This window comes from Trifolium pratense, linkage group LG5, assembly GCF_020283565.1.
Source record: "Trifolium pratense cultivar HEN17-A07 linkage group LG5, ARS_RC_1.1, whole genome shotgun sequence".
Taxonomy (NCBI): domain Eukaryota; kingdom Viridiplantae; phylum Streptophyta; class Magnoliopsida; order Fabales; family Fabaceae; genus Trifolium; species Trifolium pratense.
Window position 1 is genome coordinate 27399524 of NC_060063.1, and position 72089 is coordinate 27471612.

Consider the following 72089-nt stretch of genomic DNA (forward strand, 5'->3'; position numbering starts at 1 on the left):
AGTGAAGTCTGGCTAAGAATTATTTTTAGAAAGAATCAAACTCAGGTTCTCTCGAACAATTCGTTTTAAAGCACCATTATCGGTGCCACATGGACGTGTGTAAACTGCAACCAAACGTATTTTGTCAGACAAGCTCAATATTTCATTGTCTTGCCTCATTCTTAATTTAAAGAACGTGCTTCTGTTCACATACGTTTTTTACCGGCCACATGGACTGCACATTGATAAAAGCTTTGTTTCTAAAAAATGTGGGATCCAATAGAACCCATTTAAGAGTTTTTGGTGGGTTGTATGGATATTTGAGAAATACGGTTGAGTTATTTAAATAATTTGGAAGTGTAAAATAATATAAAGAATGAAACGGGTCCACTTAAAGAACTCATATTGAGTTTTGGGATAATGGTGCTCTTAGGTGGAGATCATTAATCACTTGAGAGTCAAATGTGTTAGTTATAATTTAAAATAATTTATTTATTCAATATTTGAGTTGTTTGGACAACTAAATATTTTCCAACACATAGAATATGTTTGAGATAACTCCAAATACATGGTCTAGTGATAAAAAATAGGCTTTAGATTTGAGAGGTTCAGAGTGATCAGTTCTGTTAGTGTTTTTAAAAAGAGATAAATGAAAATACTTTTTTAATTGCTCTTTAAGTCTTAAAATTTTCTCTAAAAGCAGTTCAAAACCAAAAAAAAATATTCTGACAATTTTTTTTTCCTGAAAAATATCAATATTTTGGAGGATTTAACTTTTAAGTGTTAAGTTTGAGGTTTATTATGAACTTTTGTGATACTTTATATTTAACTTCCCTTGAATTAAATATTCTAAAGCAACAATGTCCTCTTCTTAATAATTATTCAAAAGTAAGAAGATTTATTGATGTTGCTCTAATTATTTCAAATAAAATATAATTTATACTATGAATTAAGAATAAATGAGGGATTTGCTCAATTTCCACCTTCTGAATTCAGAATCGCATTCTCAAGAGATTCATGTCCCTTCCACTCAAACTAAACTAACACATATACTTGTTGTCCTGTTGATATATAAATGCATTGCATATTTCAATTTTCAATGATGTACATCAAAGGAAAACCAATGATGTTTTTCCCAACTTATGGATTAATTTGAATAATTATTTGACTTAAAAATTCCTATAGTTAGTGGTTTGATATTATTTTGGTCTTTCTGACATTAGTGTTTAATCACTGTATCTAAATTCTTTTCTAACTTCCAACCCTCCAAAAAGAACACTTCTTTCTAGCTATTTTTTTTTTTTTTTTTGGTTATTTCTTTCTAGCTATTTATGGAGTAATTGAAAAGAAAAAAAGTTGGAATATATATATATATATATATATATATATATATATATATATATATATATATATATATATATATATATATTTATCACTTTTATCGTGTTAGCTTTTGATAACTGAAAGGATGGACCATTCTAAGTTCAAGATAGAGAGAGATATGTATAATTTGATGCTTTCAACTATCAACTAAATTCTCATTGAAATCAACTATATATTTGCACCAAGGGACTTTTATATAATCCCCCAAATATTTGATGGTTTATGATTTTTGTTTTAAGATGAAGAAACTGATGTTTGTTCAATGTTACAAGGCTCAATAATTTTTATTGGATACATAACAAAACTTCTCGTTGTGTAGAGCTTGAATTAGGTAGATAGTGATCCGGTGTTTGATATGTTGAAAGAGCAGACAACTCTTGGAATGCTTTTCAGGTAAAAGAACACATGAATGAATCAAATTCACATCAAAATGAAAAGGATTATAGCTTTGTTTGGCAAAAATAGTTTATGGCTGATAAGCTAGCTGATAGCTTATAGCTGATAAGTTCTAGCTGATAAGCTGATTGAAGTGTTTGATAAAATTAGCGGTTCACCTGACTGATAAATGTAAAATGACATAAAAAGACATCTTTAATTTAATTTTTTTTTTATCAAATTAATACTATTTAAGATACTTAGAATTTAATATTTTAAGTTTATTTTTTTTACAATATTTGAAGTTTATTAATTCAATAAATATATCTTTCAAATATTATTATTAAACTAATTTTTATATGCTGATTTTTTTTTAAAAAAAAATATTTTCATTTCAGTTGATATACTTTATGAAAAAATAACAACAAAATATATTCACAATTTAGTATAATGGTTAATTATAGTAAGATACGTTATTTCAAAAAAAAATTATAGTAAGGTAACGTTAAAACATATAGAAGAAGCAACGTTAAAACATGTATTTACTTATTTTATTTTAAATTCTAATGATAATAAATTATAAAGGATAAATGTGGATTTTAGTTAAAATCATAAGGGTAAAAGAGGAAGAAAAAATGAAAAGTTAGAAGCTATAAGCTTAGATGCTACTTAAAATATCTTCTAAGAAGGAAGCTATAAGTCAGTAAAATAAGCTATAAGCTCTTTCTAAAAAGGCTGTTACCAAACATGTGTTTTAGCTTATAAACCACAAGACAAATAATCTATGCCATATAAATTCCATAGTTAAGTGTATTTTGTAACACCCCATTTTTCTAAATTATTATTTTGTTTCGGATTTAATTGAATATGATGTGTTATGTGTTATTTAATTTGTTAAATATGATAGAAGCAGTGAATCGGTGCGAAAATTATAATTATAATTAAAATAGAATTTGATTGATTTAATTAAGAAAGAAAAATAAGAGAAAATAGTTTTATTTAGAAAATAGAGTTTTTGATTAAAACTAGACCCTTACCCGTGCGATGCACGGGTGTTTAGAGAATCCGAGATTCAAACTCCAATCATAGCATGGTTGAAGTGTTTTCGCTTAATTAGTCCACAAATAAAAATATCAAATTTATAATTAATTAGAGCATCTAGTTTTATAAATCTATAAATAGGGGATTCGAACAACTTCTCAATAGTCATTCTTTGTGTTTGCATTAAATCATCGGCTAACGGAACAACAATAGGACCAGTAATCTGAATCACACACCTTGAATTATTTGGAAGTTAGTATAGAAGATCAGTTAATTGACAAAAAAATGAAAATGACACATTTAAATGATATAGATAATAGATTTATGTTGGTTTGGAATTACCATAGGAATGCTAATTTGAATTACTCCACACAAAAGACCCGCAAATTCGTAAAAGAGGATGAATCATATGAACAAAGAAATGACACAGATTAATGCGAAGTATTTAGTTTTGAAAAAAAAATTGGATGTAATCATCACAAAAATACCAAAACCACTAAAAGAAAGAGATTAAAACAAAAATTAAGAATAAGAAGAATGATGGTCACCCATTTGCAAAAAGGAAATATTACAAAACAATGGTAACAACTAATCACATAATTTGGAAATGGAGAGAAGCATAAAGTTGCATGAATGAAGGTAATATATATAGGGGGGTAAGGGATATGCACATTTAAGGAAAAAAAACTTGAAAAGAGCATATGAAAAGATAATGCATATAAATGGTGAATATATTATTAGGCATATAATTTCTTCAAAGTAAATGTTGCATATGAAAAGAAAAATGAAACGGATACATATTGATTGGTGGGCATTGGAAGAGGAGCAAGAATTAAATTAACTACTAAATTGAGTTTTAGAGAGAAATAGTAAGTGATGTGGCATGATAGAGTGATTTAATTGGATGTATTGGATGACATGGCTAAATGAAAACATTTGATTGATTTAAGTGAATTAGGGTTTAGATAAACATTAGGATAACTATTTAGGAATTATATATATAGATAAGGAGTTTTTCGTTAAGATAGAGTTTTCAGTAAAATTAAGGAAGTGGAGGATGTAAATAGAAAATCTAATTTATTTTAATTTCATACTCCTTCCGTTTTTTTAATTGTTGCGTTTCGTTTTTTTAATTGTTGCGTTTCTAAATAATTGTCCATTTTAAGGATGTGATTTGTCAATCGTACCCTTTGTCAATTACTCTTATCTTTTTCAATAAAACTAATTAATGCTATGTATTTGGAAAACTAAATATTTTTCTAATTTTTGTTGGTACATATATTAAATTTATTGAAAACAGAAAGTGCGTGCAAAAAAAGTAGAATTTTTTTTGTGGATTAACATTATGGTATAATAGGAAGATAAATGCAAAAATACACTTTCTTAATTTGGTGTTATATTCTAAATGGACACTTATAAAAAAAAACAGAGGGAGTATTAGTTATTAGAAGATTTATTTTAAATTGAGTCTATCTTACACAATTTAAGGGAGCTTTAGTTATTAGAAGATTTATTTTAAATTTAAGTCTATCTTATAGTAATTAACTCACACAATTTAAGGGAGCAATTTTAGTCACTAGACTACTTTATCCAAAAAAAAAATGTTATATTGTTAATGTGTATGTTGTTAAAGAGTGTGTCGTCCCTGTGAACTTAGCTCATGGCGGCACCACTGTTAAACCCTAATTGGGGTTGCAAATTGTGTTTCACAATTTGATTTTAAACCTGTAAGGGTCTGTTTGCCACCGTCATCGCTGTTGCGGTCCTTTTCTTCTCAGATGGTCGTGATAAGGGTCTGTCGTAGCTATTTTTCTTCTCCTATCACCTATGCTGTTTTTCTTCTCCTATCACCTATGTTCTGAGCTTATGGGTAGATTGTTACTACCGGTTTCAATTATGTGTCAATCTGGTGAGTCGCTTAGGCTATTGACTGAAACGCATTCTCACATCAGTTTTCTAAATCAAAAATCGTGGTTCAAATATTTGGGTCTATATGGAGCTTACAGTGGTGCTACTGCTACTATGGACATTGTTTTTTGTCATCGTTGGAAATGGTCTCCAAATCTTTTTTCTACAGATCTGGGTTTGGTGACTTGTGACTTGGATTTGTTTGTTGATATGCTTATTCTTCCAGTTCCCTCGCCTAGTGCGCCACTGAACTCAGATTGCTTGGCAAGAAATCGCCTGTTAGCTTGATGTCTCTTGTCATAGCGAGTTGTTGGTTTTTGAATTCGTCATCGTGTTCGAAGTTAGAGTCATTGTCATGTTTGATTGGCCTTTTCATTCTTAGATTTACCGCTAATTGTCCATATTTGTTGAGATATGTAGGTTTTGAGGTTTTAGGGTTGCATCTAACGCGTCAGTGCCATTAATATTTGTACCATCGTATTTCAGACTGGTTTTACTATCCTCATCGTTCTTTTGTTTGCCATTGGACTGATTGACTTGAAACATTAATTGATTTCTTGTTGTTGTTGTTGTTATTATTATTGTTGCAGGGGTTGTTGGTTCTTGAACTCATTCTGTGTTGACGGTCGGTCCATTCACCATACATTTTATTAGTGTTATGCTGAAATAGAGTTTGAAATTTTTTTATGTCTTAAATATTTCCATTACCCATTAGTGTTAACCTACACATTTTATGGTACCGCCGAGTTAGGTTTTATGTCCTCTAATTTTTATTTTTCTCGTAACTATTTGTTATACTTTTATTCTATTGACTTATAAAAATAATTATTTAAAATTTTGTTGTTGAAGTAATGTTTATTTAGATAAGATTTTATTAATTTTTATTTTAAAAATAGTGAAAATGAAGTAAAGTAATTTTTTTTGTATTTTCAGAGATCTAATTCGATGGATTGCCTTAATGACCACTAAATAAACTATTTTACAAAAAGAATGTGTTCTTTAACATTACTCTCCTATCAATGGCTCTTCCCATTCTTTCTATCCAATCTTAAATTCATTGAGTTCTTACAAGTTTCAACAGGATGCATAGCATTTTATTTATTTATTTATTTATTTATTTATTTTTTGATGATTGCATAGCATTTTAAGAAGCCAGTGGAAAAAATATACAATTTTTGTCAATAACACTAGCAGTCTAGTACCATGTTCCACTTATTTATTTTTTCTGATAGTCCAAAAACAAAATAGGACTAGGCTTTTTTTACACTGTTTCAGATCCACTCGGAGAAAAAAGCAAACTATGCAATGGAATTATTATTTTTGATGAAATGAAATTTTGTGGCAATTTTTTTATTGATACGAAATATTCATCGACTTAATCTATATTTGGATTCACGGTAAATTTAACAGAATTTTGATGTTTCATTGTTATTTTGGTTAAAGTTATTATATCTTATAACTTTAATAAAATTGTAGTGCCATCGTAATTTCATCAAATTTATCGTGATTCAAAAGATATACTTAGTTAATGGATAATCTCTGCTTATGAACTAGACTGCTTTTTATTGTTTCCCCAACCACATATTTTTACATTCACAAAACTCAAATCAAAGATCTTCTTTAAATAATTCTTAGCTTGTTTGGATACATGTTTTGGTTACCATTTGGACATCCCAATACTAATTTTATCATAAATTTAAGAAGCCAAAAAGTATATAATTTGGTAGACGCGTGTTGTTGCCGTGATTTAGTTTGATAGACACGTGTTATCACCGTAATTTTCAATTTTTCCAAATCGATAGTCTATTTCGGCTACAAGTTAAAACAAATGTAATATTGACTATAAAACAAATAATTATAGAAAATCCGACTTCAATTCATACAAAAAAAATAATTATTCTTAGTCAAACTTAACTAAATTTTTTACCGAATTCTAAATTACCATAATCTCTTCTCATAAAATTCAAAATATTAAACAAAAAAAAATATCAATTTCTTTTTTCTTCTTCCTTTTTCTACGATGCTTTCATATTTTCCTTTTCTATCTCACAAGATTCTACTATTATTATCACCTCATCTCATTATTCTCATCTATATCTATCCTAAGTTCTTACCAATAATTTTATTTTAATTGATTATAAAAATTAAAATTATTATTATTATTATTATTATAAGTAATTTCCAAAACAAAACAAAAAAACCCCTTAACAACAACAAACACAACAACACACTCTTCTCTCAAAACGCCGAACCCCAATTTCTTCAATCCCTAATATTTCATTTCACATTTTTCTCTCACACCTTCGTTTTGAAGAACCCTTTTCTCTCAAATTCCAAACCAAGTTCCGTTTTTGATCGCAACCCAACTTTCGTCATCCTTCATATTCAATGCCCATTATCTCTTTTTCCCATTTCTCTATTCCCTCACTTCGTTATTGATTTGCCCCTTTCACTCTCCAACTGTGTTGGGATTCACCTTTTTCGTTAGGGTTTTAATAATCTTAACCCTTTTTCTTCTTTTAGCTAAGCAACTTTCTTTTTATTTTTCTGCCGTGTTTTGATTCATTGGGTATTTTCTTCCAAAATCTAATTTTTATTTTTATTTTCTGGGGATTCTGAAATTGTTGTGTTCTATGTGTTTTTGTTGTGTTTAGATATAATATAACCTAGAATTGGTTAAGTTGATTTTTTTTTTTTTTTTTTTTAAGATTTTGTTATTAAAGTTTTGAACTGCACTAGGAATAAATTTGTATTTGTATCCTGGTTTATTTGTTGTTGTATTCACTGTATCTATTTTCCCCTTCAAGAGTTTGAGGGGAAAATCAATTGCTACAAGCTTTTAGTGTGGTGTTTTAGTTGGTTTAGATTTCAACATTGGTTATTGGGGTTTATTATTATCAAGAAGAGGTTGTAGTGGTGGTGGTGGTGTATTGGGTTGGTAGGTTAACTTGAGAGGGTTTAAAGTTAAAGGTTTTTGCATGGGAGAACATGAAGAGTGGGCACAGCCACAAAGTGGGCTATTGCCAAATGGTTTATTACCAAATGAAGCTGCTTCTGTGATACAGGTGCTTGATTCGGAGCGGTGGGCGAAGGCTGAACAAAGAACTGCAGAGCTTATTGCCTGCATTCAGCCTAATTCACCCTCTGAGCAACGCCGAAATGCAGTTGCAGAATATGTCCAAAAGTTGATCACAAAGTGCTTCCCTTGTCAGGTGGGTTTTATGTGGTGATTGTGAGTTGTTTTTTGCTTGAGAACTTTTGATTAGTTAGTTTAGTCATGCATTATTATTTGGATTGAAGATTGTTAACTTTTTATGACAAATCAAATATCATTGTTGAAGGATGTTTGCACATAATATAACAATATTGTGCTGTCGTAAATCTTGAAATGGATCTTTGCTTAGTCAGAAATCCTAATTTGTTGTTAGAAGTTGGTTTTTTGTTGGTGGATGTTCAATTGTGGTTTTGGTAGTGATTAGTGAAATTATGTTCTTCCAAGTAGTGAATGGTTTTGCATCATGCCATTTTGATTCAATGATTGATGATGTTATTTTTCATTTGTATTCCCACATCATTGTGTTAATGATTGTTTTTCAGTTACAGGTGTTCACCTTTGGGTCGGTTCCTCTAAAAACTTATTTGCCTGATGGAGATATTGACTTAACAGCATTTTGTAAGAATCAAACTTTGAAGGATAATTGGGCACATCAGGTTCGTGACATGCTGGAGAACGAGGAGAAGAATGAGAATGCAGATTTTCATGTCAAGGAGGTTCAGTACATCCAGGCTGAAGTATGTTTTCTAACAAGACACTATCTTTGAATTTGAAATTGTTGATCTCTGTCTCCATTCTTATAGTGTTGACTAATCACTTAATTCATTATCACACCCTTATGATGGTAAATATTTGATAATAAGTAGTGATGTTTTTGGTAAGAACCAATATATTAAACCCATTTTCTCTTCCGTCCTAATCATCCAATGTTGGAGGCGAGCCAAAACTTTGAAACGATGGAATTTGGCCCTCCTCCAATTCTACCCTACCCATTTGCCGCCCCCACACACCTAATATAATGTTTGGGAAGTAGACTTGGTGGGTTATCTTCAATTATTAACTCATGGAGTAACATGATGAATTTATTGTTTTGCTTTCTTTCATTATGTTGGTTTGTGCGGGCACAAACACATGCTTCATTGTACAAGTGATTTACTTAGTCCATAAATTATTGGGGAAACAACTCTAACATCAAACACAAATAAAGGGAATGGTTTTCTAGTTGTCAACATAGAGTGAGAGTTATATATGAGTTTATTGAGCTTCAAATGATATATGAATGATACTGATGGTAATCATTCTTTCTGCTTGCTTTCTCCTCATGTTTTGACTTATTTGATAGGCGGATGTCATTAATGCACATGATAAATGTGTACGTAACCTTGGATGTTATTCAACTTACATCCATATAATAGCAGCACGCTTATCATATGCACTAATGATACCTAACTATCTCATATCACTAAAGAGCTTTATTTGAGGATGCAAAGACTACTTTTAGTTTTAGGTGGTTGTTTGAGATTGTTATTCGTTACAGAAGCTTTTTAAGGTCATGGAACATTCGTACCCCATTTTTTTATATTTAAGTGATCTATTACGTGTATTAAGTGATATTGTGATAACCATAAATGCAAGGTTTGAAGTATGTTGCTAATGAATAATTGTTTTATTATGAGTGTGGTGAGTGCTTGCTAATTATTACCAACTCATATTACTCTTTCAGTGGTTATCAGGTTGTTGTAGAAGCTTTTGAGGTTATAGTATGCCTGATTATGTATATAGATTATAGTGAAGAAATAGCACAATACACCAATAGCTATGAAATACAACTAGTTTCTATCAGTGTGGTTAAAGAACTAATACTAGTTAAACAATTGCCAGCTTGAGAAGCACATTTCTGTTTAATTCATAATTTATTTTTGGAGTTTGTATCACATTTCTAAGTGTTGATGACTTGTTATAATTCTTGCTATTTCACCTGTATTATAATTTATATGGTTTCCATTCATATTTGCAGGTTAAGATTATAAAATGTCTTGTTGAAAATATCGTAGTAGACATTTCATTTAACCAGCTTGGAGGATTGTGCACCCTTTGTTTTCTTGAGGAGGTAATTTGGTGTATCCCTGAAGTGTGACCTTCATACTATTTTTTACTTGGATTTACAAGAATTTTAATTTGCTTTTGCAGGTTGATAGTCTGATTAACCAAAATCATTTATTCAAGCGTAGCATTATACTGATAAAAGCTTGGTGTTACTATGAGAGCCGTATACTTGGTGCCCACCATGGACTTATCTCAACTTATGCATTAGAAACTTTGGTTCTTTACATATTTCATGTTTTCAACAATTCCTTTGCCGGACCACTTGAGGTAGCAGGAGATGACACCACTTCATCTAATTTAATGTTTTTGAATTTTGACTATTGATTCAACATGACACTTTCTTTTCTTATGTAGGTTTTGTATCGATTCTTGGAGTTCTTTAGTAAGTTTGATTGGGATAATTTTTGCGTAAGTTTATGGGGTCCAGTACCAATTAGTTTACTCCCGGATGTGACAGGTAGTTAGTTACATTGTAACTAAATATTCCTATTCTATATGGATTTAAGTCTGTCATGTTGATTTTTTTCTTCGCTAATTTTTGAATTTCTACAGCTGAACCTCCTCGAAAAGATGCAGGAGAGTTACTGCTGAGCAAATCATTTCTTGATGCCTGTAGCTCAGTTTATGCTGTTTACCCTGGTAGTCAAGAAAATCAGGGGCAACCCTTTGTTTCCAAGCATTTCAATGTCATTGATCCTTTGCGTGTCAACAATAACCTTGGCCGCAGTGTCAGCAAAGGTGTGTTGATCTCCAATTAAATTTGTCTTATTTTATGCATATATACCATTATTTGTCCGGTTAATAATTTGAACACAGTTCATTTTATATGGACCTGTCCTTGCTACTATTTTTAATGCGACATTATACCAGTTGTTCAATCTTGAAGAATTGTGATACATGGGCGTGTAGGTTATCATCTTTTTTATACACATGGATATCTTTTTCCGATGTCATGTAGTCTTTTTTCCTTGTTTTTTTCCTGTCACAAGAAATTTATGCTATGAATGTATTATGAATAGTTAATAGATCTCATTAGCAGATTTTTTATGTGTTCCATCATTTTCGCAAAAACCAACTATGCATCGCTACATGACTATGGTAATGTACTTTTAACTAATTGTTTTGGCATCTGTTTGGGATTTGAAGATTGAAAAAAAATGAACCTTCAATGTGTTTATATAATCAAACAAATGGTGAGTATGGATACTTTTATGCACCCTGCTACAGCTGAGCTAAGCTAGTATTATATTAATGGGTTATTAGTTTCCCTCGACTATTCTTCATCGATATATTTTTTGTGATTAGGCTAATTTCGCTTTATGATACTTGCGAACCAGGTAATTTCTTCAGGATACGCAGTGCCTTTGCATTTGGGGCTAAAAAGTTGGCTAGGTTACTTGATTGTCCGAAGGATGAATTGTTTCTTGAAGTCAATCAGTTCTTTTTGAACACTTGGGACCGACATGGAAGTGGGCAACGACCTGATGTTCCAAGCAATGACCTATGGCGTTTGAGGTTATCTAATCATGACCAATCACAGAGTTCTGAGAATCTCCGGAACAATAATCATAAACTTGATAATACCTCCAATCGTGAGTTTCATGCTGAAAGGGAACAATTTTCACATAGTGGTGTATCTCAGCATAGCAATGTTTCTACATATTCCCGTCCTCATAGTCAAAAGAGTCATGTAAACCAAAATAATTCAAGGAATTTGGATCAAGCTCGAAGGGAAACTACTACTACTCAAGTTGATAAAAGTCAGAGAAATGTGAAAACTGATAACCCAGTCAATGATCTTCGTGGCAGGTTAATATTTGCCAGGACACGTTCTAGCCCTGAGCTGACTGATTCGTACGGTGAAGTTTCTTCCCAAGGAAGGCGTACAAGAGCAACTGAAAGCGTTAAAGGCCAGAATGTTTTTGTAAAGTTGGAGAATGGTCGTAGGAAGAATTTTGAGCCAGACGTAGCTGCAAGAGTTGATGATTCATCCGGTAGGCACTCATCTCGTCAAGTTGTTGGCAGTGCCGCGGAATCGATCAGTAATCATGATGAACCAAACTCGGGTGTCATGGGTGAAGAGCATGCAGCTGTTGCCGGAGCAGGTGGAATGCAGATGATGAATCAGGAGGAGCAAGACCTTTTGAATATGATGGCATCTCCCACCGCTCAAGGTTTCAGTGGTCAGGCCCATATGCCAATGAATTTACCTCTAGGTCACCTACCATTCCCATTTCCACCTTCCATTCTTGCATCAATGGGATATGGTCAAAGAAATATGGCTAATATCCCCTTTATTGAGGCACCTTGGGGTACAAATATGCAATTTCCTCAAGGTTTAGTCCCTTCACCATTGCATCCATATTTCCCTGGATTCGGATTGGCCTCAAATCCTCAAGATTTAGTTGAAACTGGCAGCGAGAATTTCAGTTCTGTTGAAATGAATGCAGTGGAAGCTGATAATGATTTCTGGCATGAGCAGGAGAGAAGTTCTGCTAGTGGTGTTGAAGCCGATAATGGAAATTTGGAAATGATTCCAGATGATAAACAACAGTCAACTTCAGGTAGTTATCATTTTGCCCCATCTTCTCGGGCAGGCAATTCTAGTAGTTCTGCCAGAACTCACCAGAAGTTCACTAGAGAAAATCGAGGGTCAATGAGAGAAGAGCATGTTGATAATTTTCATTATCAAGATGGCCGGAGAAATGAGGTTTATTTGGATGATAGAATAGCAAATTCTGAATTACCAAGTGCACCACCTTCAAGCTCATTCAGAAGTAAGAGCCCTTCAGAAAGCTCGTGGGATGGATCGTCAGCCAAATCCTCAAAATCGACAAGGGAAAAAAGGGGCAAGAAAAGTTCTCCCTCAGTGCCTGCAGCTGGTTATGGTAAGGGTAAAAATGTATCAGAAATTTCATCTAATCGAACAGATGACGAAAACAAAGAGTGGACTCCTTTGTTGACTATGTCATCTGATATGTCTGACAGAAGCACTGAGCCTGCAACTGGTAGGCATCAAATATCTGGTTTTGAAGCTGCTCAGACAAGTGGATCAGATTCTCCATTACCCATAGCTCCTGTGATTTTAGGTCCTGGTTCTCGCCAAAGAGCTGTTGATAATTCTGGAGTTCTTCCGTTTGCATTTTATCCTACAGGTCCTCCAGTACCATTTGTTACAATGCTTCCCTATTATAATTTTCCGAGTGAGTCTTCTGAGACATCAACAAGCAACTTCAATGGGGAAGAAGGGGTGGAGAACAGTGATTCTGGTCTAAATTTTGATTCGTCCGAGGGATATGACCACGAGGTGTCAAGCCCTTCAAATTCAATGGCAAGGGTGGGTATTGAGCCATCTTACCACAAGCCTGATATTCTTAATAGTGACTTTGCTAGCCACTGGCAAAATTTGCAATTTGGGCGATTTTGTCAAAGTCCGTGTAGTCCTCCATCAATGATGTACCCTTCGCCTGTTATGGTGCCTCCCGTTTATTTGCAGGGTCGTTATCCTTGGGATGGTCCTGGGAGACCTCCTTCAGCTAACATGAATCTCGCCACTCAGCTCATGAACTACGGGCCACGTCTTGTTCCCGTTCCTCCTCTACAATCGGTTTCAAATAGACCTGCAAATATTTATCAACGTTTTGTAGAAGATATGCCTCGGTATCGAAGTGGTACTGGAACATACCTGCCAAATCCGGTATGATAAATTTATGAAACTTTTGTACTTGTGCGGTTTTCTTTATCCTTCCTATGTCTCGTGTGTATCCAAAGTGTTTCATTTTCTAGATCTATGGTCATTTTTTTTAATGTTTTCAGAAGGTTTCTGTTCGAGACCGCCATTCGACGAATACCAGAAGGGGAAACTACAACTATGATAGAAGTGATCATCATGGTGATAGAGAAGGGAACTGGAATACGAATTCAAAGTTGCGATCATCTGGGCGTGGCCATAATCGCAACCAAGGTGAGAAGCCAAACTCAAAATCGGAGCGGTTGGCAACTAGTGAGAGCCGTGCTGAGAGGCCATGGAGTACACACAGACACGACTCTTTCATTCCTCACCAGAACGGTCCAGTCCGTGGAAATTCCTCGCAGAACAGTCACGGGAATGTAGCATATGGAATGTACTCTATACCTGGCATGAACCCTGGTGGCGTATCATCAAATGGACCAACAATGCCATCTGTTGTTATGTTGTATCCTTATGATCATAATGCTGGCTACAGTTCACCGGCAGAGCAGCTAGAGTTCGGGTCATTGGGACCAATGGGTTTCTCGGGCGCCAATGAACTACCGCAGCCAAATGAGGGAAGTCGATCTGGTAATGGAGCACTTGAAGAGCAAAGGTTTCATGGTGGCCCTGCTCAACGATCTTCACCGGATCAACCCTCCTCACCCCATGTCTCAAGGTAGTTTTTTTCCCCCTCCTTTTAATTACCTTGTTTGTTTTAATTTAAGAGCCCCGTTACCAAGAGTCCTTTAACAAAATAAAAAATTATTTATTGGAAAGCATTACATTCAATATATTGGTAAATGAGAAGATACTATTTTTCAGTGAATGATTATTGTTGAACTTTAATCAATGTCCACTGGTTAGCATTTGCATAAATTTAATGATTACTCCTTCCAGTCCTTTTTTATAAGAAACAATCCACGCTTTAGGTTCATTGAATAATTTATGCATCTGGTTTATAATATAGACCAAATACATCAGTTATTTAATGAATCTAAAAAGTCAGCCGTTCCTTATAAAAAGGACAAGAGGAGTATTATTTATCATTTTTCACTTGGACTGTCTTCTTATGTCTTGATTTTGTGCTTTTGCACAGGGGTCCTGATTCTAATGTGAGATAAGTGGCAAGGAGGATCTTTAATTGAAAGAGATGATGATGATGACATGTACTTTATTTTTTTTGTTATATCAAAGTAGAAACTTACTGGCTTAGGTTCAGAATTTAGAAATTTTACCATGTTACAGATCTGTCAGCTTCAGTTTTACAGTACTAGGGGTGTACTTGTGTTAGAACATGCAGAATATCTTTGATGATGAACGTTTTGACATTGTTATACAGCTTATCAATGAAATTGTCATAAAATAATGTTAGATGTAATTTGTATTTGTCTTGTCATTTCCATGACAACCTTCCCCCAATAGTTTATATAGTCATTGAAGTAACATTGTGGCTCAATCAGAGGTCAAATGCAAATGAGCCTGTTTGGGAATGGAATAATGGCCAATGGGTCAATGTGAAATAATGAGGAGGTGAATAGTAGTGACATTGAGTAGATGCATTCCAAGTTGTGACTTTGGGAAGGGTAAGTGAGGTTACTCTCTCTTTCAACTTATCATTCTCTTTATTCAAACAAATTTAGAATGAACCAAGTCTTTAAGGCTCAGGCCAGCGCAAGCAAGCCTAACATGTTGCTCATTGGGCGAGTGTTTTGCACCGTCAAATGGTGATGTTCTACGGATGCTAGATGCAATTGCTTTGCTCTTTCATCCTCCTCCATGGTTTGCTCAAAACCATTTCTCAATCTCATACAATTTTTTTCTTAAAAGTTCTATCTTAAAAACAGTTGCTTATGCTTAACTTGAATAAACTTATTTAAAAATAAGAGGATAAAATCAAAACAAGTTATCTGTAGTTATCTATTCACAAAAGAAGTAATCACTTTGGTTTCACAAATTTTTCTCATAATTTTTTTTAGCAAACCATCAAATTGGTCACCGTCTATGTAACTTGTTCTCAAATAGGTCCCTCGAGTATTTTATATCATTTTTCTTAAACAAATAATCAATAACATTAGGTTTAAGTGGTTAATGAGCTCCCTCTAAGATCAAACATTCAGGAGAACCCGAGTTCAATTTCTAGTGAGAACAATTTTTTATCAGACTTTACTTACCTTACGGCTAAACTCTAAATTATCGATGTCCTCTTTCCCCGAGAACCAGAGAGTTAATGCACACCAAAAAGGAAAAAAAAAAGCAAAACAAATCAAGTCAATTTTAGTCATGGCTCCTGAGTGCTGATTCATTCAATTAGACTGGTTCGAGTTGGGTGGGGGACGGATGGAGCGGTCTGGGTGTGGCGTTGACAGTTGAGGGCGTGGGAGGAGGAGATGTTAGGGGAGTGTCAGTCTTTACTTTCTAACATTTCTTTACAGGCACAGGCTTCAGATAGGTGGCAGTGGCAGCCAGACCCCGATACAGGTTTCACTGTCCGTGGAGCATATCATCTCTTGACTGTCTCCATTTGGCAGACCCCAGATGAGGCAGAGATCATCTCATTTGGCACCCTCAGGTTCCCTTGAATGTCTCCATTCTTGCGTGGCGTTTATTGCGTGACAGGTTGCCCACTAAGTCAAACCTGGTTACTAGAGGCATTTTATCTTCTGCAGCTCATTGGTGTGTATCTGGTTGTGGTGTGGCAGAGTCGGCTCATCACTTATTCATCTCCTGCAGCACTTTTAGTTCTCTTTGGGATTTAGTTCGGACTTGGATTGACATTTCTTCGGTGGCTTCTACTTCTATCCAGGATTATTTTGTTCAGTTTACTCTATCAGCTGGAGGATCTAGAGCACGTCGGTCTTTTTTACAACTCATTTGGCTTGCTAGCGTATGAGTTGTGTGGACGGAAAGAAATCACAGGTTATTCAGTGGCTCAGTTAGTACTATTTATAAGTTGTTGGACAAGATCAAGCTTTTCTCCTATAGGTGGTTGAAGACGACGAGTGTTACTTTAGTCTCAAACTACCATAGTTGATGGTCTAGTCCTTTATTATGTTTGTGCCTTGTATGATTGTTCATTTCTTTCTGTGACTATTAGTAAACTCTGGTAGTCTATCTTGGCACATCTTGTGCTAAGAAGACTTGTTTGTTAATATATCTCATTTTAACTTGTTAAAAAAAAAAGACGTAGGAGCCAAAGGGTTGCTAATATCAAGTGTTGTTTTTGTGGTGAAAATGTTGTTTGAGCATCTAAGACAAGTGTCAACCTAGGAAAGAAGTTCTACACATGCCATATGAGAATCGACCTTCAATGTGACTTCTTTATTTTTTTTAGGTTGGACGAATATGAAAGCTAATGATAAATATGAGATTGTGGATGAATAACCTTTATGAATGTTGAATTACTAACTTGTTTATTATGCTAGTTTAAACTTTAGAGACTATAACTAGATAACTTGTATATTTTAATATTTCACAAATTACTTTTGAGAGAATACTCGTTTGAGGACCAAATTGCTTGTTAATTTCAATAATTTTATTTTAGCCTTAACCTTATTATACTTGTGATTTATTTGAAATATAATTTCCCTATTTGCCTACTTGAAATAGAATTTCAATTCCCTATTTTAAAATCCGGGATTTTAGTCCCCAACTTTACACCTTATTACAATTTTGTTCTCAATCCATATTTTTTACAGATTTTGCCCCGATATCAAATTAACAATGACTAACGTGCAGGGCCGACCTTGAGGGAGTGCCTAAAAAAATAATATTTGTTGGTTACACTAAAAAAAATAATTTACATGGTAGTAGGTTCAAGTTAAAAAAAAAAAAAGTAAAATGAATAAAAAAAAAGTTGGTCTTGTCTCAAACACAAACAGAAACACGTACAACCTCTCTTCCACTGCTAGATAGAAGACTTTTTTTTTAAGCAGTTAGAATATATTTTTGTTGGTATTAATTATAATATGACTATTTTTTAGGTTATTGATATTATTTACAATTTTAAAAAATTGAATTTTATTTTATTTTTATTAAGGGGTCCACTTTTAATATTTAGTGTCGGATCTCTAAATTATCAGGACCAGCCATGCTAACGCGGGACTTGTGAGATATATAAGGTGAGATCGTTTCTTTCAACTGATTTTCTCGGTACTTGTGACTACATGCTTAAAAGATTCAAATCTCTTACAAGTTACCACTTGAATCAATTCATTTTTTGTTTTTAAACCTTAATTATAAGCAAATTTTCACATTTCAGATTTATTGAATAATAACTAATGCATATGACCTTAATTATGGACCAAATACATTAGTTATCAAATGAAATAAAAAATAGAAATTTATTAACCTCTTTCGCTTCCAATCACTTAAAATCGTACAAATACAATGCCAAAATTACATAATCTAAATCTGTAGTATGATGAAGAGAAGACTCTCAGTTTTATCCCTTAATTCATGGATTTGAACTTTTCGCACCCCCTGAATATACTCGGTCACCCCTTGAAATTACGAACCTAACCCTTCTGCTTTCTAGGATGCGAGCACTTTTCCGCACTCTAAGTAACGAGTGTCAATTTTTTAGCTCAAATCCACTCCCTAGAATGAAAAAAATCATGAAAAAAGGAGTTCGCCTTCTAGAAAGCGAACTCAGCTGCAATTCGCCTTCTAGAAAGCGAACTGACTACAGTTTGCTATTAGAAAGCGAACTCAGCTGTAGTTTGTTTTCTAGAAAGTGAACTCTTTCCCCCCCATTTTTGCCATTTACACACTCGCCAGAAGCAACTTTCTAATTCATGCTGTATACCTTTTCCCATACTTTGTTCCATAAATAAATTAGCCTTACGTTTTATAAGTAGTCTTTGTTCCACAAAAGAGAGGTGTATGTTTAAAGACAAAATTTGAGGTTTATGTAATAATATCAAGCTATAATTTCTTACCAATATCAAGTAAATTTGGATTCACATACCTTAAACAAAGTGCAAATAATGGGAAAATCATTTATTAATGGAGCCCTCTATATCTTTATGTTTAGGCCTTTATACCCAACTATAATACAAAGTACGTTTAATTTATAAGCCATAAGATTAAATATAACAAAGATGGGACAGTTACATAGTAATTCATATTACAAATTCATCTGGTACTGATGTTTCCTCGGTATAATTCATCTAGAACTACAAAAAATACACATAAATTGGCAGAATAATAATTTTAATTTGGAAGTTTCAAGTCTTAAAATCAAATTATAAGGAATCATTTCAATTCAAGAATATTTCTCTCTTTAAGAAGACTGAGTTATCAAAATTTGAATGGAATGAATAAATAACCTATTTGGAACGTAAACCAGGGACATTTCTAAGACCCATCTTGCCAAGGACAAGACTGGCAACAGCTGGTGGGGTATCAAGCCCCATGCTTCGACTGAACTCGTTAGCAAGCTCCACTAACTTACGCTTATCTCTCCCCACTTTCTTGTTAGAATTGTAGTAACCAAGCCATGCTTGATATGCTCTTTCTTTATTATCCATCTCAACAGTGGATATAGCCCTATCCACCTGTTAACAATTCAAAATGTTAGTGCATGATCGAAATCATCGAGTTTGATGAAATCATAGTGACACCGTAATTTTGTTAAAGCTATAAAGTATAGCTTTTACCAAAATCATGGTGGCATACAATGATTTTGCCAAACTCACCGCTAAAAACTTGCCAACTCATTAGAAGAAAATCAAGAACTGTCTTCCTTGTATATCCCAAGCAAATACCTTTTTCTTAGTCTCAGGATCAACAGAAGGTACTGGAGCTTTCTCAATAGGCAAATCTTTTGCGGAATCTAAAAAGAACTCTTCCCAAGGAGCTAGTAGCAGTATGCCCTGGCCTTCTTTTCCTTTTCGCCCTGTTCTACCTAGTCGATGTATGTACTGTTGCTTATCAGCTGGTAGACCAACCTGTTCATTTGACAAATGGATGAAAAATTGAAAGCATTAAATAATTAATATTTGATCAAATCATAGCCAAAAGGCTTGCACTTTTAGTAAATGGATGTCTCGGGTTCTTCCGAACATGCAATGAACAGGACATAAATCCATGTGATCCATTATGCGATGGGTGCAAGCATGCTGATGATATAATAGAAGTGAAACAAGGAGTTCCACATATATTACCTGTATAACAAGAGAAACATCTGGATAATCAACTCCACGTGCAGATACATCCGAAGTAACTAGGATGAGACGCTTTGACTTCCGGAATTCATCAGAAACTCTGGTTCTATAACTCTGAGGCTTTCTTGAATGGATTTCTCGCACATTCAAGTTCAACCTCCCAAGGAGATCAGCAACAAGTCTTGTGACCATAGCAGTTGTACAGAAAACAAGAACCTGATAAACCAATAGTTACATTAGGTATCCTCCAAAAATATGTGAAACATGATGCTAAAAGTAAAACTGTCTTGTCAAATCACAGTTTATAATTTAAGCAAGTAAAATACTGATCCAAAATATTTATGTTTTTAGTTAATTACCATGATATGTGTCATAGTGAAAGGAGAAAGAACAACCTAAATACAGTTGTTTGCAGATTAGAAAGCAAACCTTATAGTCAACATCATCGGTAATGTGCTCCTTCAGAATAACATAGAGTAAAGAGAAATGCTTGTCTAGCGGGGCAATTAAATGCATCTGGCGGACCTGAAATAACCCAAAGCCTCATAAATAAAGATCATAAAAAGACTTTATATGCTGGCTAGTGCATATATGCATGTATTACCTCGCACATGCATATACACATGTTAATTAAGATATGTATATGATTTGAATTATATTATGGTATTTTAAATTTTAAATATCTCTTATTGATTGGATTTAATGGTTCTTATCCCTATAATCAAAAGATTTAATTGTAATTACTTGGTTATAAATAACAAGGCTGAAAGTAATTTCTCCTAAGCAATTCAATCAAGTTGGTGTCAGAGCTCTATAGTTTATTTTTATCAGTCTTGTTAGGGTTTTCAACAGCAGTAAGTGCTGACCCTCTGTTCTTGAAGAACCAAGTCAGCTTCTCACTGGACCACTGCCACCAGCATTGGACCGCCGCATAAGGAGACCGCACCTCATCACAGGTCTTGCTTGACGCTATCAGAACCCATTCAGAATAAGCCAGACAGCCACCTAATCTCCAGCAATTGCCACCCAGAGCAGACCGCAACCTTTCCGATTGCAACGCCACTTCCACCGTTCTGACTTTTTTTAACTTCGTCCTTGTCTTGCTCCAATGGAGGAAGTTGTCATTGAAGAGACCGGTGATTCATCTCCTATTCCAATATCTCAACCTACTTCAGCCCAACCTGTGGGCATGCCAACAGGTCTTAAAAAGGTATTTGTTATACAAGAAACCCTAACCCCATTTATAATATTTTGAGCTATTATTGCCTTTCCTCATTCCGTTGTGCATTTGCATATGCTCTTTCCTGTGTTCGTCCTAAAATTTACAGGAAGCACTTTCTCATCCAGGATGGAGACAGACTGGATTCTTGTGCCCTCCCCTCAGGAGAAATCTATTGTTGACTGCTGAAGAGTATTCACAATCAAGGTAGGCCAGATGATCAGATTGATCCTTTGAAAGCTAGTCTTGTAGCTAAAAGTTTTACTCTTATTTTTGGCTTGGATTATGGTGACACTTTTTCTCCGTTTACAAAGATGGCATCAATTTGTCTATTTTTATCTATGGCCGCTATGCATAGTTTGGCCTTTTCATAGTTAGAGATAAAAAAATGCACTCTTGCCCGGTGACTTAGCTGGGGAAGTCTATATGGAGCAACTGGAAATGATCCGTTTGCTGATATCTGTACCAAGTCTCTTAGATGTCCAAGGATGTCTTGTAATATGTAAGAAGCTTGACACATATGATCTATATGTACCAGCTTGGGGAGGAGTGTTAAGAACTTAAGACGTGTATATGATTTGTTGGTTCTTATCCCTATAATTACTGGATTTGACTGTAATTACTTGGTTATTAATAACATTGCTGAGAGTAATTTCTCTCTAAGTCAAATCAATTCATTCAAGTACATGTAAGTATCTAGTTAGTCACTAGTCATCAGCATGAAATTAATAACAATTACCTTTGCATGTGTCTCTTCAGTACCCTCCTCAACTGTATTAATAAATTCAAAATCCTTTTTCAACGCAATTTTACAAACTTGATGAACCTACACAAAAATAATCATACGAGAATAAGACCAATATGCATATTTTAATAAAGCATGAAGCACCACAACTGAAAGGAAAAGCACAAAAGGAAAGGAAGACAAACCGCGTCCGGAATGGTTGCAGAAAACATAAGTGTTTGTCGTTGTTTAGGAACTGCAGCAATTATTTTATCAATATCTTTACGAAATCCCATGTCTAGTAAATGATCAGCTTCATCAAGCACCAAGGTCTTAACCCCCATAAGCCTAGAAGGAAAACCAGCAGTACTATCAATGTGATCTCTAAGCCTTCCAGGTGTAGCAACAAGGATCTGTACAAAAAACAAAACAAATAAAGTTCCTTCTGGAAAACTAGTTTGGTCTAAGATGATGATTTGCCAAAGGTGCATGAAACCAGATTAATATAGCATGATTCTTGTTTAAGCCATGAAAATCAAAGGTGATCTATAGAGTCATTTTTTAAAACAGTATTAAACCCTTGAATATATAATTGTGCTTCTCTTCTTTCTAGATGTATTCAAAATCATCAGTTATAAAAACACGAGTTCTGAATGTTTATGAAATAAGCTGTAGAAATGTTATTGCAAAATATCAGCACCGACAACAACAATCATATGGCAATGCACAAAGCTTAGTAGGCCTACATAAAATCAAATTTATGTGGCAAAGAAAAAAAATTCACCTGGCAAGGATTTTTTTGAATTCGTTTCTGTTCTACACTAAGATTTGTTCCTCCAATCACAACTTGAGCACCAATGGTAGGATGATATTTGAGCAGTTTACTGGCTTCTGCAGCAGCTTGACATGCAAGCTCTCGTGTTGGGCATATGATAAGAACAAGAATTGGTTTACGCATTTGATTACGATCACTTGGTGGAGACTTCACAACAGCTTCAATTGATGGAAGCTGAATAATAAAAATACATTAAAAATAATTACAAACTACTAATCATCACTTACTACATGAGCAATAGAACAATCAATTAGTTTCTACATCAAAAATTTGTGCTGTTACATCAAAAATTAGCTTACTAAGTCATGCTCGATTATTATTCTAAACTGTTTTAAGATAATTTTTTATCAACATGGAAGTATGGAACTTCCTTTAATACTTCCACTGCAAAGAAGAAAAACAAAAAGGGGTCCTGACGGCTTATAGCAGTACCCATGCCAGTAAAAAAATATAAAATAGAGAAATAGAAATTCCGTGTATCATAATAAAATATATCAAGCAACAAAAACCAATGAATTAAAGAGATATAATTAAGTAGATTGCTTATTCCAAAGGTAGCTTAGGTGTTTTCTCGATTACTGTACCTTACTTTAATCGGGGCTCACAAAAGAAAAAATATGAATAAAATTGCTAATAATGATTGAAAGAGAGGACAATAACTACTAATGCGCTCGAACAAACACAAAAAAAAAGAGACATACCAAAAAGGCTACTGTTTTTCCCGTTCCTGTTTTAGCCTTGGCCAGGACATCCTTACCTAGAAATGTTAATTGGAGTAAGTGCACCGTAATAAATAAACTCAAGATATATGATAGTAATGTCAACCAAATCAGGAAGATGATATGATACTCCCTCCGGTTTTGAATATAAGCAAAAACCAACTTTCTAGGTTCATTGAATAAAACATGTATCTGGACCATAACATGATCCAAATACATACTTTATTTAATGAACCTAAAGTTTTTTTTGGCTTATATTCAAAACCGGAGGGAGTACTTGCTTAGTATTATAGATTGGCCTGTTGTGAAAACGGATTAACTACATAATTATATTATATATGATAGCAACAAAAACTACAATCCTAGAAAGAAAAAAAAAAATCCTAAAAGCAAAATTGGAAAAAGATGACATGGACACATGGTACATTAGTATCCAATGACATCTCTTGATCTCTTACATAAGACCACAACCACAAAACATGACACTAGCTAGTAGCTATTATTACTGTAAGATTGTTCAACATCCTCCATGGAAAAGAAAAAGAACAAACCTTTAAGAATTACTGGAAGTGTTGCCTCCTGGACGATGGTCATTTTCTCATATCCAGCATCCTTGATTCCTTTTAATGACAGTGGAGAGACTGAACACTGGTCAAATCTGTGGCATCATATCGCAGAAATCAGAGATACAGAATACAAGAACAATTATATAGTGCAGCAAACTATCATAAGATGGATCAACTAAAGGTTGGATTTATGAAAGTTGAACTGAATAACATGTTACATGTATGTATAAGCATAAGGCTCACCTTTCTGTCTATATTAATTATATGTCTATCCTCCCTCCTTTACAAGTACATGACATCCCGAAGGTCGCACAAAACCCCACACCAATTTCGATATTCAAAGCAGTAAGAAAGCATGCATTATCCTAACCATCCACACCCTAATCAATTATATATGCAAACAATATAGTACATTTTGTAACTTATAAATTGTTACTTTCTAAAGGAAATCTGAAGATCGAATTTCTGTCCTACTTATACTGTGGTAAACCTATCGTATTCTAACTAATTATAATAGGTATAACTAGTCGGTAATTTTATAACTTTGCGGTCTTATTTTCTTCTGTGTACTACTTTTGAAAAGATTGTTGTGTTTCATTATTGGAACTAAAACTGGTTTAGATACCATTTTATTCTAAAAATTTCAAAAAGGACACTTTCAAATGGTTGAATTGCTTATGTATAGTTCTTTACAATTTGAACTTATAACTTTGGCTATTGTTCTCAATGCTCTGAATATGTAAAATTTTACTTCTTTTGATTAGGTAGCAATGTCGCATTGTCACAAGATTTTGTTGTATTGTGTTGTTTTATGTTCATTGAAACTCTATTAGACTCTCCTTTAAAACTGTAGAGGAAAAACAAGTGTTCAACAAACTCATATTCTCAATATTGATCATATCAATGACACAGTTCCAAAATCATTGTTTGAGTCCTCAACAAAGGGCACCCTCACATTCCTTTGTATTTTTTTGCTATATTCTATGAAGTACTGCACAGACACTGGATGCAAACACCATACTAACACATCAACACTGATAATAATTTAACAAAATGAATTAATCGAAGTAAAAACATGTGTAACACACCCGACACACACCTTCAATTAGAGGCATCACTGCTATATAGTCTATTTGGATCGACTTATTTGAGTTTATATACTACCATAAGTTTCATTAAACTGTTTGGAAGAACTTATAAAAACAGCTTATGACATCTTGTCATAAGTTGTCTTCAGCTTATTTTCACAATTTCTCTAAATTTGCTCATGAAAACAGCTTATATCATATACAAAAACAATTTAGGGCCTGTTTGGATTGACTTATTTTTGAGCTTATGCAAAACAACTTATACAAATAAATAAGCATTTATGTATTATTTATAAGTTTGTTAAGGTAGTTTATGAAATAATAGCTTATGAAGAAACAATTTTTGCTAGTGAGAACTTATGAATTAACATAAAAGCTTATTTATTTGCATAATCTATTTTTCATAAGCTCAAAAATAAGCTAATCCAAACAAACCCTTAATTTCATTTCATTTTTTGCCATAGAAATAACTTAAGTAAGCTTATACTTAGAGCTCGTTTGGCCCAGCTTTTTTTAGAGCTTATGCAAACAGCTTATGCAATTTTTATAAATTATTATAAGTTTGTTAAGGTAGTTTATGATAAAATAGGTTATAAAATTACAATTTTCACTAGTGTGAACTTATAAAATAGCATAAAACCTACTTTATATTGAATAAGCTGTTTGGATAAGCTCTAAAAAAAGCTGGGCCAAACGAGCCCTTAAGCACTTATCATAAGCTGCAAATAAGTTATTTATCCAAACAGAGCAAATACAATCACAAGTAAAGCAACAATTATTAAGACAAAGAAACTATATCCATAATCCATAAATCAATATAAATGTCAATGAAACATTAATTTATAAACACACACACACACACACACCTGGAATCACTTAAATAAGAATCTCCACCAATAATTCCAGAACCACCACTAACAGCACCACCACCATTTTCTACTGCTACAACTTTATTATCATCATCATCATCATTATCACTACTCAACTTAGACCTTTTTTTGGACTTCTTCTTATTAGGTTTTTCCTTTCTGAAATCATCATCACCTTTTCTTTTCCCTAATGAAGAAGGAACATCAACATTCTTCTTCTTGTTCTTATTCTTCTTGTGTGACTGGAACCCACCGTTGTTATCAGCCGCCACAGTCTGCGCAGCAGGGCTCATGGTTTCGGCTGCTGCAAACCGCACTTGTAGAAAGTGGCGGTGTAGTAAACAGAAGAGACTCGATTTTGTGTCTTAACTCACTATTTATACCTAACTTTTTTTTTTAAGGGTTGCATTTTTTTTAGTTACTCACCATTTTGAGGGTTGCGTTTTTTTAACCGACCCACCAAATTAGTAAGCAATATTTATTTTTTGACTAAGTAAGTAGTACATAAATAAAATACAAAATAGCAATAGTTAGTTGGTTCAATGATAATTAACGCTGAACTTGATAGAGAATATCGCGGTTCGATCCCTCGTAACTGCGATTGAGAAGGACTGGAACCGCTTGATGTCAGACATGACCCCGAACCAGTGAAAATCCAAAAAAAAAAAAAAAATGAAAATATCTCATAAATAATGTTTTTTTTTTTTACGTTAAAATATTATATATCATCATGTTATATGAAATGAAACAAGTGATTTTCCAACTCTTAAAACCCTACCCACAAAAACCTCTCTATCTTGAAGTGAAGAAGAAGAAGAAGAAGAAGAAACTTTCTCATTTCTCTCACAATCATTGCCATGCCCACAAAAATCTTCTTATCACAACTTCGTCTTCTTCACTTCCAACCAATGAAACTTCACTCTCCTCAATTTCTATCTCAAACTCTCTTCAAATTCTCTCATCTTCCACTCCAAAACGCTGCGTTTCGTCCTTTCTCTGTTAAACCAGATAGAATTAGGGTTTCCAAAAGTCTCGTCGACGACGAGGCTGAGCTTAGTAATTGGGTTGATGATTTGCGAACCGGTCGAGCTGAGACCATGAAACCTGCTCAGAGAGTGAGTTCTGGTCGTGAAACGGGTGATAGAGAGGGTGGGTTTCGGCCACGAAAGAGTAGTGTTAGTAGAGGTTCAGGTTCTAATTTTGTGAAGAGAAAACCTAATTTGAATTCGAATTCCAATAGAAGATTTGGATTGAGTAGTGATGATGATGGAGGTGATAATGAGGTGGTTGAAAGAGTGGGTTCTGGTCGTGAACCTGTTGATAGAGACGGTGGGTTTCGGCCACAGAAGAGTAGTGTTAGTAGAGGTCCAGGTTCTAATTTTGGGAAGAAAAAACCTTATTTGAATTCGAATTCGAGGAGAAGATTTGGATTGAGTAGTGATAATGATGATGATGAGGAGGAGGTGGTTGAAAGAGGGAAGTTTAAGGGTGGTGGTGGTTCTGGAAGTATTAGTGAATTTCTTAGTGAAGATGATGTTGAAGGAGAAACAGAGAGTGATGATGATGATGAGGAGGAGGAGGAGATAGTAAAGAAAAGTAGAAGTGTTTTGTTTGGTAAACAAAATGGGGTTTCAACAACTCCTAGGCCTGTTTCATCTGGTGGAAGTGATTCTTATTTAAGTGATTCTAGGTGTGTGTTTTCATAATTTAAGGTTTTTCTTTATATGGTCTAGTTTTTTTGCTTTAAAGCTTGATGATTTGTTTGTGATTGTATTTGGGACTGTTTGGATAAACAATTTATTTGCAACTTATAGCACAAGCATTTATCATGATAAGCGCCTATTTTATAGCATCAGATAAAATTAACTTAAACTGTTTTTGTACATGCTATAAATTGATTTGAAAAGCTATCTTGGAGAATTTATAAAAATAAGCTGAAAAAATCTCATAAAAATGTCATGAGCTGTTTTTGTAAGTTCTGCAAAACAGTCTCACAAAACTTATGTTAGTGGAAAAACTCAAATAAGCTCATCTAAACAAGCCCTTAGTTTATTTGCTATTGTAAATTCCAGGTTAATTGGAGGTATTGATTAATGGTATTGGGTAGAACCGTAGAAGTAGAACAAACAGAAACAAAGGAACGAAAGGGTGCCTTTTGTTTTGGACTCAACAATGATTCTGGAACCGTGGTTTTTGATATGAACAATACTGAGATTTTGAGCTTGGAACACTTGTTTTTGTTACACACTCATGATACAAGTAGTTTATTATTGGGTAATTAGACTTGTAAGCATTTTAAAGGAGTATTATATTCTTTTCATTGCGTATATAATTGATTTAAGATGTTGGATGGATAGGATAATACTTGCTTTGTTACTGCCTTGAGTTTCGAAATGGGTTTGGGGTTTTGTGCGACTTTTGGGGTGTCATGTAATTGCAGGGGAGGGAGGATATGCATATAACTAATATGGAGAGAAAGGTGAGCCTTGTGGTTATAAATATATGTTGTTCAGTTCACCTTTCATAAATACGACCTTTAGTTGACCTTTCTTATCCTAGTTTGCTGTGTTATATATATTGCTCTTGTATTCTGTATGTCTGATTATTGAGATATAATGTTACAGATTCGATCAATGTTCAGTTTCACCGTTGTCATTAAAAGGAATCAAGGATGCTGGATATGAGAAAATGACTGTTGTGCAGGAGGCAACACTTCCAGTAATTCTAAAAGGTTTGTTTTTTTCTCTTGGTCATGGAGCTCGTGGAACAATCTTAAGAAATCAATCATAGTGCATATAGTGTCATTCTTTTTTGTGGTTGTGTACTTTGCAAGAGACTAAGAGATGTCATTTGATACTAATTGTTCCCTGGCAGTTTTTTCCCAATCTTGCTTTTAGGATCTTTTTCCTCTGTGATTACAGTTTTTCTTGCTATCATATATAATTACGTAATTGATCTGATTTCAAAACAACAGCCTACTCTAATTGATAATATTAAACAAGAAAGTATCATCTTTCTGATTTGACGACATTATTATCATATATCTTGAGTTTATTTATGATTGTGCACTTACTCCAATTTACATTTCTAGGTAAGGATGTCCTGGCCAAGGCTAAAACAGGCACGGGAAAAACAGTAGCCTTTTTGGTAATTCTCTTACATTTGTGTTTGTTTGAGTGTGTTAGTAGTTAACGGCCTCTCTGTCAATCATCATTAGCACTTTTCTTAGTATTTTTTCTTTTGCGAGAGACAATTAAAGTAAGGTTTAGTAAACGAGTAAATGCCTAAGCTACCTTTGAAATAAGCAATCTGCTGATTAGGATCACTTTACTTAATTCATTAATCTTCATTGTTTAATATTATCTTATGATATGCTGAATTTCTGTTTGTCTAGTTTGTTTTTTTCTTATTGTTTTTTGTTTTTCAGGCATGGGGGCTACTATAATCCATTTGTACCTCTTTTTCTGTTTTACTTGTTTGCAGTGGAAGTATTAAAGAAAGTTCCATGTTGATCACAAAATATCTTAAAACAATTTAGAGTATTATTAGGGATTGCTTTACAAAAGAACAAAAAGGAAATCTATTACAGTTTCGATGTTACAACACAAATCTCTGATGTGTAAACTAATTTATTTGTTCTATTGCTTATGTAGTAATCGATGATTAGTAGTTTGAACTTACTTTTGAAGTATTTTTATTATTCAGCTTCCAGCCATTGAAGTTGTTGTGAAGTCTCCACCAACTGATCGTGATCAAAGGCGGCCACCAATTTTTGTTCTTGTCATATGTCCTACTCGAGAGCTTGCATGTCAAGCTGCTGCTGAAGCCACTAAACTGCTTAAGTATCATCCTACCTTAGGTGTTCAAGTTGTGATCGGAGGAACAAGACTTGCTTTAGAACAGAAACGCATGCAAGCAAATCCTTGCCAGGTGAGTTCTTTTTCTTTCCAATCAAAATTATTTTATGTAGGCTTGAGCCTTGTGCACTTCCATATGTACCCCAAAAAACTCCTTGCCCATTTAGATAAGGCAAATAATCAAACTTCCTGACATAATGATGCAGAATGTTGTGTTTTTATTGGTGCTTATATGTTGCACTTCCTGATATAACTTATTTTCACAATCAGTCAGAACTCTTTTTTTTTTGTAACTCATTTTACATACATACATGAACTCATGAAGAAAGAAGAGAAGCAAATATCTATATTCAAGGGTTTAATACTGTTTTAAAAATGAATGAAGAGAAGATCACCGTTCATTTTCTTGGCTTAAACCGTAATAATGCTATGATAATCTGGTTTCCTGCCCTACCTTTGGAAATCACCATCTTATAGCAAACTAGTTTTCCAGACTGAACATTATTTGTTTGCCTTTTGTACAGATCCTTGTTGCTACCCCTGGAAGGCTTAGAGATCATATTGAAAATACTGCTGGTTTTGCATCTAGGCTTATGGGGGTGAAAGCCTTGGTGCTTGATGAAGCTGATCATTTACTGGACATGGGATTTCGCAAAGATATTGAGAAAATAATTGCTGCAATCCCTAAACAACGACAAACACTTATGTTTTCTGCAACCATTCCAGACGAGGTTTGTCTTTCTTTCTTTTTATCATTTTTCTTTTTAGATGCGGTGCTTCATGCTTTATAAAAGATATGCACAATGGGCTTATTCTTGTACGATTATTGTTGTGAAGGTGCGTCAAGTCTGTCATGTTGCTTTGAAAAGGGATTTCGAATATATTAATACAGTTCAAGAGGGTTCTGAGGATACACATGCACAGGTAATTGTTTATAAGTTCATGCTAATAACTCATTAAATTCTTACATGTGTATATGCTTATGCGATGTAATGTATGCATAAATGTACTAGCAAGCATATAACATCTTTTCTGGACATTTATTTATGGTACTTTGGATCATTTCAGGTCCGCCAAATGCATTTAGTTGCACCATTAGACAAGCATTTCCATTTACTCTATGCTATTCTGAAGGAGCACATTGCAGATGATGTTGACTATAAGGTTTGCTTTCTAATCTGCAACCAACTGTACTTTAGGTTTTTTTTGTCCTTTCACTATGACACACATAACATGGTAACTAACTAAAAATATCATATTTTGGATTAGTATTTTGCTTCTTTAGAATATAAACTGCGATTTGAGTATTTGACGACACAATTTTACTTTTACCATCATGTTTACATGGTTTTGGAGGGTTTGTAATGTAGTTATTGGTTTACCAGGTTCTTGTTTTCTGCACAACTGCTATGGTCACAAGACTTGTTGCTGATCTCCTTGGGGAGTTGAACTTGAATGTGAGAGAAATCCATTCAAGAAAGCCTCAGAGTTATAGAACTAGAGTTTCTGACGAATTCCGGAAGTCAAAGGGTCTCATCCTGGTTACTTCAGATGTATCTGCACGTGGAGTTGATTATCCAGATGTTACTCTTGTTGTACAGGTAATATATGTGGAACTTCTTGTTTCATTCTACTACTGTATTATCATTTACCAGCATGCTCGCACCCATCCCATAATGTATTTCGTGGATTATGTCCTGTTCTATGCATGTTTGATAGGAAACTCAATACATACAATTGCTAAAAGTGCAAGCTTTTTGGTTATGATATGATCAAGTGTGAGCTTTTTAATGCTTTCATTAGTTTTAATTGTCACGTTTCTGCCATTTTTTCAATGAATAGGTTGGCGTGCCGGCTGATAGAGAACAGTATATACATCGACTAGGTAGAACAGGGAGAAGAGGAAAAGAAGGGCAGGGCATACTGCTATTAGCTCCTTGGGAAGAGTTCTTCTTATCTACGGCAAAAGATTTGCCTATTGGGAAAGCTCCAGTACCTTTAGTTGATCCTGACACCAAGAAAAAGGTATTTACTCGGATATATAAGGGATACAATTCTTTGATATAATGAAAAATATCGGTGTCCCACCGTAAAATAAAAATAGCAGTGAGTTTGGTGGCATGCAACTGTAATTTTGGCAAAAACTACAGTTTAGAGCTTCTACAAAATCACGGTGTCATCGTGATTTCGTCAAACTCATTGTAATTTCAAACATGTACTAACGTTTTGAATTGTTAACAGGTGGAAAGGGCTCTATCCAATGTGGAGATGAAGAATAAAGAAGCAGCATATCAGGCATGGCTTGGTTACTACAACTCTAACAAGAAAGTGGGGAAAGATAAGTACAGGTTAGTCGAGCTTGCAAACGAGTTCAGTCGATGCATGGGTCTCGATACCCCTCCAGCCATATCTAAGCTTGTCCTCGGCAAGATGGGTCTTAAAAATGTCCCTGGTTTACGTTCCAAATAGGTTATTTATTCATTCAATTCAAATTCTTACAAGTCAGTTTATGTGAGAGAGAAATATTCTTTACATACAAATTTGATTTTAAGGACTTGATACTTCTAAATTTCAAATATGTTGCCATTTTTGTGTGTATCTATTGTAGTTCTAGATGAACAATCATTTAACAACATAATGCAACTAGGAAATGTCAGTTCCAGATGAATTTGTGATGTGATTTACTATGTTGCAATTGTTCCAGCTTTGGAAAAATATGTATTCAATCATATAATTTATGAATTAAACACACCTTGTATGTCAGTTGGGCATAAACTATGGCGTTTGTGGACACCTTATTTTTTGTTTTTAAAGATTAACTGTTGTTAATTACTTATTTAACCATAAGAAAATACAAAATGAACTTGGGTTCTTCCAAACGATTCATTTTAGGAAGAATTCATTAACCATTTAAGCCCAATATCTTCGTTAATCATGCTTTCACGTCGATTGCATATTCCTTCGGTGATATTGTAGCAACTCATCACATACGTGGGATTTGGACCATTGCTTTTATAAAAAAATCAAATTGCACCACCTACAGTATATAAATGCGACGCGGTTGTTATGCTTTGTTTTATATATTCTCTTGAGACGTAATATAGGCGTTAATAAAATTTGTATTAGAATTTCATTGGTTTACATAATAGACAAATTTCCAACCTTACCTTACCTCTCCCAGTAGTGTTATAATCCACAGTGAAAATATTGGTTAAGAGGCCAATAGTTTGCACTTAGTGATCAATTTTCAGCATCTTCCATGAAAAACAAAATGTTAGGGTTGTGGGAAAAATCAGCATATTCACAAGCCATATTCGCCATTGCGTCAGCCAACCATTAGCCTCGTGATAAACATGACTAACCGAAACCTCCCAATCCAAGAACAACTCGGGGACCCAATACATTGTTTAAAATTTAATGTAAGGTTTAGGAATATGTAGTATACTATAAAATAACTTATGTGGGATGAGAGCGTTGTAAAAATGATTTGGTGACCAAAATTGATGAATTATGTAGTTAAATAATAGAGTTTAAAGAATATGCACATGAGTGTAAAGTGGGATTACACATACGTCCAATAACATTCCATCATTCTCATGTCATTATTTTAAATTAAAGTTTAAAAAATTATTCAGCCCACTACTTCTTGTTGAGATTTATCAATGTCCAATGTGCCGATCCAATCCCATGAGGCTCCCCCTCATGGCCCAACAATTCTAACAATTGAATATATTTGGTGTGAACTTTTCAATGATATAATTTTTAACTTTTCTTTCTAACAGAAGCGCGCTCTCTCTCAGCCGGCCCTAATTTTCTTTTCTTCAAGTCTCTTCTTCTTCTTCTTCTTCTTCTTCTTCTTCTTCTTCTTCTTCTTCTTCTTCTTCTTCTTCTTCTTCTTCTTCTTCTTCTTCTTCTTCTTCTTCTTCTTCTTCTTCTTCTTCTTCTTCTTCTTCTTCTTCTTCTTCTTCTTCTTCTTCTTCTTCTTCTTCTTCTTCCTCCTCCTCCTCCTCCTCCTCCTCCTCCTTGAGTGATGAGGGGTGGTTTTAGGTTTTTTTTTACCTAAAATCACCCCTAAAATCACCCCTCCGTATTTTATTTTCTTCCCTTTTAATTTAAATAAGTGATTTTCACATAACCAAGTTTTTTAGTTTTTTCTTTTGTTGTGATTTTAGTCGTTTAAGTTCGGTAGTGTGTTGGTCGTCGTCCGATTGGTGCGGCGTTTTGGATTATCCGTCGTGTTACAGTGTTTGTTTAGTTCATATTGAAAGATCAACTTTAATCAATTGCAGATTCAATCAATGATTTGGATCTCAACGTTGTATATCCGAAAGCATGGACATCCCGGTGACTTTAATTTTATTATATTACTTGTAGGCATTTTGCCGTTGTATGCTATTAACTCGGATGTTGTGAGTTTGTTGAATTTGTTCGCAGATCAACTTTATTATATTACTTGTATTCTATCAATTATTGGAACGAGTGAACATCTTATTTTTAGTCAAAATAAAAATAAAAATGAAACACCAAAATTATAACTTACGTTAGACACCAAAAATAAAGTGCAATATGTAAAAATTCATTAAACATACCACATATCCACATTGGGGAAGGACCGAAGGAGGCAGTGGAGCCGTTTTTTTTTTTTTTGATAAGCAAATATTGAATTATAAGGAGTACAAGGGGTACCCAACCCTTACAATTCTAAAAACAACCATTACATGCTAATAATGCAATTTAAAGGATCCTTACACCAATCTGAAAAAACACAAGAAGACTTACTAGCTATTTTACCTATAAACCAAAACCATGAAATATAAATAATCTTGTCTTCTAAGGCTTTCCAATTAATAGCTTCTCCTCTAAAAACCACATTGTTACGCGCACGCCATATACACCAAGTGGTGGCCAACCAAATAACGTGACGAGCTTTTTCATATTTCTTATTTTTCAATAAAGCTCCAAAAGAGGAAAAATGTTTCCACCCGTCATCAAAAGAGATGAAATCCACATTCATCCATTTAAAAATCCGCTTCCACAACTTTTGAGAAAAAGAGCAATTAAAGAGCACATGAGATAATTCCTCTTGTTCTTCAAAACAAAAAATGCAACATAGCTCATGCGGATTAACAAGGATAGATTTTCTTGCCAAGGCCATTCGAGTTGGAAGTCTTGATAATAATAACCTCCATCCAAAAATGCTTACTTTGGATGGAACATCATTTAACCATAATTGTTGTAAAGCTTTCACTACATTTTCATCAATAGCCACAACAACTTCGCGAGAGTGAAGGAACTCGTAAGTCGAATTCACCGAAAAAATACCTGATTGAGTAAGCTCCCATCGTCTGTTATCTGCGTCATTGCTCACATTAGTCCTGAACCACGCATCATTCTCAATACCCCCAATCTTCATAATATCACGCCACCACAAAGATTGACCTTTGACATTGCTAAGATTAGAGTGCAAAAAATTATCAGCCAAGTTCCCATATCTATGCTCTAATAGTTTGGTCCATAAGGTATTATGATCACACAAACCTCTCCACTTCCATTTACAAAGTAAAGCTTGGTTGAAATAATTTAGATTCTTTATACCCAAACCACCTTTATCTTTTGGAAGGCAAATTGTGTCCCAACTAACCCAACAAATCTTCTTAATATCAGAACATCCTCCCCAAAGAAATCTCCTTTGGATAGTAATCAATTCTTGTAACACACACACCGGCACCTTGAAAAAAGAGAAAAAATATAAAGGGAGACTAGAGAGAACCGAATTAATGAGTGTAACTCTTCCGCCAAATGATAAATTTCGACCACTCCAAGTATTAAGTCTTTTCTTCATAGCTTCCACTATAGGATTCCAAGTGACCTTTCTCCTTGGGTTAGCTCCAACTGGAATTCCTAGAAAACGAAAAGGGATCGATTCTACTTCACAGTGTAAAAAGGAGGACGCTGCGGACAAAAAATTATCATCAAGATTAATGCCATAGAGTTTACTTTTGTAAAAATTAACCTTCAGTCCCGATACTAATTCGAAACTTCTCAACACAGTTTTAAGCGACCACAAATTCTCCCACTTCCCTTCACCTACTAGAACAGTGTCATCTGCAAATTGAAGAGTGTGAAACTGTAAGACATCATGAACTTTAAAACCATGATAATTGCCATTGTCAACAGCCTTCTGCATTAAGCGAGTGAGACCTTCTGCAACTATCAAGAAAAGAAAGGGAGATAACGGATCCCCTTGTCTCAGCCCTTTACCAACAACAAAATCCACCGTAGGACTACCATTTACAAGCACAGACATTGAACTAGTAAAAATAAAGGCTCTCATCCACTTCAGCCACCTCTGCGCAAATCCCATTCTCCGCATCATATACTCCAAAAAATTCCAATTAACCGTATCGTACGCCCTCTCAAAATCTACCTTCAATAATAAACAGTTATCTTTTCTTCTCTTGGCAAAATCAATCAGTTCATTCACTACCAAAACTCCATCCAGAATTTGACGATTAGGAACAAAGGCCGTTTAACAATCTGAGATCAATTTACCGATAACTTTTTTTAGACGAGCCGCCAACACCTTTGAAAGGATTTTATACAAACAACCGACAAGGCAAATGGGTCTATAATCTGATAAAACCTGAGGATTGTCCTTTTTTGGTACTAGTGTCAAGAAAGATGCAGTGATCGCCTTTGGAAGGGAAGCACTACTGTGAAATTCGTTCAGAAACTCCATAACATCTGTTTTTAAGATGTCCCAGCAAGTTTTCAAAAAGTTAAAGTTAAACCTATCAGGACCCGGACACTTATTGCCATCACTATTCCACACAACCTCTCTAACTTCCTCAACCGAAAAGGGAGATAATAAAGAAGAATTATCTTCTTCCGACAAGGAGTTAAACGAAAGCCCATCTAGAGTAGGACGGTTACGCCATTCTTCAGTGAAGTTATTAGCAAAATAATTTTTAACAAAATACTTGATCTCATCGACCCCTTGAACCCATTTGTCACCATCTCTCAACGCCACAAGTTGGTTATTCCTCCTTCTACCCTTTAAAGTCTGATGAAAAAATTTGGTATTAGAATCCCCTTCTTTAACCCACTTTGATCTAGATTTCTGTTTGAGTAAGCTATCCTTAAAATGAAGTTGCATCCAAAACTCCTTATTTAGACTCTCTAACATAAGGTAATCAACATCCCCATTAGTACTTGAAAGAAGGCCTTCAAACTCATTAATATCGGAGACTGTCTTCTCTATGTTTAGATCCAAATAACCAAACACCTCCTTGTTCCACTTCTTTAGACTCTCTCTAAGAAGTTTTAGTTTTTCCTTCAAGACAAAAGCTTTTTTACCCCTAATATCGTAACTTTTCCAAGCTGATTCCACAAAACCCTTAAACTCTGGATGTTCTAACCAACCGTTTATCACCCTAAAAGGTTTAGGGCCCCAATTACACGACGAGCTGAGGAGCCAAACCGGACAATGATCAGATATATCACGGTCTCCGATCCATTGCCCCTTAACATCATTCTTCTTCAAGAAGCCCTCTGATAACAAGAACCTGTCTAAGAGGCAGTGGAGCCGTGATTTAGAGATGGTTGCTAAAAAAGAGACATTTTTATTGAAATATTTTACATAAAAAAACAAATAGAAACTCAATGAGCACGGTTTTACCGTATTGTTTCATTATTATTTTTTTTTGAAAAAGCAAATTTATTAGAGTGAATTATGCATAAGATGTGCTAAACTCACTACTCCAAAACAAAGACAAATGCTATTAGAGTGAATTATGCATAAGAGTGAATTATGCATAAGATGTCACCATTACAAATGCTTTAGGCCTCCAATACATCCATGATCTATCGCAACATGCTAAAAGGAAATGTTCTCGTTGTTTTTGACGAGAAGAGTTGTTACCTGTTGCTGAATCTATATATATAATTTCTAGATAGTTATCCTAATGCTTATCTAAACCCTAATCCACTTAAACCAATCAAATTTTTTCATTTAGCCATGTCATCCAATATATCCAATTAAATCACTCTATCATGCCACATCACTTCCTATTTCTCTCTAAAACTAAATTTAGTAGTTAATTTAATTCTTGCTCCTCTTTCAATGCCTACCAATCAACATTTATGTATCAATTTCATTTTCCTTTTCATATTGCACCATTTATATGCATTATCTTTTCATATGCTCTTATCAAGTTTTTTTTTCTCCTTTGTCTATCCCCTTACCACCGATTTAGTCTGGTTCGGGGTCAGTTCTCGCATCAAGTGGTTTCATCTCCCTCCCTATCGCAGTTCCAAAATAAATTTATATTTGATTATAGGCTAATTTTTATAATTTATTTTATAGGAAAAATTAGTAACTTATTTCTTATACTATCTTGACCAAGTTCACATTCATTTAGAGTGTGTTTGGATGAGGGATTCTAGAAATTAAAGGGATTTTAAATACTAGGCAATTCAATTGATTCAATTGAATTTCCTTGATTTTCAAATTCCAGTGTTTGGATAAAGTGTTGAAATTTTATCAATTGTAAAATTCTTTGTTTGGGTAATGTAATTGAATTTTATTCATTTAATTTTATTTATTTTAATAAAATCGACCCTAAACCCAAAAATTGGCCGAAAAACCGAAAAAATCGGCGGAAAAACCTAAAATCGACTATAAACCATAAAATCGGCCGAAAGATAATAATAATAATAATAATAATAATAATAAGAATAATAATAATTAATATATATATATATATATATATATATATATATATATATATATATATATATATATATATATATATATATATATATATATATATATATATATATATGCTAGATAGTTATCCTATTAGTTCTCTAAACCTTAATCCACTTAACCAATGAAATTTCTTCATTTAGCTATCCACTTACAATGTCACATCATTTCTCCTTACATTATTGTCATATTGATCAACTTTGCATATACCTACATTTATATGTGTAATGATGTATGGACTAATGGAAGCAAATAGTCACTATAAAAAAAACTGCCTGATTATATATTTATATAAGAAAAAAAACGTATTGACTAATGGCCGAAAACCCTAAAATCAACCGAAAACCCAAAAAATCGGCCGAAAAACCAAAAATCAACTGAAAACCCAAAATCGGCCAACATCCAAAAAATCGGCCGAAGAATCTAAACTCGTCCCTAAACCCAAAAAACTCGGCCAAAAACCTAAAATCGACCCAAAATTCTAAAATCGGCCGAAAAACCTAAAATCGACTATAAACAGGGGTGGACTTACACTTGACTCAGGGTGTGCAATTGCACCCATTGAGTTTTGTAAATTATGCCTATAGTTCTATTGGAAATTGCATCTTGCACCCCCTGAATATTTAGTGTTGCACCGGCCTAATTGTTTCTGCACCTATACAGCTAAAGGATACAACATGTTTCCTTCCATCTGCTTTAAAGTCAGTACACTTTCTATACTTGAGTTTGCTTATTGACATTTTCTTTAATTTAAATTCTTTCATGTATATACATTGTGTAATTCTTTTATTATTTAATTGAATGTTTTGTGCTTATATTTTATTTATTTCTATTCAAATTAATCGATATTGGTTCTTTTACTCATTAGTTTTTTGAATAAAAATTCAAAAGCATTCACATAATTACAAAAATATTACAATGATAGAACCAATCGATCTACAAATTCTCAAGATTCCATAAAATCTTAATTAAAAGTTTATCCTTTTTGAAATTCCTGGCACACAGTGGACAGGTGTTGCTCAAGGTGTAGCAACACTTGTCTGTTGTAGACAGATGTTGTTACTGGTGCGCCAACACTTGTCTATAAACAGAGCAAATAACATAAAACAATACAAACAGTAAAGTAAATAACACACAAGAGTTGTTAACCCAGTTCAGCCTAAAGCCTACTCTGGGGGATACCAATCCAGGAATGAAGTCCACTATCAGCAGTATTACTTCGAAGCTAAACTCACCCGTTTACAACTTCTCACTTAATCACTACCCAATGACACTTCTACCTAGGAACTCCTAGATATGAGACCCCGTCCCAATTCCTACCTTAGCAACACAGACAGCGCTGCTATTCAATTCCACAATCACAACAGGTGGAGACACACTCCTAAGAAACTAGGATTCACTCTTGCTTAAAAGCTTGCGAGTAAACCACACAACACAACAGAACAATCTCCGTACTTCAAAGCTTAGGAGAAGTTCACACTTACAACTCAATAACACTCAGGTCCTAAGCTTGCATCAATGAGACACAAGAAAGACTCACAATTAACACTCTAAAATCCTAAAAACACACGCTTTGTAAAACACGATTTTAGATGCTTGAAACCATATGCTTGCCTTCGTATTTATAGTAGTAGAATGACTTGGGCTTCAAGACAAAATTAGGGCTTCTAGAATTGCGGCAGCAGTGATATATTTCTGAAAATAATAGTTATATTTTTGAAACCGCAAAAATATATTTTCCAAAAATATAATTCCTTTGGAAAATAAAACTAGGGTTTGGCTGCCTCATGAAACACATTAAACACGTGCGCCTTCCTCTGTAAGAAACCTTGAAACAATTCTTCAAACAGATCTTCAAAAGATTGAGTAGAAATTTAAACCCGCTAGCTGGCGCGCACGATACAGAGTCAGGTGTTGTTCCAAAGTGTAACAACATTTGTCACAACACTTGGGGTCAGCACACTTGTCTCAACACTTGGCTAAAATATGTTTTTGCAAAAATGTAGCCAATTCATACAAAAACCCAACAATCTCCCCCTTTGGCAAATTTTGGCTAAAACAATATTAGACCAGTATATAGAGAGATACAGTATTACCTTTCCTTCGAGTCAACATGATCACACAACTAGGAAAGAAAGTAACACACAATAAAAACTACTTCCAAGATAGTCAAGTAGCATCAGAGGCAATGCAACAGCGGAATAAAACACAACTAGCCTCATGGAACAACACAAGGGAGAAATAAACTCCCATAGTAGATGCTAAGAAGTAGGAGAAATAAACTCCTAATGCGCATCCATACATTGTAAGAACAACAGGGAAAAATAAATTCCCATAAAACATCTGAGAAAAATAAATTCTCAGTCATAAGAGATAGTGGACTCAATAGTCAGGTGCCATAACACTTGGCACAACATTCGTCATCAAATACATTCAGGCGATCAAGAGATAATATCACTCACACTCCCCCTGAATTCATGCATACAAACATCAGATGGAGAAAGAATATTCACTACTCCCAATCAGTACATGCATATCACTCACACTCCCCCTCAATGCGAGCATACTAACAATTCATGCAAACACAGGTCTCAGGTCACCAGATGTGAGAACATCTGACCACACACTTGTCACACACACACACTACTCCCCCTTTTTAGCCACAATTTAGACAAACATCATGAATAGGGAATCATAGTGTACCAGAGCATAGAGAAAGAATATTCACACACCATAGAGCACACACAGGTGCTGGAAATCCAGGACCTAGCCCACAAAAGATGTGGAGAACAAAAGTAGTGAAAAGAGAACATGCAAGCTGTTATCCACAATACCAGAACCAAACTCCAGCACTATAGCATGAAGATTATAAGTCATAAGGCATAAACCTATATTATCTTCAGCACATCAACTACTTTGTGCACAGAACTACTACAACCGAAGATAACACAATGGAATACATACCTCATCATATATAAATCAGTAGTGGAGGAACCATATCATATCCACCACATCAAACATTTCCCCCTTGTTTGCACATCATGAAAGAGACATCATCTAAGAAGGAACACTTACATGTCATATTTCTTCCTGTCAGGTGACATAATTTCCAGGACATCTAGCTCAGAGTTACACACACACAGATGAAGATTAACCAGTTTCAACTTAAAGAGGCATATACCAAATCCATCTTTAACAATCATATAAGAACTTCAAACCAGAAGTTTCAGAAACAGGTCTGAAATAGTCACATATACTGGTAGTAATCACCTCTGAATATCACATATATGAGCACACAATATCAGAAACACATTCAGAACATAAGAATTTTCATCTGCTTCCTAGTGAGAGTACCAACCATTGGCTGAGCAGATGTACCTACACATGGTACAACATTTGTCTCCAGTGTCATAGATGCATCAACATCTGACACAACATCCGTCTTAGGGATGAGTTCCACGAGTGAATCAGCAGTAACTCACTTGTGGTTTTAGTAACTCATAATTAACAATAGCAGGGGGACACAAGAGAATCAACCATCAGTAGTTGATCAGCTTTTAATAACAAAGAACAATAATCATTTGCTCCCAACTAAAATGCTCATCCTAGGTGATTTGGATGACGCTCCAAAGTACAGATAACAATTAACCATTGAACATAAGTTGAAACAGCTCCAATGTTCATAATCCCTTGAAGTGCTTTTTACTACAGCAGAACAAGAGTTCCATGCTCTCATAGACTTGATGATATCAAGTTAGAGTAAACAACCTTCATCCCGTTTCAGAGAAATACCACCATTCATATTGAGAAAAATAAATTCTCAATATAAAGATGTCAAGACATTAAGTCTGACATGTCTTCAAGGTCTTCCAGCTTCAGATTAAGGACTCCCCCTTAATAACTGCATAATCTGCTGGTCAGATGTTCCAACATTTGGGAGGACATCAGTCTCCTTCTCAAGGAATACACAAAGAGATCCTTTATCAAAGCCACTGGAGGTTGACTTTTAGGATTAGAAGCAAAAATAAATTGCTCATAAGTTCATTCAGATCTCTCTTCAACAAACTTCATATATGAGTGCCTTTATGAGTGGACTTGAGATCACCCTCAAGTATCTTTGGCATCTCTAACAAGTTAGTTGGATCTCTCATCGAGTATCACCTCACCAAGGGATACAGCTTCAAAGAACAACATAGTTTTGCATACTCAGCACCCAAAACCACCATGAGTTTTCCATCAGATATATATGCAGCGGAATTCGAACTAGAAAACTCATCACCAAACTTCAGGCTCAACATATTGACCTTTGCACACACTCCACATTCTAGGTCCAACAGGTTAATATAGGTTTGAAAATAAATCAAACCATACAACAAATCATCACCAAAGCTACACGCCTGAATAATAATTGACAGGTCTATTACACGCCCTGCCATGAATAGTCCATCCTCCACTTCTAGGGACCATTCAACCAATATGAACTTCTTCGAGTTCAAACAACTTTTCTCATTAGATGGGGAATTAACATCAGTGTGTTCGTCAGACACTTCTTCTTTATTATCAGTCATCACCTGACCATTTTCATTTCCAGGAACAATCACATGTTCGGGGATTTCAGGAACAGTTTCACCTTGTTTATTCTCTCGGGCCAAAGATGTGTCAACATCTTGCACAACATTAGTCTCAAGAACGATTTTCTTGAACCAATCAATCACATAGTCAATCATGACTTTACCAGAAGTACCAATATTAACATTAACTTTAGAGGAAGAATTCATATCACATTTCCCTTGATTAGCGTGCACCATACAATGGAGAGAGGGAAAAGAGGCGGTTGCACGCGTTACATGCAGTAACTGCTACAATTCTTTAAATAGGCAAATACTTAGCTTGCCCCTTAACTTTCCAGATTGAGCTTCTTCTTTCAAATTCTTGAGAATTACATATGTAGATATTCTTATGGTAACTCCTTGGTCAGGATTTCTAATAGAGATTTCCTTTGAGTGGTTCTTCTGAACTCTGATTGATGGACCTTTGTTTGGTCTCAAATTCTCTGTATTAGGCTCAAAGTCTTGAATAGAATCATATTCAGCTTGATCATCATCTGGTGTTGGGACAGGTGTGACTACATCTGTCTCTTCAGCTGAATCTATACTTGTCAAATCAGTATCATCAATTACGACATTGATTGATTCCATCATGGTTTTCGTTCTAGAATTGAAAACTCTATAGGCTCTGTTGTTGGTTGAATAACCTAGAAATATTCCCTCATCACTTTTGGGATCCAATTTCCTCCTAGGTTCTCTATCGGCCAAGATGTAACATTTTGATCTGAACACATGGAAATATTTTACAGTAGGCTTTCTGTTCTTCCATAGTTCACACAGTGTTGTTGCAGTACCTGTTCTTAATGTTACTCTATTATGGATGTAACATGACGTATTCATAGCTTCAGTCCAAAATTTATAAGGAAGGTTTTTGGCATGTAACATAACCCTAACAGATTCTTGTAAAGTTCTGTTCTTTCTTTCAACCACACCATTTTGTTGAGGTGTAATAGGTGAAGAGAATTCATGAGCTATTCCTTCAGCAGCACAAAACTCAGCAAATTTAGAGTTTTCAAACTCCTTTCCATGGTCACTTCTAATTCTTAAAATACCACAGTCGTTTTCTTTTTGAAGTTGTAAGCAAAGATCTTTGAATTCATCAAAGGTTTCAGATTTTTGCCTAATGAAGTTAACCCAAGTGTATCTAGAGAAATCATCAACAACAACAAAAGCATATTTCTTACCTCCAAGGCTTTCAACTTGCATAGGACCCATCAAGTCCATGTGTAGTAGCTCAAGAACTCTAGAAGTGGACAAGTGTTGCAACTTTTGGTGCGACACTTTGGTTTGCTTGCCAATCTGACATTCGCCACAGATGTTGTCTTCCTGTATTTGTAAGTTTGGTAAGCCTCTGATAGCTTCCTCAGATATAGCTCTTTTCATACTCTTCAGGTTAAGATGTCCTAGTTTTTGGTGCCACAACTTAACCTCATCTTCTTTTGTTAAGAGACATGTAGATACATTAGCTTCTTCTAGAGGAACCCACAAGTAACAATTATCCTTCGATCTAACACCCTTCATCAGGATGTCACCTTCATCATTGGTAACAAGACATTCATTTTTTGTAAAGTTGACTTGCATGCCTTGATCACATAGTTGGCGTATACTAATTAGATTAGCAGTTAGCCCTTTTACAATAAGAACATTTTCAAGTTTAGGTAGACCATTGTCAATCAGCCTTCCTATACCTTTAATTTCTCCTTTAGCTCCATCTCCGAATGTTACAAAACTTGTTGCATAGGATTTTATATCCATCAAATATTTTTCAACACCGGTCATATGTTTAGAACAACCACTATCAAAGTACCAATCTTCTTTTGATGAGGCTCTAAGAGAAGTGTGAGCAATCAAGCTTTTCTCACAACTTTCAGCTGCACAACCCTTGGTGTTGGTTACATCAACCTTTTGTTTCCACTCCTTCTTTGCATTAGTTATGGATGGATCAAGTTTCTCTTGAATAGTTTCATTTGGATACCGATATAACTTATAGCAGTAAGGTCTTATGTGCCCCTTTCTTCCACAGTGATGACATCTCCATGAACGATATTTGCTTTTATGCCTTGGTATAAATCTAGGATTCTGCCTTCTTTGACGATGTGGAGCCATATGTGGTAACACTTGTCTGTGTGTAGTATGATGTCCGGTGGACAAGTGTGGTGACATTTTTCCATACATTGTTGGAGAGGGTTGGTTACTTATCTCAGGCATATATTTTCCATCTTTGTTGTAATCTTTAATTCTATTAACGCTTTTATACTCATACCCAATGCCTGTTTTGGCTCTACTAGGGGTAGGTAGTTTTTCTAGGATTTCATCTAGGTCAGTTCCTTTAAATAACATAACAACATGCTTCTTTAGATTCTCAAGATGAGAGTTCAATTCAGTTACCTCTTCATTCAGCTTAGATATTTCTGCTAGTTGCTCAAGCTTATCTGTTTCCAGATTGGCGATGATTGCCTTCTGCTCCTCAATTGTTTTCAACCCTTCTTCATACTTAACACCAATCTCAGAGATTTTTGTTAGATTGACAATTCTTTCAGTTTGCAACTTTGAGATTGTCTCCTTTTGTTTTTCTGAGATTCTGCAGACTTCTTCACTCCTTAGACACAGCTCCTTGTATGATTCAGCAAGTTCATCAAAGGTCAGCTCTTCATCACATGATTCAGTGTCAGATGTGCATACACCTGTCAGTGCATGAATAGACTTTGCAGTATCAGTTTCTCCTTCAGAATCCTCATCTGACCATGAAACAGTTAACCCCTTTTTCTGTTTCTTCAAGAAGGTTGCACATTCAGTTCTAATGTGTCCATACCCTTCACATTCATGGCATTGAACACCTTTATTTGGAGCTGATTTCTCATCTGTTACAGGTTTTCTGAAATTCCTGTAAGTGTTGCGACCAATGTCAGCTGCACTTGTCTTTGGACGTTTGTCCATTATTTTTAGCACCTTATTAAATTGTTTTCTTAGAAGAACCATTGCATCAGAGATGCTATTCTCAGACTCCGTGTCACTCTGTTGATCTTCTTCCTCAGCATTCGAGACAAAGGCAATGCTCTTGTTTTTCTTATCCATCTTTTCATTTGTAGCTACCTCATAGGTTTGTAGTAAACCAACTAGTTCATCTAGCTTCATATCTGTGATATCCTTTGCTTCTTCTATAGCTGTGACTTTCATGTCAAACTTCTTAGGTAAAGACCTAAGCATTTTTCTTACCAGCTTTTCTTCAGGTATCTTTTCACCCAAGGCATCAAATTGATTGTCAAAATCAAGTATGGTCATGTGAAAATCCTGAATGGTTTCATCATCATTCATTCTTAGATTCTCAAACTTAGTTGTTAGGAGTTGTAGCTTTGACAACTTCACTTTAGAGGTACCTTCATGAACAGTCTCAAGAATTGTCCAAGCTTCCTTAGCAGAGACACACTTTTTGATGAGTCTGAATATGTGTTTGTCAACACCATTATATAGTGCATATAATGCTTTTGAGTTTGCAAGAGCAAGCTCATCCTCTTCTTTGGACCATTCTTCAGCAGATTTCAACTCAAAAGTTGGTTTACCATCTTTGTCCATCTTCACAGGTGGAGTCCACCCTCTCAGCACTGCCTTCCATGTCTTGCTATCAATTTGTTTTAGAAAGGCCATCATGCGGGACTTCCAATAGTCATAGTTTGAAGCACCAACCAGAAGAGGTGGTCTGGTAACAAAACCTCCTTCTTTGTCCATCCTTGCCAGAAACGATTTCCCTGGAGCTCACCCTAAAATTCAGAACAGGGTGCCTGCTCTGATACCAATTGAAATTCCTGGCACACAGTGGACAGGTGTTGCTCAAGGTGTAGCAACACTTGTCTGTTGTAGACAGATGTTGTTACTGGTGCGCCAACACTTGTCTATAAACAGAGCAAATAACATAAAACAATACAAACAGTAAAGTAAATAACACACAAGAGTTGTTAACCCAGTTCAGCCTAAAGCCTACTCTGGGGGGTACCAATCCAGGAATGAAGTCCACTATCAGCAGTATTACTTCGAAGCTAAACTCACCCGTTTACAACTTCTCACTTAATCACTACCCAATGACACTTCTACCTAGGAACTCCTAGATATGAGACCCCGTCCCAATTCCTACCTTAGCAACACAGACAGCGCTGCTATTCAATTCCACAATCACAACAGGTGGAGACACACTCCTAAGAAACTAGGATTCACTCTTGCTTAAAAGCTTGCGAGTAAACCACACAACACAACAGAACAATCTCCGTACTTCAAAGCTTAGGAGAAGTTCACACTTACAACTCAATAACACTCAGGTCCTAAGCTTGCATCAATGAGACACAAGAAATGCTCACAATTAACACTCTAAAATCCTAAAAACACACGCTTTGTAAAACACGATTTTAGATGCTTGAAACCATATGCTTGCCTTCGTATTTATAGTAGTAGAATGACTTGGGCTTCAAGACAAAATTAGGGCTTCTAGAATTGCGGCAGCAGTGATATATTTCTGAAAATAATAGTTATATTTTTGAAACCGCAAAAATATATTTTCCAAAAATATAATTCCTTTGGAAAATAAAACTAGGGTTTGGCTGCCTCATGAAACACATTAAACACGTGCGCCTTCCTCTGTAAGAAACCTTGAAACAATTCTTCAAACAGATCTTCAAAAGATTGAGTAGAAATTTAAACCCGCTAGCTGGCGCGCACGATACAGAGTCAGGTGTTGTTCCAAAGTGTAACAACATTTGTCACAACACTTGGGGTCAGCACACTTGTCTCAACACTTGGCTAAAATATGTTTTTGCAAAAATGTAGCCAATTCATACAAAAACCCAACACTTTTAAAAAATAGATTACACAAATTATCAGCGACACTAGTTAGCATTTTCCTTAAGCAATAAATACTTCTAAAACAATTTAACTTTTTCTTTATATAAAGAAGAATCAAAATATTCACAAAAAATATGTTATAATTAGGATCGAAGGGGTACACGACCATGAGAAAGTCGTATATATATATATATATATATATATATATATATATATATATATATATATATATATATATATATATATATATATATATATATATATATATATATATATATATATATGTATGTATACAAAGATTTGGTCACACAATTTAATCACACATACATATTGATAAAGGACAAGAAGAAAAAAATAAATTAAATGATATATATTTTTATGTGCGTGTGATTAAATGGTGTGTAACCATTTAAATATTCTTTCAAGAATAATCATATGGCACCATGTCTTTGACTTCCTATCATAAACTCATATTTAACATATAAAAGAAAATATTTTGTAAAAAAAACTATGAACTAATTGCACTTAAAAATCTAAATAGTTGAAGGAGCATAATCCAAATAATAAAAACTAACTAGAGATATGGCCGTCCTTACAGACACATCAACAATCATATTAACTTGTCGATCAACCGATAAACTTGACCTTAAAACTTAGTTTAGATTAAAAAATAACTTAGCATCTACCAATGATATGTCCTAAGTTGAAGTACAACTTTGTATTTACAAAATCATTTTCTATTTCATTTCTATATTGTCAAGGCTAATTTGACAACTTTAAAAGGGACATAAATTAGCCTTAAATTAGATCATTGATTCACCTTTCACTTTCTCTCTTTAGTTTTCTTCATCAAATTCTTCTTCCATTTTGCTAAATGAATCAAGAAAGTCATAACATCAGCAGGGTCACGCAGAGAATATGAAGCATTTGTTTCCCTAGCAATTGAAGAAACAATAATCGGAAAACCTCCTCCAATTTTTCTTATAACCTGCATGCATTGCATTGCATTGCATCCTCATCAAGAAATGGAATATTAAGAAAAAACTATAGTAAGTAATCTTCGGTTCTCAAATAAATAAGTCATTTATTACTAAAAAATTGTCGTCGCTTTAGCTTTTAAAAAATGTTCTAAAATAATTGTCTTTTTGTTTCTTAATGTGACATTTTTTTTCTTCCAATTCTTCCTTAAAATTCATATATTATCTACACAACACTCAAGTTATTATATATTTCAAGATAGATTTATTTATATAATAACAATGATTTTGTAAAATTGTATGGTATTAATTGATTCTGTAATTTATGTATAGATATTTTTAATGGGTGAAAAATAACCCCAATAATTTTAAAATAAATGGAATAATTACTAAATAAATGTTATCCCACACATACAAACTCACACGCTAGCTCGCGCGCGCACACATATTTGCGTGTGTGTTTTTTCAAATAAAGAAAATATTTATTTTGCAAAATTAACTTTTCTTTGAAATGATGTTTTCTATTTTAACTAGCCATTACCTTAAAAGCATCTTCATCAGTCCTATCATCCCCAATGTACATTGGTAAAACATCATCATAGTTGTCAAATCCAAGAGTGTCAAGCAAATACATTAGAGCATGACCTTTATTCCATTTTACATTTGGGCGTATCTCCAAAACCTAATAAAAAATATTGAACTTTATGTTAAGCTTTAAGAAGCTAATAATTATCTTTCATAAAAATCAAAGTTAAATCAGTGAAAAAATTTAGAGTGAGAAAACAATGAAATACTTATCTAAACCCGTTAATAAATTTACTGACATGTAATTTAGAAAGATTTCATTTTTTCCGTTACTAATTATCGTTGCTAATTGTTATCCTAATAGTTTTTTGAAAAAGAATCTAACAACTATTATACTCTCTTGAAACAATAAAATTAGAATAAGCATATATAAAACCTTTTATATATATAAAAAATAGAGCATATATGTCAAATAACCGATTATCCCAAAAACTTAAGCTATTAGGATAGAGTCATATCAATAGTTTTATATTATTTCTAACACGTCCCCTCATGCAAGAGCCCACTTGGCCTTGAAGCGTGGATAATGCATAAGCCCACCTACCATATGCTTGAATTCCACTTTTTAATTAGAAAGTGAGGGGAGCGGTGATCGAACTCTAGACCACTTAGTCCTAGAAGCTCTGATACCGTGTCAAATAACCGATTATCCCAAAAGCTTAAACTGTTAGGATGAAGTCATATCAATGGTTTTATATTACTTCTAACAAAATATATATATAGCTACAACTAGAAGACTAGAGAAACGATTGTAGGTACCTTTTTTCCTCCAGATATGTGAAAATTGGGGTAATCTTTCATAATTGATTCAACAATTTCTTTGAGAACTTCAACATCCTATATAATTTTGAGAAGAACTTATATATATTAACATATTGAGTTTCTCATTCATTAGATTTGTCAATATATAAGAATGAATCTTCATACCTTTTCATTTTTCAGACGGCGATAATGTACCGTGACACAAAACATGTTGTCTTCAATAGTAGAGCCCTTTATTATTGTTATATTTTCTTTCAAAATCTTAACAATCTGCAAACATTAAATTAATGAAACGTTGATGAGTAGAAGAAAATTACACATGAACAACCAATTATATATCTTGGCATTTTTTAGAGAAAAGATTAAAAGAAATTCAAACCAAGGTACACAAATTAGTAGTAGTTTGTTCATTTAAGTAAAAAAATAAAATTAAATGAATAAATTACCTCTTGGATTGTTGGCAAAAATTCTTTTGCCGGATGAAAAAGAACAGCTTCGTTACCCTACAAAGACAATACATTATGAGATGTCAATTACAAAGTCAAGCTATTACATACTCATTCGGTCCTAAACATAAGAGAAATTTTGGCTTAATAAAAGTTGACATATCTCATTTTAAACCAAAGGGAATATCATTTTTACTTAACGGATCTAACTTCCATGTGAGTTTTGATTGAACACTATATACAGCTAAGTAAAACCAATAGGGTTTTCCCTAATATTTCTTTATCTTTATACACACAAAAGAAACTAAAAAAGAAGAAGAAGAAATTGCATATATATAAACCTTTTCATCAACAGCTTTTTGTTGATGCTTCTTATCTTTATACTTATTGGATGACCCTTGTGGAGTTGATATATCCATTCCATGACTTCCAGCATAATGGACATTTTTCAGTTTCACAAAATCATAAACCTAAAATTCAAATGGAAAAATGAGGTCATATAAATTGAAAACTTATAACTAGAAAGAAACATTGCAAGCAAAATAAAAAGGAAAATTCTACATAATGCACTATTTATTGAGTGAATATTTTACCTTATTCCTACACCTTCCACTAACAATGGCAGTAGGAAAATAATTAGCAACTTCACGGACGGCCGCACGCATCTGCAATTTGAAATTAACGTGTTAAGTTTTAGACGAAATTAATGCAATAGAACTACTATTTTACTAATTAACATTTATTTTTAACAAAGTAATTTAGGTATTAAAGTACTTACGGCATCGGTCATGTAAGCTTTATCCGGATCATCTACGATTTGAGAGAGTGTTCCATCATAATCTAAGAACACAACAATTTTTTTCTCTTTTCCAATATTCATCACTTTCTCAAAATTTTCCAATGCTGAAGGATACTTTTCCTTTAAGCCAAAAAAATTAATACATCAAAGGTATATATCTAAGTAAAATAAACATACAAAAAAGAAGCCAATAATGTAAAAACAATACAATTATTAAACTTACTAGCCAAGAATCATATGAAGACCAAATTGATTCTTCATTCTCATCATCAGTCTGATTTGCAGGTAAAATAGATTTCATGTTGAGTTGATGGTTGATTGTTGAAGTTGTGCCACTGCATTGCATTCAAGTGTTTGTGAGAAAATTAATGATGGAAAAAAAAAACATACAATAGTCATATTAATTTATTAATATCCATGCAATAGATTTAATATTAAATTTAATTGCATAAAAAATTCTATATATGGAAAAACTGAATAAGCACAAAATGTTTTTTTTCTTTGTTTTTACAAGAGTGAGAATAAAAATAATATTTATAATAATATTCCTAATAGCTATCGACGGAATTATCTTTATGAGACTAACTTCTTGACTTTATTATTAATTAATATGAAACTTGACAGCATCTTATTGTTCACAAAATGAAAGAAGTGAAATTAACATCTTATCTATTGATAAGAACAAGTTCCTTATTTGGACTTCAAAATGAAAGTATATAACATATTTTGAACTAATTTTTCCCATGAATATAATTGCAATAATATTCAATGTATTTGCAAGTTGAGGTTTTTGGATAAAAAGTACTAATAACATTCAATGAATAGAAGAGAGTATTTCCACTATATATAAGGACAGGGAGTACATTATTAATAAAAAAATAAAAACTAAGAAAAAAAATACTTCTATTAAAATATTTCATTAAATATATGTAACAACTACAATTTTAAATTAATACAACAAATAATATTGAAAAATTTATAATTAACACTTATGCAATGCATGTGACTCATTCTGGATGGGTTGTTCTATTTTAAACTATTTCTTCCATATTTCTTTGGTGTTGAGTTCAATATTTTTTTAATTTACAATAATAAAATTAATATTATATATATATATATATATATATATATATATATATAGGAATTTGTTAATGCACACCCACTGTTTTTTATGAAGGTGTGCATTAACAACATACACCTCAAGGTGTATTTAACTATTTTTTAGTTATCATTTGCTAACACACACCTTCTAAAAATTGAGTAGGTGTATTTTAGCAAATGCCTATAGGAGATGCTAACGTACACCCACTTATTTTTTAGGTGTGCATTAGCAACATGCACCTTAGGGTGTATTTAACTACTCTTTTTAGTTATATATATATATATATATATATATATATATATATATATATATATATATATATATATTGGTCAAATATTAATTATATATTTTGAAAAATATATAATGAAATGTTTTTTTTAATATAATTAAATATATATTATATATAAGATAATTACACATGAAAAAAGATAAACTAACAATAAATTATACCACTAAATTTGATGCAATTGATTATATTATCATATACAATGGACTGAGGCCTTTGTTTTTAACAATATATTAATGAAGTCGAGCCCCTTATTTTTTTAGCCAACTTTAGTCAGCCTTTGTTTCATTGAAAAATAAAAACTTATCAATATGTTTGTAATTTGTAATTGTCAATCAACTTTAAGTACATATAAAAAAATACCAACTTTAAGTTAGCATATATAATCACTCCCCCAATCCTAAAATTATACACAAAAGTTAAAGTATAAACAGAAAAATATCAATTCACTTTTTAAATTTATTGAATAATTGATATATCTGATCTATAATATAAACCAAATACAACAATTAGTCAATAAACCTAAAAATTAACTGTTATTTTATAAAAGGACCGTATGTAGTATTTGGTACAAATTTGAACTTTTGTTTATTATTATTATTTTTTTTGGTACAAATTTCGACTTTTGCTTGTAGTATACTTAATATTAGAGATAATATTTTAATATTATATTTGGTCTTTTTTATAAGAGACATATCAATTAGTAAAAATTGATATATTTAATTATAATATAGTCCAAATACATTTACTTATGTTGACTTTTTTTTAATCAATTTACTTTGACTTTTTAAAATAATTTACATATGTTGACTTTTTTGGACAAACTTATGTTGACTTTATACTCTTATAAAAAGTACTTCATCATAATTTTGAAATAGATCATCCTATAGAATTCCATATTTTTTTATCATGACATTGGTACGAAGTTTCCACCGCTGTTAGTGGTTGTTAGCGATGACTAATCTCCGATGGAGAATCTGTGGGGCACACGAAATGAGTTCTCCCCCCAACTAAATTTTCTGTATACGCATGAGTCAGGAATCAAACCCTTGATCTCATGCTTAAGGGAATCAAAACTCTTACCACTTTGACTAATTCATTGTTGGTTAAGACTCTTCCCTTTATCATAAAGACAAGCGGTAAAAATATTAACTCCCCTTTATCTCACAATTTTGACTTGTGTGTGTTATTTTTTTCTTATTTTCTTTTTTGTCAAAAGAATATTGATTGTTTGTCAAAAAAAATAAAGGTATGAGTGAGTTTCTTTCAACACGATGCAAGATATTTTCTCTAACTTTGATGCATAGATAGTAGGTAGATACTTGTTAGATAATTCTACTATTATTGGTTATGCATCGGTTACTAGTGGTGATTCTCATGTTTTGGTTAAGTTGTGGATCTTCGGGTGGGTACTTGTTAGTGACATGAGTTTAGTTGGACTAGTGAAACAAGGTTTACTAGGTGATGTAACTAAAATGAAATTGTTGGAGCCTAATATTGGCCTGAAGGTGGCTTCAAGGCAATTTGAAATTGTTCATGTGGCACATGAGCATCAATTGACATCGATGCAAGGTTTGTGATGATAGCGTGCGGCCTTTGGTTGGAATTGATGCAAGGTACGCGGTTATCTCGATGGCTGATGAACTTCCGGAGAAAGCCAACATGGAAGTTGCACCATAAATTTTCAGCAAGGTTTCGAGATGAAATTCTTGGGATGATTTGGTTTCAAGTGAAGGAAATTCTTGGATGGTTTAGTTCCAAGTGTAATGTACTTTTATGGTGGAATATGATAATTTAATTTGTCGGTATAGACAATGAGAATTATGATTGTCGGTGAAAACAATGATTGTCGGTATAGACAAAGGAAGCGGAAGATAATGATTGTCGGTGTAGACAATGAAGATTGTAGACCATTACAATCAAGGTGGAGATTGTTAGGGTTGATTGTTAAGTGTCACATCATACGGTTTTTAAAATAAAGAAGGAGGTTAAAAATTAGCTATTGGAGAAGTCCCAAATCGCTTAATTTGGTGAAGCAAGAGGGAAACCAAGGCTATATATTGGACCTAAGTTCTTTGTTTATAATTGCACCATTCAGTAGCACTTTAAGCTTATATTTGACTTTTTTGTTTTTTTCTTGTCCTCTTTTATTAGAGTGTTGTGAGATTTAGTTAGGTATTTGCTTTGGAGAGTGTGAGTGTACTAGGGGCCGTGGGATGGTTGAGGGTAGTCTACGTGTTGTAACAATTTTCACATAGTGATATTCTCTGGTTGTCGGTTTAGACAACGGCCGTGGTTTTTTCTCCGGTTTTGAAGTTTCCACGTTATATTCTTGTGTTGTTGTTTGCGCTCTTATTTTCTCTATGCCTGTTTTTCCCAACAATTTCATGGTGCTTTTATATGATTGATTTCCTAATTGGCAATAAAAGTTCAAACACATAAAGCTAATGATATATATAATATAATATTTCTCCGGTGTTTAATGTAAAAAAAATGTTAATGTATCGGGTTCAAATTTTAAAGCAGATACATTAATTTTAATCGACTCGATATGTTTTTATGTTTAAGACTAGAGGTAGTATATCTCTTGTTGTAATGAAATTATTTTCTGATTAAAAGTAAAAACTTAAGAGAGATTAATACAAAATGATTTTTCTTTTACAAATATATCATGAGCAAGTTATAAAATCAAAGCAAGTAGAAAATGAGACTTAACCAAATGGGGGATGAAAATAGTCCATGTGATTTAACAAAGGGCATAATAGATCATATATTGTGTAACATTATTTCACACTGATCTTAACACACACAAAAAAGATAGAGAGACAAGTAATAACTTAAAGGAAACAAAGAGAGAAATTAACTTACAAGGATAAAAATCTGGCTGTGAATGATTTTGTGGTTGAACCTTGGAATGTGGCAGAGAGTGGTGCTAGAGAGAGATATCTTGATAGTAAACTTTGTAACAAAAATACTAAGAGAGAGAGAGAGTGAGAGAGAGTGAGAGGTTATTTATGTATTTATAGGCTACATAGGTATATCTTATCAAAAAAAAAAAAAAAAAAAGGCTACATAGGTATAACGGAGGAACCTCTTGTGTTTGTGTGTTTGAATTGTGGGGGGGCCGTTTCCGTTTTTTTCAACCAAAAATAAAATTTGGTCTTTTATTGTAAAAAAAAAATAATAATAAAATTTGGTCTTTTTTAAATATGATAATAATATATGTAATAATGTAAACCAAAAATAAAATAATATAAGTAATATTAAATAAATAAATAAATCAAATTAATGGTCCTCCCAACATTCCAACAAAAATATTTTTTAGATCCGTAGACAATATAACAAATATTACTTGAAATTTTACACACCAGAATTCTGTTTTAATTTGGATAAATATATTAGGTTTAGTAATATTTATATTGTCAATTGACTCAAACTTACATATTTTAAATATAAAAAAAATGTAAAATCTAGAGTAAAACTTACATTTATATATCAGCGTCCTTGCCGCTATTAATTAGTTAAGATGTATTTTCGATATCAATCATTTTTAATTTTTTTTACACACAATACCGGTTTTTAAACACTTTAATAAATCAATTAAATTGTGTCAAAAAAAATTAATTAAATTCAATATTGAAGAGTGTCTTGATTCTTGAATGAAGTATAGCACGCCTAAGGAATTAAAGAACCCATGCACAAATCTTAATGAAATACCAACATGACTAACTTTTTTGGTAAAGAAAAAAAAACCTAAAATTTGTTAATTTGTCTAAAAAAAACTAATAATATGCCTAAAAAAGCACAACTATATATATGATCAAAAATTTGTTGATTTATTCGGACTCAGATTATGCTGCAGATATTTACGTGAAAGATTGTCTTGAAATTTATATAATAAATAACAAGGTTAAATTAAGTTTTTCATCCTTATATATAAATATTTTAAATTTCATTTTTAGTTCTATAAAAAATTTAAACAAATTTGTGTCCTCTAAATCTTTTTGGTCACAACTTTAAACCCCTACTTTTAAATCAACTAATGTGTACTCTTCACATTTTTGAATGAATTTTTGTTTTCATATTTAAAATATTATAAGAATATCTCACACAAAAATGTAGAATATTTAAATAAAATATGAATTCTCAAGCGTCGAAAACATAAAAATCCATATTTAATAGATTCATTTTTTGTTAAAAAAATTAAACTTTTGCAAAAGAAGATTTCTATAATGTAATAAATATGATTTAAAAAAAAAATTCAAATTTTCAAATGATACACATGAGTTGACTCAAAAGCAGGACCAAAAATCTTAATGAAAGATATATGAAGGAAAACTTGATGAAATTTTTCGGAGACTAAAAGTAAAACTTAAAATATTTTAAAAAATTAAAAACTTTTTTTTTGTTAAGAAATCAAAAACTTATTTAACCCTAAATAAAATAACTTTTATTATAAACAAAATATGTTTTGAAAATGAATTTACAAAGGAAAAATTACAATTGTAGCCTCCAAACTTTCACAAACTTGTAATTTTGGCGCATAATTTTCATAATAGTATTTTTTGCCTCCTAACTTTAACCCTTTTGTAAAAGACTAATTTTGATCAAATCAACGCAGACGTAGACAATGACTCACATCTACGTCAGCATATGTTGCTACATATGCTAACATGACTTGTGAATCACTGTCCACGTGACAAAACATATTGATATGACATGTGAGTCACTATCTACGTATGTTTGACTTTATCAAATCAATGATCGATGTGCAGTCAAAATCATGTGAGTTAGCCTTTTGTAAAAGACATGAACGTTAGAAGGTCAAAAATGATATTATAAAAATTAGAGTAAAAAATTATAAATTTAAAAAACTTAAAGGATGAAAGTACAATTTAGCCTAGTATAAATAGTATCTTTTTACAAGCGAATTTTGTATGCCGCCGCCAACCCATATTTTAAGAGCTTCTTTCAGGTTTAATGCTTGTCAACCACGATCATAGTGTATTTCTTTTTTGGTAAAGACAATCATATGTTCTTTTATACATCAATCATTTGTTCTTTATTGGTTCATTTTAATACAAAGTTTTTGTCTTTAAATTATTATTGGTGCGATTTTCTGAAAATGGTGTGTTTATGTAAAATAAAAAGTATACAAGAGTGAGACATTTTTTTATAGAAAAGAGAGAGACATGGTGTGTTTGGTATACACAAATATAAAAGATAAGATATGACAATTATAGTTATATAGTATTTAATTTTAAAATTATTTTTGATATTGATGAATATACTAGAGGATGGATTGGACCCATAATAAATGTTTGTCCCTCAGTAAATCATATAGTAATCTTTTGTGTTAAATATAAATTGTTTAAAATATTAAAATCATTTTTTTCTTGTTTAAAATACTAAACTAAGTTGATTACACTTTTTCTTTTCAATTAGGCTTCTATTTTTGTTCCATTTTCTTGTTTTTTTTTTTGTGTGTTTTGTTGTAATAAATTTGAGTACCTCTTACGCTCAATTTTTTTGTCTTATATATTTGCAGGGCCGGTTTTTATGCATGTGTTATATGAGCTATGGTATATGATCTCATAAAAATGGGGTTTGAATAAAAAAATATAGGATAGTAGTATTAGTAAATGAAGGTTATAAAATGAGATATTGTGGGCCTCAAAATAAAGGATTATGAAATCTAAGTATTTGAGATTCTCTTTAATCTAAAATGAATAATTTATTTGGCAACCTCCCCCTCTCAATTGGATAAAACGTAACTCGGATGGTGCTTCAAAAGGTAACCATGGTCGTCTTCTACTTGTGGAGGCATCTTTAGAGATAATCAAGCTAACAACCTAGGTTTTTTTTTTCCTTTAAAATCTCGGGGTTAATAGTGATGTTTTCTATGTTGAACTTATTGGTGCAGTTATTGCTATCGATATTGCTCATAGGAGAGGTTGGAGTCATCTTTGACTTGAGTGTGATTCCAAACTTGTGACTCTAGCTTTCAAGTCTCAGCTAGCCATTCCTTGGAAGTTAAGAAACTATTGGAACAAGTGCTAGCATTTGGTGAGAAATATGTATTTTGTAATCTCTCATATCTAGGGAAGGAAATCAGGTTCCAGATAAGCTAGTTAGTTTAGGCCTTGACATAAGTGGTAGCTTATGATTTGATAGTGTTGCCCTATTATTTTTAGGAGTAACCTTGTTAGTAATAGGCTTGGTCTGCCTAATTTTTTATTTTCTTAAATCTTAACTTCGGGGAAGATTTGTCGTTTCCCTCCTATGTATCTCTTTCTCTCTTTTTATATCCTAGAAAAATGAAGGATTTATTAGTTAAGAAATTAAAGATTATTAAATAAATTGTTTTGTTGTGAAGGATCCTAAAAAGATAAAAAAAATTAGACGTTTTATAGCTAATTGATATATATTATAATTTTTTCAAATGGAAAGACGTGCATTAAAGATCGACTTGTTTATCAAATTTTTCTTATGTTAGTGATAAGAATGATTATTTCTTAATGTTATTGATATTATTTAGAATTTAAATCGAAGATTCTTTTTACTTTTTTGCATTTTTTTATTAGGACTCATTTTTAATATTGTTACAAAGCCCCTAAATTGTCTGGAACGGTCATATATATTTGCCACTCAATAAAAAACTCTAGAATACTAGCTTATTTACTCTAATTATAAACATATTTTCAGCCATATGTCAATGTGATATTCGATCATGCATATAATCCAATCAAAGTCCATTATAGTAGTGGCCATGCATGAGTGGACATACTCAATGTGTTTTAAATTTTTAATTCCGAAAGTTCATCTTTTGTTGTTCAACCTTCGTGGTGTCCATTGTATATAGCATGGATTCATATCAACGCTATATTTGGTGTAACTGCATGTATGCTCATAGTTTTTTTTAGCTTTTTATATTTTTCCAATAGTGTTTTTTCTTTTATAGCATGTTTTTTGTGCATGAATGGATAGGAGGCAAACATGTTTTTTCTTTTCTAGCATGTTAATTGTTATGTTAGTTTTTATTACACTTTGTTAGAACTTAAACTTTGGACCTCCTACTACTTTAACCTAGTTCAACTAGTTCAATCCGTTGAGCTACTCATCCCACCCAGAGGCAAACATGCTTATGTGAATTTGATTATAGTTTCTCCACGTAGGACTACGGACCGGACATTTTACTGTTGGAGATGCATCCTCGAAAGCCACTTCAAGCAAAGTGCCAAAATATGAGAAAGCGTGCTCTAGCAGAGATTGTGAATCTCCTAAAAAGAGTTCAAAGGGTTATGCATAGTATTGTGTCTCTAGGTCTCTGAATGTATTTTTCGGAGGATTGATTTTGTTATCAAAAAAATTTATGTGTGTGTGTATTGTTGGGTTTTTGTATGATTGGCTACATTTTGCAAAAACATATTTTAGCCAAGTGTTGAGACAAGTGTGCTGACCCCAAGTGTTGTGACAAATGTTGTGACACTTTGGAACAACACCTGACCCTGTTCTGCGCGCGCCAGCTGGATGTTATTATTTTCTACTCAATCTTTTGAAGATCTGTTTGAAGAATTATGTCAAGGTTTCTTACAGAGGAAGGCGCACGTGTTTAATGTGTTTCATGAGGCAGCTAAACCCTAGTTTTATTTTCCAAAGGAATTATATTTTTGGAAAATATATTTTTGCGGTTTCAAAAATATAACTATTATTTTCAAAAATATACCACTGCTGCCGCAATTCTAGAAGCCCTAATTTTGTCTTGAAGCCCAAGTCGTTCTGCTACTATAAATACGAAGGCAAGCATATGGTTTCAAGCATCTAAAATCGTGTTCTTACAAAGCGTGTGTTTTTAGGATTTTAGAGTGTTAATTGTGAGCCTATCTTGTGTCTCATTGATGCAAGCTTAGGACCTGAGTGTTATTGAGTTGTAAGTGTGAACTTCTCCTAAGCTTTGAAGTACGGAGATTGTTCTATTGTGTTGTGTGGTTTACTCGCAAGCTTTTAAGCAAGAGTGAATCCTAGTTTTTAGGAGTGTGTCTCCAATCGTTGTAATCGTCTGAGTTGAATAGCAGCGCTGTCTGTGTTGCTAAGGTGGGAATTGGGACGGGGTCTCATATCTAGGAGTTCCTAGGTAGAAGTGTCATTGGGTAGTGATTAGGTGAGAAGTTGTAAACGGGTGAGTTTAGCTTCGAAGTAATACTGCTGATAGTGGACTTCATTCCTGGATTGGTATCCCCCAGAGTAGGCTTTAGGCTGAACTGGGTTAACAACTCTCGTGTGTTATTTACTTTACTGTTTGTATCGTTTTATGTTATTTACTCTGTTTATAGACAAGTGTTGGCGCACCTGTGACAACATCTGTCTACAACAGACAAGTGTTGCTACATCTTGAGCAACACCTGTCCACTGTGTGCCAGGAATTTCAATTGGTATCAGAGCAGGCACCCTGTTCTGAATTTTAGGGTGAGCTCCAGGGAAACTTTTTCTGGCAAGGATGGACAAAGAAGGAGGTTTTGTTACCAGACCACCTCTTCTGGTTGGTGCTTCAAACTATGACTATTGGAAGTCCCGCATGATGGCCTTTCTAAAACAAATTGATAGCAAGACTTGGAAGGCAGTTCTGAGAGGGTGGACTCCACCTGTGAAGATGGACAAAGATGGCAAACCAACTCTTGAGTTGAAATCTGCTGAAGAATGGTCCAAAGAAGAGGATGAGCTTGCTCTTGCAAACTCAAAAGCATTATATGCACTATATAATGGTGTTGACAAACACATATTCAGACTCATCAAAAAGTGTGTTTGTGCTAAGGAAGCTTGGACAATTCTTGAGACTGTTCATGAAGGTACCTCTAAAGTGAAGTTGTCTAAGCTACAACTCCTAACAACTAAGTTTGAGAATCTTAGAATGAATGATGATGAAACCATTCAGGATTTTCACATGACCATACTTGACTTTGACAATCAATTTGATGCCTTGGGTGAAAAGATACCTGAAGAAAAGCTGGTAAGAAAAATGCTCAGGTCCCTACCTAAGAAGTTTGACATGAAAGTCACAGCTATAGAAGAAGCAAAGGATATCACAGATATGAAGCTAGATGAACTGGTTGGTTCACTACAAACCTATGAGGTAGCTGCAAATGAAAAGATGGATAAGAAAAACAAAAGTATTGCCTTTGTTTCAAATGCTGAGGAAGAAGATCAACTGAGTGACACAGAGTCTGAACAAAGCATCTCTGATGCAATGGTTCTTCTGGGAAAACAATTTAATAAAGTACTGAAGAGAATGGACAAACGCCCTAAGACAGGTGCAGCTGACATTGGGCGCAACACTTACAGGAACTTCAGAAAACCTGTAACAGATGAAAAATCAGCTCCAAATAAAGGTGTTCAATGCCATGAATGTGAGGGGTTTGGTCACATTAGAAGTGAATGTGGTACCTTTCTGAAGAAACAAAAGAAGGGGTTAACTGTAACTTGGTCAGATGAAGATTCTGAAGGAGAAACTGATACTGCAAAGGCTATACATGCATTGACAAGTGTTTGCACATCTGACACTGAATCATGTGAAGAAGAACTGACCTTTGATGAACTGGCTGAATCATATAAAAAGCTGTGTCTGAAGAGTGCAGAAGTCTGCAGAGTCTCTGAAGAACAAGAAGAAACAATCACTAAGTTGCAAACTGAGAGAGCTGCTAATATGTCAAGAATCTCTGAATTTAGTACTAAATGGGAAGATAGTTTAAAGATCATTGAGGAACAGAAGGCAACTATCATCAACTTAGAAGCTGACAAGATCAAACAACTGACTGAAATAGCCCATCTAAATGAAGAGGTAACTGAATTAAACTCTCATCTTGAGAATTTAAAGAAGCATGTTCTTAGGCTATTCAAAGGAAGTGATCTAGATGAAATCCTGGAAACTCTGCCTGTTCCTAGCAAATCCAAAACTGGTATTGGGTATGAATACAAAAATGTTAATAGGATTATGGATTACAACAAAGAGGGGAAATATATGCCTGAGATAAGTAAACAACCACCTCCAAAAATGCATGACAGGATGTCGCCACACCTGTCTCCCAGACAGCAGAGACAAGTGTTGCAACATGTGGCACCACATCAGCAAAGATGGCAGAGACCTAGGTTTATACCTAGACCAAGAAGCAGGTACCATTCATGGAGATGTCATCACTGTGGAAGAAAGGGGCACATAAGGCCTTACTGCTACAAACTATATGGTTATCCAAGTGAAATTCCACAAGAATCTGATCAATCCATCACTAAAACAAAGATGGAATGGAAGCAAAAAGATGATACAACAAATACCAAGGAGTATACAGCTGAAAGCAGTGGGAAAAGTTTGATTGCTCATACATCTCTCAGAGCATCATCAAAAGAAGATTGGTACTTTGATAGTGGTTGTTCCAGACACATGACTGGTGTTGAAAAGTATTTGAAAGAGGTAAAATCCTATGCCACAAGCTTTGTGACATTTGGAGATGGAGCAAAGGGGGAAATCAAGGGTATTGGAAGACTGATTGACAATGGTCTACCAAAACTTGAAAATGTTCTCCTTGTAAAAGGCCTAACTGCCAATCTAATTAGTATAAGCCAACTATGTGATCAAGGCATGAGAGTCAACTTTACAAGAAATGAATGTCTAGTCAGCAATAATGAAGGAAACATCCTTATGAAGGGTGTTAGATCAAAAGATAATTGCTACTTGTGGATCCCTCTTAAAGAAGGTAATGTATCTACATGTCTCTTAACTAAAAATGAAGAGGTTAAGCTGTGGCATCAAAAATTAGGACACCTTAACCTGAAGAGCATGAAGAGAGTCATATCAGAGGAAGCTGTCAGAGGACTACCAATCTTACAGATACAGGAAGGCAATATCTGTGGTGAATGTCAGATTGGGAAGCAAACCAAAGTGTCGCACCAAAAGTTGCAACACTTGTCCACCTCTAGAGTTCTTGAGTTACTACATATGGATCTGATGGGGCCCATACAAGTTGAGAGTCTTGGAGGTAAGAAATATGTTCTTGTTATTGTTGATGACTTCTCTAGGTATACTTGGGTGAATTTCATTAGGGAAAAATCTGAGACTTTTGAAGAATTCAAAAACCTTTGTGTACAACTTCAAAAAGAGAAAGACTGTGGTATTGTAAGAATCAGAAGTGACCATGGTAAGGAATTTGAAAACTCTAAATTTGCTGATTTTTGTGCTGCTGAAGGAATAATTCATGAATTCTCTTCACCAATTACACCTCAACAAAATGGTGTGGTTGAAAGAAAGAATAGAACCTTACAGGAATCTGCTAGAGTAATGTTGCATGCCAAAAATGTTCCTTACAAATTCTGGGCTGAAGCCATGAATACAGCATGTTACATTCACAACAGAGTAACATTAAGGAAAGGTACTACTACAACATTGTATGAACTATGGAAGAATAGGAAGCCTACTGTGAAGTACTTTCATGTATTTGGGTCAAAATGTTACATTTTAGCAGATAGAGAACCTAGGAGAAAATTGGATCCCAAAAGTGATGAGGGGATATTTTTAGGTTACTCAACCAACAGCAGAGCATACAGAGTTTTTAACTCCAGAACAAGAACTATGATGGAATCAATTAATGTTGTTGTTGATGACAGTGATACACCAAGTGCAGATCCAGCTGAAGAGACAGATGTCATAACACCTGTCCCAACACCTGATGATGATCAAACTGAACCTGAACCTGATCAACATTCTGAGTCTACTACAGAGGTTCCTAGACCAAACAAGGGACCATCTACTAGAACACAGAAGAATCATCCTCTGGAACTTGTCATTGGAAATCCAAATCAAGGAATTGCAACAAGAAGATCAAAAGAAGCAATCTCCAATTCATGTTTCATATCAAAGATTGAACCAAAGAATGTTAAAGAAGCTTTGACTGATGAATACTGGATCAATGCTATGCAGGAGGAACTAACTCAGTTCAAAAGAAGTGAGGTATGGGATCTAGTACCTAGACCAGATGGTATAAATGTTATTGGTACAAAGTGGGTGTACAAGAACAAAACTGATGAAAATGGTGATATTACTAGAAATAAAGCCAGACTTGTAGCACAAGGATACACCCAGATAGAAGGAGTAGATTTTGATGAGACTTTTGCTCCAGTTGCTCGTTTGGAGTCCATAAGATTACTCTTGGCTGTGGCATGCATTTTGAAATTCAAGCTATATCAAATGGATGTAAAAAGTGCATTCCTAAATGGCTATCTAAATGAAGAGGTATATGTTGAGCAACCAAAAGGGTTTGTAGATCCAAGCTTTCCTAACCATGTTTACAAACTAAAGAAAGCACTTTATGGATTGAAACAAGCCCCTAGAGCATGGTATGAAAGATTGACTGAATTTCTTGTCAGCCATGGATACAAGAAGGGTGGTAATGATAAAACCCTATTTGTAAGAGAAGAAAAAGGGAAGCTAATGATAGCTCAGATATATGTGGATGATATTGTATTTGGTGGAATGTCGCGACAAATGGTGGAACATTTTGTGCATCAAATGCAATCTGAATTTGAAATGAGTCTTGTAGGTGAACTAACTTATTTTTTAGGTCTTCAGGTCAAACAAATGGAAGACACCATATTTATCTCTCAAGAAAAATATGCAAGAAACATTGTGAAGAAATTTGGTATGGAAGGTGGCAGTCACAAAAGGACACCTGCACCTACACACTTGAAGCTTACCAAAGATGAGAAAGGGGTTGATGTGGATCAAAGTCTCTATAGAAGTATGATTGGGAGCTTACTATATCTCACAGCTAGCAGGCCTGATATCATGTTTGCAGTTGGTGTTTGTGCTAGATACCAATCTGAGCCTAAGATGAGTCATCTGACTCAAGTAAAGAGGATCTTCAAATATGTCAATGGAACATGTGGCTATGGTATTCTATACACTCATGGTAATGATTCTACCTTAATTGGATATTGTGATGCAGATTGGGCTGGAAGTGCTGATGATAGAAAGAGCACCTCTGGTGCTTGTTTCTTCTTGGGAAACAATCTAGTATCTTGGTTTAGTAAGAAGCAAAATAGTGTGTCTCTATCAACAGCTGAGGCAGAATATATAGCAGCTGGGAGTAGTTGCTCTCAATTGTTATGGATGAGACAAATGTTGAAGGAGTATAGTGTGGAGCAAGATGTCATGACACTTTACTGTGACAATCTGAGTGCTATAAACATTTCTAAAAATCCTATTCAACATAGTAGGACTAAGCACATTGATATACGTCATCATTTTATAAGGGAGCTTGTAGAAGAAAAAATTGTTGCACTTGAGCACATTGCATCGGAAGAACAATTAGCAGACATTTTTACTAAAGCGTTGGATGCAAGTAAATTTGAAAATTTAAGAGGCAAACTTGGAATTTGCCTTTTTGAAGACAAATAGCAGTTACAGCAGGCAATGCGTGTAACTACCTCTCATCACTTTAAGTTACACGCAAATCAAGGAAGTTCTCATTCAACTTCCCACAACCTCCATCAACCACAATCATTACTCCTCATTCATTCTCTCTCTCACGCTCAAAAACTATCCATCTTCCGCATCAACATTTCTCCAACCTTGTCTTTTCTCAGAAAACTTCAATTCCAAATCATGTCGAACTCTGTCAAATCTTCACCAACAAAGTCAGATGCTACTCCATCACTACAAAAGGTGGTAATCGATGCTGTTCCTCTCACCACCATACCCTCCATAAGTCCAACTATGAGGAGAAAATCAGTTGCGAAGAAGGAAAAATTATCACGAACGAACATAGATCCTTCATCTCCCTCCTCTTCAATTAAGAAAACGAAGAAGAAGAGCAAGAAATCGCGAACTGAATCGAGAAGGGCTTATACAATGTCTGAACTGCATGTTGATCCTCTGCCATCAAAAGATGTTCCTACTCCTGTCGTTGATACTACAGAGGACGATGTTGACACATCTGGTAAGAACTCACTTAATCAAAACTCTGATGCTCCAAATTCTGTTGAAAACCTAGGTTTAGAGAAACCTACTGTGTCTGAAAATTTGGGGAAAAGTGTTCCTAACTCCACTGTTGCTGATGATGATAATATTGGTGCTTCTACTGAGATCAATAATCCTGTTGGTAATGAGTCCATTAAGAAAACTGCTCCTGAGACACATGTTGCGCCGAATGTTGCAACACATGGCGCTGCGGCAAATGTGGTGCCAGATGTTACCACATCTTTGGCACAAGAAAACCTTGTGGACTATTCTGAGTCTGATGAGAGTCCCCCACCTAAGGATACTGATAAAGAAGCTGGTTCTGATAAAGTTGTGAATGAAACTCCTGAGGTGATAATTGTTAATGAAAATGAAACTACTGTTAGTGATAAGGCTATTCCTGCACATTCTGAAGCTAGTGTGGCTAGGAGGACTAGAAGAAGGGCTGGTAAAGCTGTAGAGGCTGCTAACACACCTGTCCAAACTCCCAAACCCTCTAAGGCTGGAAAGGCTACTGGTAAAAAGCCTGTGTATGGACCTCCAAAACCTGTCAGTAAAGTGGTCCCTAGGTCAGAGACCAAGAAAAGAAAGGCCCCTCCAACTAGTGATTCTGATTTTGAACCGGAGACAGATGTTGCTGCATCTGGCAGCACATCCAGGAAGAGTATAGGAAGGAAGAAGATCCCTCAAACTGTTCCCTATGCTCCTTTGGATAATGTTTCATTCCATCTGGAAAATGGGTCTGCAAGATGGAAGTTTGTATATCACAGGAGGTTAGCTCTGGAAAGGAATTTAAAGAATGATGTTCTTGAATGTCCTCTTGTTGTTGAAGCTCTTGAGTATGCAGGTTTGATGAAAACAGTGGTTGGTTTGGACAAGTGCTATGACAGGCTTGTCAAAGAATTTTTGATTAATGTAGCTGCAGACTGTAATGATCCAGCAAGTCCTGAATACAGGCAAGTGTTTGTTCGTGGAAAGTGTGTTCAATTCTCCCCTATTGTGATAAACCAATATCTCCAAAGAAGTTCTGAAGAAGTGGCTCCCCTGAAAGTCACAGACAATGAGGTATGCAAGGTCCTCACAAGTGGCAGGATTAAGGTATGGCCAAGCAAGGCTAAATTATCTGCAACTTCCCTCTCTCCATTCTATGCTGTTTTAAATAGGATTGCTGCCCATAATTGGGTGCCTACAACTCACTCAGGAGATGTGGCAAGAGGATTGGGTAGGTTCATCTATGCTGTGGGTACCAAGGCCAATTTTGACTATGGAGCTTATTTCTTTCAAGAAACTTTAAGCCATGCCCTGACTTATGCTGTTGAGAAGCCAGTGGCTCTCCCCACTCTGCTATGCAATATCATTCTTGAGCAACACCCAGATATACTAAGAAGTTTTGATGTTCCTTGCAAAAGGAAAGGGGTGCTGGTGATTGAGCAGAGGCTGCTGGATGGGACAAATGTTGCAGCAGGTGTTGGCACATCTGTCCAGGCTGGTGTACTCTCTAGGAAGCAGATGATTGCAGACTTGACTGAGACCAGCAGAGCTCTTGAGGCCAGGAAACTGAAAATAGACCGTGTGATTGAGGCACTCAAGGCTGAGGAAGCTGCTGAAATGGCTGAGGGTGAGCCAGATGGACAAGAAGGAAAAGAGGCTAGTGAGTCTGAGGATGGTTCTGAGGATGTGATGGAGGACTCTGATGAAAGTTCTTCAATCTGATTTCTGGTGTTTTTCTTGTTTGTTTCTGATGTACTTTCGTTGTTTTTCTTTGTTGTTCCTTTTATGGGCTAGGCCCTGAATTTCTAGCACCCGTGTGTGCTCTATGGTCTGTAATAACTGCACACTGATATTCTCTATGCTCTGGTACACTACTATTTCCTATGCATGATGTTTGTCTAAATTGTGGCTAAAAAGGGGGAGTAGTGTGTGTGTGTGACAAGTGTGGGGACAGATGTTCTCACATCTGGTGACTGTTGTTGTGCTAGTGTTCGTATGCTCGTATTGAGGGGGAGTGTGAGTAATATGCATGTACTGAGGGGGAGTAGTGAATATTCTTTCTCTATCTGATGTGTGTATGCATAAATTCAGGGGGAGTGTGAGTGATATTATCTCTTGATCGCCTGAATGTTTGATGACAAATGTTGTGCCAAGTGTCATGGCACCTGACTATTGAGTCCACTATCTACTATGACTGAGAATTTATTTTTCTCAGATGTTTATGGGAGTTTATTTCTCCCTTGTGTTGTTCCATGAGGCTAGTTGTTCTATTCCGCTGTTGCATTGCCTCTGATGCTACTTATTTCTTCTGGAAGTAGTTTTTATTATGTGTTACTTTCTTTCCTAGTTGTGTGATCATGAAGGAAAGGTAATACTGTATCTCTCTATATACTGGTCTAATATTGTTTTAGCCAAAATTTGCCAAAGGGGGAGATTGTTGGGTTTTTGTATGATTGGCTACATTTTGCAAAAACATATTTTAGCCAAGTGTTGAGACAAGTGTGCTGACCCCAAGTGTTGTGACAAATGTTGTGACACTTTGGAACAACACCTGACCCTGTTCTGCGCGCGCCAGCTGGATGTTATTATTTTCTACTCAATCTTTTGAAGATCTGTTTGAAGAATTATGTCAAGGTTTCTTACAGAGGAAGGCGCACGTGTTTAATGTGTTTCATGAGGCAGCTAAACCCTAGTTTTATTTTCCAAAGGAATTATATTTTTGGAAAATATATTTTTGCGGTTTCAAAAATATAACTATTATTTTCAAAAATATACCACTGCTGCCGCAATTCTAGAAGCCCTAATTTTGTCTTGAAGCCCAAGTCGTTCTGCTACTATAAATACGAAGGCAAGCATATGGTTTCAAGCATCTAAAATCGTGTTCTTACAAAGCGTGTGTTTTTAGGATTTTAGAGTGTTAATTGTGAGCCTATCTTGTGTCTCATTGATGCAAGCTTAGGACCTGAGTGTTATTGAGTTGTAAGTGTGAACTTCTCCTAAGCTTTGAAGTACGGAGATTGTTCTATTGTGTTGTGTGGTTTACTCGCAAGCTTTTAAGCAAGAGTGAATCCTAGTTTTTAGGAGTGTGTCTCCAATCGTTGTAATCGTCTGAGTTGAATAGCAGCGCTGTCTGTGTTGCTAAGGTGGGAATTGGGACGGGGTCTCATATCTAGGAGTTCCTAGGTAGAAGTGTCATTGGGTAGTGATTAGGTGAGAAGTTGTAAACGGGTGAGTTTAGCTTCGAAGTAATACTGCTGATAGTGGACTTCATTCCTGGATTGGTATCCCCCAGAGTAGGCTTTAGGCTGAACTGGGTTAACAACTCTCGTGTGTTATTTACTTTACTGTTTGTATCGTTTTATGTTATTTACTCTGTTTATAGACAAGTGTTGGCGCACCTGTGACAACATCTGTCTACAACAGACAAGTGTTGCTACATCTTGAGCAACACCTGTCCACTGTGTGCCAGGAATTTCATGTATGTTTGGCTTAAAAAATTTAATTACATTTATAAAGTTGATCTTGACTTAGGTGAATTTGAAGATAAAATTATTTAGGTTTTTTCTATTTAACCCTCACATAAATTGAGGGTAGGTGTTCTATTCTGACATGACAATAATTAAATTCAGTCATATGTGTCCAAGTCAAACATAAATAATGTTTTACTAAAAAGTAATTTTATGACTACTTTACTTTTCAAATAATTATATTTTAGCTTACACATATTCTTATCATTTACTAAAAAACACTTTTCACAAATCTTATTCATCTTTTCTTACAGATTCATCTTTTCTTTCTCCGTAAGATCAAATTTGTTCGTCGGCAATTCGCTTATCGCTGCCGCTTCACTTTGTTGGAACAAAATTGATTTAAAAATGTTAGCCCCTAAATCTATAAAGGTTTTGATGATAACAAAGTATTAATAAACAATTGGAAGGACTAAAAATTTATTTTAAGTGCGCAGATATAAGCATCAGATAAGCTCTGAGTGAAGCTCAGAGGATGTGAATTCAGAAGTTCACAAGCGCTCAGAAGATGTTGGACTTCAGAAGTTACAACCTTCAGATGATGAAGTCTTCAGAACTTCTTGAGTGACTAAAGCTTCATCAACCTCTGAAGATCTTTTTGAAAGCTGTGAAGATTCCCTTTGCAAGTCAACTCTTCTACCAATGAAGAAAAGGACCTTTCAAGCCTGATCAGTTCAGCTACTCTCGTTTTGTCTGTCCTCACTTGAGAACGTGGGTCTTCAGACTTGTTAGCTGAATAAGGAAAGTCTACTCTGCAGTAGTCAAAGTATCTGAAACTCTTACTCAATTTAGATACAAACAAACTGCATCAAGACAGACTGCTTGAAGACAAAAGATTATCAACTCCAACGGTTCTTTTTGCAACGACTCTTTTCTGGTGGTATATATACTAGAAGGATCAGCTGCATTAAAAATATATACAATTATTAAGGATTGAACGTGCGCTGAACAAACTCTGAATTCTGTGTATACAAGCTCTGAACCTCTTATCAAGTGTTTTTGCACTTTAGTCAAATACTCTGTACTCTTTGTATTTGCTCTCTTTAGGTTCTTCTAAGAGCGTCTGTATACTTTCATATACTTTACTATTACTTGAGGAAACTTAAGCTTGTGTGCTTAAGTGTGAAGTCTTAAGCTTGTGTGCTTGAGCATTGTTGTGAAGTCTCTTGCTTGTGTGCTTGAGCAGGTGTAATCTTGTGTGATTATAGTGAAATCCCTTGGAAGTGCAAGGGGACTGGACTACTCTCGTTTTGTGAGAGGAACCAGTATAAATTGCTTGTGTGATCTCTCTCTCTCTCTTAACTTGTTTTATTGTGTTATTTATCCGCTGCTGTTGTAGTTAAGTTAAGAACTTAAAAAAGTTTTAAACTTGACTAAAACACAATTCAACCCCCCCTTCTTGTGTTTTCACACCTTCAATTGGTATCTAGAGCTCTGGTCTGTTACTTTCACTTAACAGTGAGACAGTAAAGATCTTGTGAGAACACTATGTCTGGAGGAGACGATAGTAGTACTAGAACAACCGGTGAAGCCGGTGAGGCCAGTGGTGCTGGTGGTGGTCCTAGAAATGCTTTTGGTTTTGACTACTTAAGTAATGAATCACATGAACATAGTGGCAATAGAAAAGCCCCTATATTCAATGGTGATGCATCTTTATTTGAGTGGTGGAAGGAAAGACTGTATAGCAATATTACTGCTATTGATCATGAGTTGTGAGATTTGGTTGAGCTGGGAGTAACTTTTGAAAACTTAAATGAACATGGAAGATTGTCCATTGAGCATAGAAA

General features: G+C 34.3%; 4 protein-coding genes across 7 annotated transcripts; 2 read left to right on the top strand and 2 right to left on the bottom strand.

The window, feature by feature from the left end:
- Window positions 1-6865: 6865 nt before the first annotated feature.
- LOC123887013 lies at window positions 6866-14958 on the top strand. 4 transcript variants are annotated; one of them, XM_045936281.1, is made up of 9 exons: window positions 6866-7898; window positions 8284-8478; window positions 9759-9851; window positions 9932-10114; window positions 10202-10304; window positions 10400-10585; window positions 11185-13544; window positions 13664-14256; window positions 14677-14958. In XM_045936281.1, the coding sequence occupies exons 1-9, from the start codon at window positions 7665-7667 to the stop codon at window positions 14699-14701; spliced, it is 3972 nt and encodes a 1323-aa protein (XP_045792237.1). In that variant the 5' UTR covers window positions 6866-7664; the 3' UTR covers window positions 14702-14958. The 4 variants fall into 4 exon arrangements, with proteins under 4 accessions (XP_045792237.1, XP_045792239.1, XP_045792238.1 ...); XM_045936283.1 differs by having other exon boundaries at window positions 6877-7898; window positions 8290-8478; XM_045936282.1 differs by having other exon boundaries at window positions 6885-7898; window positions 13667-14256.
- A 3685-nt stretch (window positions 14959-18643) lies between these two features.
- Window positions 18644-26205, bottom strand: LOC123884676 (DEAD-box ATP-dependent RNA helicase 31-like). Its single transcript, XM_045933831.1, has 10 exons — window positions 25762-26205; window positions 23793-23899; window positions 23224-23279; window positions 22472-22696; window positions 21894-22100; window positions 21703-21789; window positions 20174-20269; window positions 19745-19960; window positions 19346-19528; window positions 18644-19135 (listed from the first exon to the last, which is right to left on the bottom strand). Exons 1-10 carry the CDS (start codon window positions 26055-26057, stop codon window positions 18908-18910), a joined length of 1701 nt encoding a protein of 566 aa, XP_045789787.1. The 5' UTR covers window positions 26058-26205; the 3' UTR covers window positions 18644-18907.
- A 279-nt stretch (window positions 26206-26484) lies between these two features.
- LOC123884158 (DEAD-box ATP-dependent RNA helicase 31-like) lies at window positions 26485-32384 on the top strand. Its single transcript, XM_045933181.1, has 10 exons — window positions 26485-27454; window positions 28389-28495; window positions 28856-28911; window positions 29470-29694; window positions 30146-30352; window positions 30459-30545; window positions 30690-30785; window positions 31007-31222; window positions 31464-31646; window positions 31863-32384. Exons 1-10 carry the CDS (start codon window positions 26622-26624, stop codon window positions 32088-32090), a joined length of 2238 nt encoding a protein of 745 aa, XP_045789137.1. The 5' UTR covers window positions 26485-26621; the 3' UTR covers window positions 32091-32384.
- Window positions 32385-48394: 16010 nt separating this feature from the next.
- On the bottom strand, window positions 48395-55749 carry LOC123885262 (probable trehalose-phosphate phosphatase D). The gene is made up of 10 exons (XM_045934536.1): window positions 55651-55749; window positions 51618-51729; window positions 51374-51514; window positions 51189-51260; window positions 50937-51065; window positions 50596-50652; window positions 50315-50419; window positions 50147-50224; window positions 49344-49484; window positions 48395-48813 (listed from the first exon to the last, which is right to left on the bottom strand). Exons 2-10 carry the CDS (start codon window positions 51693-51695, stop codon window positions 48649-48651), a joined length of 966 nt encoding a protein of 321 aa, XP_045790492.1. The 5' UTR covers window positions 51696-51729; window positions 55651-55749; the 3' UTR covers window positions 48395-48648.
- Between the last annotated feature and the right edge of the window lie 16340 nt (window positions 55750-72089).

Coding starts and splice junctions, on each gene's coding strand:
- LOC123884676 (XM_045933831.1), bottom strand. CDS start 26,057: ATGAGCCCTGCTGCGCAGACTGTGGCGGCTGATAACAACGGTGGGTTC. Junction 23,280..23,792: donor ACTTCCAGTAATTCTTAAAG/GTTTGTTCTTTT, acceptor TAACATTTCTAG/GTAAGGATGTCCTGGCCAAG. Junction 21,790..21,893: donor CTGCAACCATTCCGGACGCG/GTTTGTCTTCCT, acceptor ATTTTTGTGTAG/GTTCATCAAGTTTGTAAAAT.
- LOC123884158 (XM_045933181.1), top strand. CDS start 26,622: ATGCCCACAAAAATCTTCTTATCACAACTTCGTCTTCTTCACTTCCAA. Junction 28,912..29,469: donor GAAAAACAGTAGCCTTTTTG/GTAATTCTCTTA, acceptor TTTATTATTCAG/CTTCCAGCCATTGAAGTTGT. Junction 30,353..30,458: donor CTGCAACCATTCCAGACGAG/GTTTGTCTTTCT, acceptor ATTGTTGTGAAG/GTGCGTCAAGTCTGTCATGT.
- LOC123887013 (XM_045936281.1), top strand. CDS start 7,665: ATGGGAGAACATGAAGAGTGGGCACAGCCACAAAGTGGGCTATTGCCA. Junction 7,899..8,283: donor CAAAGTGCTTCCCTTGTCAG/GTGGGTTTTATG, acceptor ATTGTTTTTCAG/TTACAGGTGTTCACCTTTGG. Junction 13,545..13,663: donor GAACATACCTGCCAAATCCG/GTATGATAAATT, acceptor TAATGTTTTCAG/AAGGTTTCTGTTCGAGACCG.
- LOC123885262 (XM_045934536.1), bottom strand. CDS start 51,695: ATGAAATCTATTTTACCTGCAAATCAGACTGATGATGAGAATGAAGAA. Junction 51,066..51,188: donor GTGGAAGGTGTAGGAATAAG/GTAAAATATTCA, acceptor TTTGAATTTTAG/GTTTATGATTTTGTGAAACT. Junction 50,420..50,595: donor TTTTGCCAACAATCCAAGAG/GTAATTTATTCA, acceptor TAATGTTTGCAG/ATTGTTAAGATTTTGAAAGA.